This window comes from Podarcis muralis, chromosome 4 (genome assembly GCF_964188315.1).
Source record: "Podarcis muralis chromosome 4, rPodMur119.hap1.1, whole genome shotgun sequence".
NCBI classification, from domain to species: Eukaryota; Metazoa; Chordata; class Lepidosauria; order Squamata; family Lacertidae; genus Podarcis; species Podarcis muralis.
In genome coordinates, this window is record NC_135658.1 from 55,504,096 (window position 1) to 55,567,861 (window position 63,766).

At 40.1% G+C, this 63,766-nt stretch overlaps 1 protein-coding gene across 6 annotated transcripts; it reads right to left on the reverse strand.

Moving 5' to 3' along the window:
• Positions 1-15,751: 15,751 nt before the first annotated feature.
• BRWD1 (bromodomain and WD repeat domain containing 1) lies at positions 15,752-60,330 on the reverse strand. 6 transcript variants are annotated; one of them, XM_028727192.2, is made up of 42 exons: positions 60,012-60,311; positions 59,730-59,788; positions 59,532-59,561; positions 59,279-59,338; positions 55,713-55,863; positions 54,294-54,392; positions 52,779-52,939; positions 51,737-51,958; positions 50,361-50,461; positions 49,957-50,027; positions 49,415-49,515; positions 47,874-47,914; positions 45,427-45,525; positions 44,621-44,771; positions 44,356-44,490; positions 43,598-43,726; positions 42,216-42,441; positions 40,502-40,687; positions 39,888-40,071; positions 39,278-39,371; positions 37,914-38,054; positions 37,507-37,592; positions 36,717-36,909; positions 35,641-35,739; positions 34,939-35,046; positions 33,504-33,628; positions 33,326-33,408; positions 32,800-32,911; positions 32,148-32,209; positions 30,998-31,153; positions 30,651-30,771; positions 29,458-29,583; positions 28,294-28,369; positions 27,236-27,277; positions 26,930-27,064; positions 25,482-25,634; positions 24,896-25,065; positions 24,005-24,234; positions 22,972-23,136; positions 20,528-21,415; positions 18,991-19,875; positions 15,752-18,212 (listed from the first exon to the last, which is right to left on the reverse strand). In XM_028727192.2, exons 1-42 carry the CDS (start codon positions 60,166-60,168, stop codon positions 17,170-17,172), a joined length of 7,656 nt encoding a protein of 2,551 aa, XP_028583025.2. In that variant the 5' UTR covers positions 60,169-60,311; the 3' UTR covers positions 15,752-17,169. The 6 variants fall into 6 exon arrangements, with proteins under 6 accessions (XP_028583025.2, XP_028583024.2, XP_028583026.2 ...); XM_028727191.2 differs by having other exon boundaries at positions 20,528-21,424; XM_028727193.2 differs by lacking the exon at positions 27,236-27,277 and having other exon boundaries at positions 20,528-21,424; positions 60,012-60,312.
• Between the last annotated feature and the right edge of the window lie 3,436 nt (positions 60,331-63,766).

Genomic DNA, 63,766 nt, shown 5'->3' on the forward strand with positions numbered 1-63,766 from the left:
TGTTGCTTCCTCGTCCAAAGAGTACATGCATTCAGGCAGGTCAATTAAGGGGAAAAAACAGGAGAGAGGGAAGAGAACCAAACAAAACCCTTTTTGAAATTTGAGCTACCAACTTGCAACTTTTAAATGTACATGTGACATTATAGGGCTTGCAACCTATTTTTGCCAGTTTCGGTGGATTAGTAGGATCGCACCCAAAGTTTTCCAAAAATGTCAGACAGTTTACCACAGCAATTAAACTGTCTACCATCTGCAAAAGATTTAGCCAAGAGGTTTCTTAATTCTCCCCCAGCCTCCCACCAGAATATATTTGATTTAAGCTTTTCAGCAATTTCCCCTCCCATTGAAATCCAAAAGGCGTTTGGTATTGCAAAGTGTTTCGAAGGAAACCTCTTTCCCTTCTCCAGAATTAATTGTGCATTGACATAATATGAATCATATGTGCTTACAAATGATATTATTTAGATGACAGTGAAATGCCCAAAATCTGATTAATGTCAGCATTCATATTTGGTTTATTTTGTGAATGTCGGCTCTCAAGATACTGTATATTGCAAATGCTGACAATCTGATGCACCTCTGAGAATCAAATTAGACAAGATACCATTTGTTCTACTACCAACTGTGCAAATGTCTTTTAAAAACTAAACTCAGGTACGCACACAATCTGGATCTGGACCCTGGTATAGATGGTATATACTTTCACAACCTTTACCGGAATCAAGCCCTTGCTATTTGCAGGGTGTTTGCTTCCAATATCTCCAATAGCAACTTTGCCCTGAATGCAAATAGCAGACATGCACCTCTCACTTTGGACTGAGAGGGCAAAGAGTTCTCAGTAGTGGCGCCTGCCCTGTGGAACGCCCTCCCATCAGATGTCAAAGAAATAAACAACTATCTGACATTTAGAAGACATCTGAAGGCAGCCCTGTTTAGGGAAGTTTTTAATGAGTGATGTTTTAATGTATTTTTAATCTCTTGTTGGAAGCCACCCAGAGTGGCTGGGGAAACCCAGCCAGATGGGCGGGGTATATATTATTATTATTATTATTATTATTATTATTATTATTATTATTATTATTATTTATTATAATAAAAAGCCCCCAACTCCCACACCAGGGTCTCACTCTGGATTGGACCATGTCCCTGAGATTTACTTCTTAAAAGCCACTCACTCAGTTGCTGGTTGTGCAAATGGTGTCTCATCTAGTTTGACACTTTGAGTTTGCGGATATTCACAAGATTTGTCTGTGACTATCAACGCTTTCTACACCTTGGCCATTCACAGTCACACACACACCCCTCTGCCCTTCCCTTACTCATTCTTTTTTTTCATTCTTGGGAGATATTGCTCCCATTCTGGAGTACAAAAACATGTCTGAGGAAATACAGCCTGGGCTTGGAGATTAGCACTGCTGGTTCTCCTCCCAAAAGGTTTGCTATTTTCAGAAACATTAGCCCTGGCGTGAATTTAATGGGTCCACTACACTATGTTTAAAGGCTCCCTAAAAGAACACAAGGATAACTCAACCGACAATAGTGGAGTATATTAAGCGTGTCTGGGGAAACATTGCATTTTCTTGGCCAACTTTAGAACGCTACGTAGCCGAGCTAAAACTGACATGAGTGAAGGGTATTCTTTACTGCTACCGCCCATGTGGGTTGCAAGTCTGCTGATTGTTTCCAGTTGCCTGTCTCAGCCGAGTGTTATTTTTCACTCCTCTTGATGGAAACTATTCCAAAAGGCACTAGAGCTATAATTTTAACTCTCTTCTGTAAACACAAATTGCATATGACAAATAATCGAGCTGCCTACGTTCAAGGGCCTCTTTTCTCCTAAGTGTTTATGCGCTTCATCATTAGGAAGGATCAGGCCATACCAGCGGGAATCTCAACATGGGAGTAGATGCCCTTGGCAAACCAAATTGCCCCCACCAAGGGCCACGACATGCGGTGCAACTGCATTTATCTGTAAGCATTGGCTGCCTTGATTTTTCAGAGTTCGCTGTGAATGGTCAGAAATTGTGTTTAATCTAAAGGACTGGCACAAAGTGCCCCAATTCCCTGAGCTAACATTGCTCTGTGAATTGCACCTTTGTTGATCTCCTTTAACCTCTTTCTCCTGTGCCAGTGTAGGCATGGTGACAGAGAGTGCAGACAGAATAAGGGGACATGGTTTGCATGTGACATCCCATCAGTTGAAGTACATTTAGTTCAGGGCTAGACAATGGGGCGCCCTCAAGATGCTCTTGGACCACAACTCCCACATCCCCAACTTTTGGCCATGTAAACTGAGGCAACATCTGGACATAGGTAATTGAATGTCTATGTCTACCACCTCCAGATGGATCTAGGAGAGCATTGTTCTGGTGCATCAAAGCACCATAACAGCAGAGGGGCGGCAGCTTCAGCCGTGATCAAGGGGAGGTTTCCCATTGTAGATTTGTGCTGGGCACCCACTTGGACCTCGGCTCACACACTGTAAAAGCCATAAAACAGATGCCTTCTCCTCAACTTACAGAGGGTCCTTTCTTGATTGCTTCTGGTTTACAGAAGTCCACCCTAGTTGTATACTGCTCTGATATATCCCAGCATTGTTAAAATGAGATCTCCAAGAGCCTGGGGGCGGGAGATGTCTACCCTCTCAAAATTTACCCATGCTAACTCCACAGAACCCCAGGATTTGAGTTTCTCCTGAAAGGCTCATACTCCCAGCTTTACATGGAGATACAGGTAGACAAGTTGAAGGAGAACCCCCATAAGATAAGGAATGTAAAGCGTTTTTTCACCCTTAAAATGAGAATACATAACAATTGAATAGGAATAACGATAGTCTTCTCCCTCAAATCCTGTGCTGTCAGTGGCAATTCCCCAAGTAGGTGTGCTATGTAGAAGCATATTGGTGTTTTGCCAGTTTGTACTTCTGAATTTTGTCAGTAATGTCGTTGCTACTATTACTCTGGGTGTATTAACATTTCAATACACTGCACAGTTTATTTCAACAGTTAATTGCATGTTTTATAGGCCCTTAGTGATCCTTGAATGAAGAATACCAAGCCAAAATTTTTATTACTGCTCTTTCAGGAGAGAGCTAGAGAAAGAGCACTGTATTTGGAACTGCTGGCAAGACTCATGTTTGAGAGCCAATTCAAATGTTCAGAAAAAGCATGTGGATGATGGTATCACTTCATAATGTAGGTGGTGGTTTGTCTGGCACAATATATTCCCTGCATTTGGAAATTAAAGCCTGGATTGCATATAACCCTAAGCTATGGTTCATTATACTATGGCTTACCATTATGTATGGACCCTGCTCAGCAGATTAACTGTGGGTTGTTTACTGCCTACAGACCATGATCTGAAGTTTGTTGTTGGCTTATGAACCTTGGTTTGTTTTAACTATGGCTTGGCATTATATATTAAGGCAGCCTTCCTTAACTATGGTTTGTTTGAGCATTTCACCCTAGATGTTCACCACACTATGAAAGTAGGAAGCAAGAGCAGCTGCAAAAAAATGAGTAAATAAACTTTGGTTTGTTTGGTTGTTTCATAGTTAACTTATGGTTTGTTAAACAAACCATGACTTTGCATTTGGGGTGAATCAGGCCTACACAGGTCAAAGAGAAATGTCCTAAGTAGCTCAGCTTTCTCTGACATTTTGGGTTTCCACATGGAGTTTTTGACATGAGGGAACATTCAGACATAAAGACCTGCACAGGCATGCAATTTCTGAATGTACGAACTGGATCTGGCTGGCTATGCAAAACTGTATTCTCCAACTTGGTTCCCTCCAGCTCCCATCAGTACCTGATAACATATGGAGGCCACCAGGTCAGGTGAAGACAATTGTAGAGCATTCTAAACTTAGGGCTAAATAAGGCAAGATTACATTTCCCCCTAAAGCAGTGATGTGGGAGATTTCAACTGGAACCACATTTCAGGGAGAAGGGAACATAACCCATCCCCCATCCCAGCCGGGCACAGTGCATAGGGGAATAGCCACTGCTGAGCTCACTTTTTAGCCATGACATCTGTATAGCCTCTGCTAATGCTGCTGTGCCCTTTAGTCATTCACTTGTATGGAACAATTATTCTAGAGAAACTTGTAATGATCAAAACTGCCATGTCATACTCCCTGATTCTGGTGGAATTATAATATTACCTAGGATGTACCTATCCTATCCTATCCTATCCTATCCTATCCTATCCTATCCTATCCTATCCTATCCTACTCTACTCTACTATACCTGAGTATAAAATAGCTCAGATCTAGGTAGGGTTTTCTCCAGTGTTTTTTGATAGATCATAATTCACTTTATCTTTATTGTTCTGGTACCCTTGTCATCTTTCTCCCCAGCACAGTATTATTATGGTTGCCTGTCCTCCCTCACCTACTCTGTCCTCCCTGTTTTCCACAAACAGGCTAGAGGTCTAATGCCATGCTTGATTAGTCTGAATGGGAAGGACCATAGAGAACTTGCTCCATATGCAAAAAGTTATGGACCGAACCTGTGGTGTCTCTTGGGTAGATCAGCAAGACTCCCTGTCTGAAACCCTACAGAGCCTCTGACAGTCAGAGCAGACAATACTGAACTAGATAGATCAATGGTCAGACATGGTTCTCTATGTTCTTCAGTTCCACCGCTGGTAGTGGTGCTGCCAGCAGCAAAGGTTCTATCATGCTCCAGAACTTGAGAGATGCATAGGCCTTGGTCAGATCAGGACATGGCACCCTCAGGATGGGCTTGCAAATATCGTTCTAGTACAGAGGTCTCCTGTCATGCTGATTAGTTTGGGTGTATGAATGGACAGTGGGGTTTTATTAAGGAACAAACTGGTGCTTTGTATTTTATAGACACCACATCAGCATTTTCCTCGGTACACAGCAGAATGAAGCCCCGCCGAGCCATTCCTTGGTCACCACACTGAAGGATTTGGCTTTAGTCAGGCAACATGTAGCCAGGACACATTGGCAAAGGCACTGTGGCATCCTTTGCCAAGTCTATTTACTACCAACACAGAAGCTGCCAGGCTCCTGTCAGCCTGATGCCATCTCTCTGGGGTTCTTTGCTGGATTTACAGCTACAGACCAGACCAATGTACCATGATGTAATGTCTCTAACTTCTAAGATATACAGTAGCTGATAGTATTAAACACATATCATACTTAAATGGCTACAGTCACTTTCAATGAGCCTTAACGTTTCTTTCCATTGAAAGCTATGCCAATGATATCCTAGTAGTTCACCAACAACACCATTCCACTGCTTCACATCCTCTTATCCTTCCCTATATCCTATGTCTACCTTTCATACTACATTTAAACTTAGGTGCTAAAATGTATATTTTAATTGGGTTGCAATTAAATGGTTTAAATTCACGCTTTAAACAGGACCTACCTTAGTGAGTAGTTCTTCACAGTGTATCAAAGAAGTTTTCGTTAGCGATAGCAAAACCAGGCGATTACAGAATTTCCATTTCCTCATTCTATGGTTAGGGCAAATAAAGGATACACTGATAATCTCAGCTGCAGTAATCACTAGTGAATAGTGATTAATGCTCTGAATGTTTGCCCATTTCAGTTTTTGGAGCAAACCTAGTGTGTGGGAGGGGAATACTTTCCTTGCAACCTCTGCCACTGAGCAAACATGCCTACTTGCGGCCATAGTTTCCCCAACCTGCTTCAGCACTAATCCCCCACTGCCCCCCATTTGCAGCTTTCCCCCCCTCCTTCATGGAGTGATCCAAACTATCAGAGATCACGTTGTGAAGATGATTGTGTCGTGATCTGGCCATCAGATTTGGCAATGATATGCCACTAGGAAGAAAGAAAGCTGCTTTAGAGTGAGGGCAACACTTCCTGGGTTGGTTGTATTGGTGATCCTAGTCCAGGCACAGGCAAACTCAGCCCTCCAGATGTCTTGGGACTACAATTCCCATCATCCCTGACCACTGGTCCTGCTAGCTAGGGAACATGGGAGTGGTAGTCCCAAAACATCTGGAGGGCGGGGTTTGCCTATGCCTGTCCTAGTCAATCATAAATAGGCAAACAAGACTATTTAGGGCAATTTTCCAAATTCAGTGTGTTTCAGGTGAAAGATTTTTGGATGGAGAAGGGATTCAAGCCCAAAGCGAGTAAAGATCTCATTTGTTCCGCATAGAAATAAATCAGTTGTCCCCCCTCCCCATACATCTGGTCCACATACGTAGCAATATTTAGAAAATCTAACTAAATAGGCATATATGGTGGGGGGATGATAAACTTTTCCAGGCAGTGGGTCACATTGATTCATGGTCCACCTACAGGAGCTGCATGTCAGAGTGAGTGTGGTTGAAGCGTAAGTGGTTGTGGCCAATCTCATTTCTCAAGGGACAGTTAAATAAAGGTGGGGGGGTCCTTGTGGGAGTCAGAAAAATCTTTCACCTCACCTGAACCTCACAAGCCAACAAGGACTATGGGAGTGGTCAGCTTAGTCACCATTTGCTGGTGGAAGCTTTTGACTCTGGCAAGCTTTCATGTGTCAAGATAGCTTAACTGTTAAAGCGCTCTCGCTCTCTCTTTCACACACACACCCACACCCACCCACACACACACACACACCCACACACACCCCACACACACACCATGACCCTTTCTCTATCAGGCGCAGCACAGTTGAAGCCTGCATTTGTACCACTTCCTATTAGAGATGCCTTATTTCTCACAAAAGATAACTCTATTTGCAATGTTTGGTAAGCCAAGATCTGCTCAATGGCTCCCATTCAAATGAAAAACATGGAAAGGGATCCGCAGCACGTCACCCTTGAACGCAGCAGCAGATTGAAAATTCCTCCAGCTTCCTCTGCATAGCATCGTCTAGAAATAAAACATATGGAGTTAGCACAACGGCTGATTGGATTTTGATTGCTCTGAAACGGAGCCAAGTTTAAAGTGGAGAGTGCAGCCTGAAAGGAAATACAGTAGACACTAGACCATTTATTTGTTTCTGAGAGGGGACCTGGCTGACAGACTGCTTCGAAGGTGGCTAGCAAAAGCAATATGTTTCCATCTGGAAACCATATGGGGAGCTCAGCTAGTATCTTGAAAAATGGCAGAGTTGATGCATGTACCATGAAAGCAGACATCACAGCCTTGTAAAACTGGAGTCAGTCAAGAGCATCGCACCTGATGAACGGTCCTGATGAAGAATGGAAACAGTTCACCTACAAACAGGTGTCTAGTAAAACATGATATAAGCGGTACACTGAAGGGAACTATTGAATAGGTAACAAGGTGGTGTCGGAGACTGGCAAAACACCCCTTCAAAGAAGCTCATTCATTGAAGGCGCATTCATTGGTCCCAAGCGAGTTCTAGGCACATGCAACGAGTTGTGTGGAGCAGCGAGTGGCCAGGGATGGAGAGACACATTCTTTGCCAGACTACAAAATTATGCACCCAACAAGTTCAGTGATGAGTATTACAATGCACTTTCATGCACATGCCCAGGTGGTATATTTGCTGGTTGTGCATGTGTTAAGAAGATCTGTGTATGCAAACTTCCTTTACTGGGCTGGGACATCCGAAAGCTTATCCATTCAAACAGGGCCAAAGGTGCACTGGGTGTATATTTGATCTCAGTAAAAACTAACAGTAGCAATCAAACTGCACTTTATGTTTAATAAGTGGAATGCAGTTATGTCTCTGGTTTTTTAAAAGTAATTAGAGCTGCTGGGGCCCGGCTGTAATCAGGATCCCAGCATGAGGGGGGTGGATTTATCCCTTCCCTCCTGAGGCACAGTTCCTCCAGAGTCCCACCCCCAGTGACAACAGGATTTTTTTCCTAAGCCTTGAAGCCACGGGGAGGCGTTATGGCTGGAGAAGGGAGGGATAAACCTCTCCTCCCTGTGTGCTACAATCCCAATAGCCATCCCTCTTGCTGGCTATGGTTAATTTAATGGGGGAAAGGAAAGATGTAACTACATGTTATGTAAGAAATCTTCGCATTTCATACTTTTTGCAAGGCTACCTTCCTGAATTTTGCTATTCAAGCACTAAATAACGGCATAAAATGTTGTCATGGGGAGGCACCCCAAGTGTTACACATTACAGCAGAAATGAATCCCTCTTTTGCAGCATAATCTTTTTTAATATAAATAAAAAAAATAGTGCCGAATGTGCCACAGAAAACATAAAACAGTAAGTAGCAAGCAACATTTTAAAAAACCAATTTGCAAAATGCATTATCGGCGATTAAAAGTTGGAGATGTTGAAATCAATGGACACCTAAACTGGGGAGATTTTGGGTCTCACCCTCACACACACACACACAAAATAATCAAGGGGAATGATGAGTTTCTTTAGAAACACTATTACTTGCAATAGATGCCGCAGCAAAGAAAGACCTGCTCCATACACTGAAATGCACTGTTCTAAAGAATGGCACACAGGGCAGTAAATTGGAGCACATTGGGGTAAATATAGGGAAGCCTTAAAATGAAAGTGTTCTAGCAGAACCTCTGTTCAGTTCAAGATAATCCAAATATGACAAAGTGTGCAAATGTTAGAAGAGGCATGTGAAGGATGCATCTTAGAGACACAAGGAATCTACATGTAGTTATCAGAGACTGGGATGGCTACTCCCTGGCATGTCTGCAGATCTTGTGCCTTGTGTCAGAGAGATAGCTCAGTTGGTTAGAGAGTGGGTCTGAATCCATTGCATTCATATTAGTTGAGATTCCTGCATTGCAGGGAGTTGGACTAAATGACCCTTGGGGTCCCTTCCAATTCTGTGATTCTATTATTTAGGGCTACTCAGGATGCCAGAATTTTAGACAAAAGGAGTTGCTGTTTAAATTGGTAGGATATTGAATTTGGATATATTGAATTTGGATAATTTGTGCAATCAATATTCAGAATGAACATTTACAGTTGAAGCGAAGTACATATGAAACTTCAAAATCCATGTGCCTGTCTGGCAAAAGCTTTCACATACTTAAATGGTGACAGAAAGACCTCAAAACAAAACAGCAGAGGATTCAATTAGTATATTTGAATGTTGTGATAAAATTAACTTCTAGCGTGTTTTCCCCAAACAAAATGAAGGATTCACATTATTATTCATGTTCTTGTGTGTCGTATAATTTACAAATTATTTGCGAATACATCAACAACTTTACTGCTTGTATGGAATTATGACATAGGCAAAAAAGAAAGGACAACAGTATTTCACAGATCATTGTACAAGTGTTTCTGAGCAGCCACAGTGTGAAAAATAAAATGCTTACTTTAAACAATACTGCCCTCTTGTGTTTAAACACAAACTAAAAATTGTCACAATCCCCTCTAAGCCTTCATTAGAAAAAATTCTTGCCATCCAGTTCCTTGACACCGTTAATAGTTTTTATCACGATCCCCCTGTCCCAAGTAATCTTTTTATGTAAGAAATTAGCTCTAATCTCCTGATCATTTTGATTGCCCTTGCCTGCACATTTTCATTCTCCTACACATCGTTCCTGATATGGAGACCACAACCGCACAGATTATATCAGTTCATTAACTCTGCGATCGTAAAGCTGATCACTTGGGCAGGGTGTGTGAAGGCAGTTCCCCACTCCATCCCAAACCCTGCTGAGATCTTGCTAGCAGAGCAAAAGTGAGGTTACAGTGGTGTGGTGCTCTTCCACATCTGTTCTTTTAACTCCTGACTGGTTTAAATTTCACCTCTGTTTGTGTGGGGGTGAGTGCTCCCCTGAACAACCCTGAATACCAAAATCTCTTTTGGCTTTATAGCGATATAGGCCCAGGATCAGTTTCTAGGGGCCATAGCACAACTTAGGATGCAATGATCACCTTCCTAATAATCCTTAATTATAAAAAATTAGTTTTTATTAAGGTTTTTTTTCATGTTACAAAGCAAACAGATAGGCAGGGAAAAGCACATCTATTGTCTCCATTTTCAGTTCATAGTCTTTTTCACAGTTTGTTTATGTTTGGTGAGAGACACTTTTGTCATAGACAGACATCTTGCAGTTGGGGAAGGGGGGGGGGAGATGGGGGTATTGTTCTTTTATTCTATTGCCTATTATTGGTGCAGGAGGGTTGGGTTGTTTCAGCATCCTTAATCATCCTAAATGTGGTATTGGTCTTTGTCACTGCTGCCACACATCAAACTGACTTTTAGAATTAAGCTCTTCACCATGATATTTGTCCTTGGTAATTGCAGTTAACTCATATTCCACCAGTGCATTGGGGGGGGGGGGGTTGGTTCACCCCAATACCCATCGGTTGACACTTTGTTATAATGAATCATTATTTGACATTTTGTTCCCCATTCACCCACTTTGATGATAGGCTTTCAGGGCTCTTCACCATGGGTAGGCAAACTAAGGCCCGGGGGCCAGATCCAGCCCAATCGCCTTCTCAATCTGGCCCATGGACGGTCCGGGAATCAGTGTGTTTTTACATGAGTAGAATGTGTGCTTTTATTTAAAGTGCATCTCTGGGTTATTTGTGGGGCATAGGAATTCATCCCCCCCCCCTGAAATATAGTCTGGTCCCCCACAAAGTCTGAGGGACAGTGGACCGGCCCTCAGCTGAAAAAGTTTGCTGACCCCTGCTCTACTATCTGCCTGATTCCCGGAGACAGGGAAGACAAGCAGCAATGCCTCTCTCTTGATAGCGAGAGGGTGGAGTTCTGGCAGAAGAGGGAAAGCGGTAGAGAGGGTGGGGTGCCGCCTCTTGCACTTATGCTGCCAGAGGTGCACGCTTCACACCACCTCCTTGGTGGGCTGGCTCTGCATGCAATAAATCACGTTCATTTAATAAAGCTTTCTACAATTTACCTGAGAAGTTGCACATTTTTGTTAGATAGCCAAGTTCACACCACCAGACCTGGCAACTTGCTTATTTTTACTTTGCCAGTTAGCCTTAGAACTATTATCTCTTGTCGCTTCTATATAGTCATCTCAGTTATTAAGGTAATTGCCTCACAAAAGTGACTCAGATGCTTATCTGCCCAAAATCTTCTACAGTGAACTCTTGCAACATCTTTGCAACCTCCCTATCTTCCTTCAGTCATTCACACCTTTCCTATCCAACTATGTCTTTGTCCAGTTTCTACTTCAGATGCATTTACATAAACTTGCATTGTTTTTCTTTTCTTTTTAAAAAGCAACATGACCACCCTTTATTATTGTATTTTCTTGCCTTATTTTTTCATCAGCTTGTTCTGCTACATTCTTCTTGTTTTCTTCATTTGGGAAAGACTTCCTCTTTTTCAAGAAAGTCTCTTTGCCTTTTACAAGCTCAGAGTTCCTTCACTCTACAGTACTTGTTAAGCATCTTAGCATCCTCTTGAACTTGTTTGCACCTTTCCAAATCTGGGGGAGGAATTGTATCGCTTTCTATTATTGGGCTATTGAATGACCGCTAAGAATCTTGAAGATATTTGATGCTCTTGGCTCTTCCTTTCAACTTCCTTTCAACTACAGTATTGTTAACTACAGTATTGTTTTTAGATATTTCCTCTTTGGAAATTGAATATGACTAGGTTGAACTTTCTGGACACCGTTTTCATGTATGCTGCATTTGAAAGCACTGTGGTCCCTGTTCCTTAGGTTGCTAGCACTTATTTAAGGAGATGGCATGCATATTCCTTCTCCCCATTGTGCAATAAGTGGATATCCACATGTACAGTAGTGCTCCTGCAGCTTATTGCCAAACAAGAAGACTCTCAAGATCAGGGTCTAGGACCAATTCCTATTTCTTCACTCCTTGCCACCCCAAAAAATATTATTCCGTGACAAACATTTTTGAATAGTCTGTTTTGGAATGGACTATGGAACTAAACTACATGATAGGATAGCTTTCTTTTTATCTTTGAATATCTCAGCTGGGCTGCAGCTGGCTGACCAGTCATGAAAGTAAAAAATGAAAAGTTTGCTGAGCAACACAGTGGATGAATTTAGATGTGGCACAAACATGCGTACAGCCCCTAGCTTGATTTGAATGAAGTATACACCCCTTTCAAGATCAACTCTTATTTGGCATTCTGAAAAATATACAGCAAACAAATAATAAATTAGCATGAACAACCCAGATTTTTTTTAAAAAATCTATGTATTAGATGCTAAAGTAATCAGGTTATAGTACATTTTATAAATATAAAAAAATCTGGCTATGGATGCATCTTCAGTTATCTGCTTCCAGTTACATAGAACTGCAATCCTTTGAAATAAACTCCCAAGTCACTTGGCAAGGGTCACATTTAATAAGAGTTAACTGGTACGTAAATGTGTCGGACATGCTAAAGATTTTTTAACATCTGCTCCAAATAAATACAAAGAAGAACTTAAGTTGGTTATTTTAAGACCATCAAGATACCATTCAGGTGACAAAATTATTAAAATATGTTTCAAACTCAGCAAACAACATTTCTGTAACACAAATTCCATGTTAAGCCATTGTGGCTGGCCACAACACAAGAGTCTGGTGGCCACATGTGGATGAAAGAATGAGGTCAACTTTCTTCACTTTCAAACATGAAAGACTTCTTTTCAAGTTCGGCTGAGAACATCCCTTTCAATATCAGATTATGAGCAGGTGATTTCCAGAAAGCCACTGGCATATATGTTTAATGGTATTTATATTAATTATAATTCACCTTCTCCCTAAGGTCAAGAGATACAACAGAACCTTCAGTCCAATGCAGTGAAGCTCTTATGATGTTCTCAATGCCGCCTTATTTTGCTCTCTCATTTTCACATCATCCAATTGTTTACTTCTTTCCAGTATCAGCTTTTGAACACATTCTGAATATCAACCATGGATGTGCATTACTTTTACTAGATGGGGGAATGGAAGCTGAGACACTGCTCTGCCTAGAGGCAGAAACAGTCAATGAAGAGCGGAGCCCATATAGTGCCTCTGCAGAGGCTGCAGGCTACAGCCCATAATGGACCATATCGGCTAAGACTGATAGGACTTGGGAGTCAACTCCTTGGGGTTTGGGCCCGCCAATAAAATATTAAAGGGGCCTGCCCCTCCCAAGTTGATTGCCATTCAAATGGTGTGCATGCATCATGTGATCAATTATGCAGGGCAAAGCGTACCCCATTATTTTTTTGAAGTTGGAACCCCTGAGAGTCGACATCTAGAAGGCACTGTGTTCACTCCCTTTTGTTAAAATTGTGGATTGAATTCCATAATTTACAAGCTACCTGCTGCCAACAACCCTATCTCCCTTGAGAGTTTCAAAAAGAAAAGTGCTGGCAACCACATGTGAAATAGGAGATCCATTTTCAGATCTTTTGACATTTTAGAGCGAGCTTTAAACATGCTTAAAAAGGTAAAGGTACCCCCTGCCCGTACGGGCCAGACGTGTCCGACTCTAGGGTTGTGTGCCCATCTCTCTTAAGAGGCCGGGGGCCAGCACTGTCCGGAGACACTTCCGGGTCACGTGGCCAGCGTGACGAAGCTGCTCTGGCGAGCCAGCACCAGCGCAGCACATGGAAATGCCGTTTACCTTCCCGCTATAAAGCGGTACCTATTTAACTACTTGGGACGCGGGTGGCGCTGTGGGTGAAAGCCTCAGCGTCTCGGGCTTGCCGATCGAAAGGTCGGCGGTTCGAATCCCCGCAGCGGGGTGCGCTCCCGCTACTTGGTCCCAGCGCCTGCCAACCTAGCAGTTCGAAAGCACGCCCGGGTGCAAGTAGATAAATAGGGACCACTTTCTAGCGGGAAGGTAAACGGCGTTTCCGTGTGCGGCTCTGGCTCGCCAGAGCAGCGATGTCACGCTGGCCACATGACCCAGAAGTGTCTTCGGACAGCGCTGGCCCCCGGCCTCTTGAGTGAGATTGGTGCACAACCCCAGAGTCTGGCAAGACTGGCCCGTACGGGCAGGGGTACCTTTACCTTTTATTTATCTACTTGCACTTAGGGGTGCTTTCAAACTGCTAGGTGGGCAGGAGCTGGGACCGAAAGACGGGAGCTCACCCCACCGTGGGGAGTCGAACCGCCGACCATGCGATTGGCAAGCCCTAGGTGCTGAGGTTTTACCCACAGCACCACCCGCGTCCCTCTTAAACATGCTTAGGAGCAACCAAATTTGATCAGTGTGATTCTGGAGAGTGGGGAAGTTTTTAACATATGTTGCATCTGTGTTTTGTACCGTTTCCCCTCACGATACAATAGATTATGAGTTAACTACCGTTTCCCCCCAGCATTGCTGTTATTAAATTTATTTCTTTGGTAGTTACACATTTTGATAGCTTCTCACCTGCATTACAACTATGATCTCATTATAGTCTCGTGTTAGCATGAAAATGCCCTAACTGCAAATAGGCTGATCATGTGGGAATCGAGCGATACCAACAAACTCATAGTTCCCTACATTTCAGTCCTATGTATGTCTACTCAAACAAACTGAGCTCAGTGGGGCACTCTTCCATGTATGTATAGATCAGCAGTTTGCTGTTCCTAGCACAAGACCATCAGTGGCTACAGCCAATATTTAAACTAACCAACGAATTACGCAAAGAATGGTTAAATGCCTAACAAACCCTGGTGATGAACTAGAGAAATATGTACACTACACAAACCATTTTACCAAAAACTACTAGTGGACTGCTTACATCACATACTAATATGTGGACTCAGCCTGAGCCAAACAGTCTGGGGCAGATTGGTGTATTAGTGACAAGCTACTTATAAATGCTATGGATGTAGTGTATTGTGATTACAGTAATGCCTTCGACAAATTTCCCCATGATATTCTTGCAGAGAAGCTGGTAAAATGTGGGCAGGATAAGGAACTATTAGGTGGATTTGTAGCTGGTTGACTGACCAAACCCAGAGTGTGCTCATTCATGGTTCTTTGTCACCCCGGAAAAAAGTAAGTGGGGTGCTGCAGGATTCTGTCCTGGGTCTGTTGTTCTTCAAACAACTTGGATGAAGGAATTGAGGGGGTGCTAATCAGATTTTCAAATGACACCAAACAGAGGGGTAGCTAATGCTGCAGGAGACAGACTTGGGATTTGAGATATTAACAGATTGGAGAACTGGGCCCCAACTAACAGAATGAAATTAAATAGAGACAAATGTCAGCCCTACACTTAAGACAGCAAGAAAATGCTGCACAAATGTAAGACGGGGGACACTTGGATTGCCTGTTGAAGATATGAGAAGAATCTAGGGTCTTAGTAAACTACAAGCTTTACATGAGTCAACATTGTGATGTAGCAGCAAAAAAAGCGAATGCTATTCTAGGCTACATCAACATAAGCATAGTATCCAGATCAAAGGAAGCAACAGTATCACGCTATGCCGCCTTGGTCAGGCCACACCTGGAATACAGTGTCCAGTTCTGGGCATCAGAATTTAAGGACATTGACAAGTATCTTCCTTCATCGAGGTTTTTAAGCAGATGTTGGATGGCCATCTGCCATGGATACTTTAGCTGAGATTCATGCATTGCAAGGGGTTGGACTACATGACCCTTAGGGTCCCTTCCAACTCTACAATTCTATGATTCTATAAATAATCCACAAGCTTGCAACTCTTGATGTATGCTTTACTTTAGTGACATCAGAACCCTTGGGGCATCAGGCTCCTCTGGGAGCCACAATGAATGGCTGGCAGCTGTCATTTACTTGAACTAATATGGAAGATTGGTCACAGACGTACCATTATGCAGAACTTTGGAATGAAGAAACTAGGATTTCATATGGCCAGGAGGAAAGGATTCTAAACAAACAAATCTACTCCAAAGAAGCTTCATTTAAACACAGAATGTGCAAGTTTATCCATATCAAGTACAGTTTCTAACTAAACATACAAAAATAAAGCACTTTGATCACTAGGAGTCTTTTATTAATAGACAAACCATGTTATCTGGAGTTTTACCTTGAGAAATCAAGAAGTGGAAGACAAAAAACCAGCTTTCTAGGACAGTAGTTCAGGGTTTTGTTTCATTAAAAAAAAAAAAAAAAACCCGCATACAACCCTGAATTAATAGTTATCAAAATAAAACTTCAAGAAACCCACATAGATAAATTAAATACCTGGTATACTTATACAGAATTTTCACAGAATTAGAACAAATGGGGGTCATACAAAGCAAACAGATCACTCCCCAGGAAGGGGAAGAAGTTTAAATAACATCCTAGAGAAGGTAATCCAAATGGGGTGGTATTACTATTTACTTCCATTCTTGATATACAATAATGAAGTGAAATTACTTTTGTTTCCAACAGTGCCAACCTAAACACCACCAACATGAAGGTGCTTTACTTTGAAAAAAAATAAATCAGGAGCTGGGGTGGCTTAAGTGCACCAATTATCTAAGTTATAAATAATTATATCTTAAGGAATTAGGCATCAAACTTTAGCAAAAACACCTTAAATACTAGCACTCTGAGCATTAAAAGTTTTAATCCATTTTGAATAAAGTTTTTGCTTGTTTTGTAACAAAAATTCACACAAAGAAAAATCTTAGGCTCAAGTGGTCACCTGTATTCTAATGGTCTCAAATTTACAGTATGGAAGCCACATATCTGACAGCAAAGCTTTTTATTGACATATTTATAAAATCAGGAAGTGTTTTATCCCCCTTAATTACCGATTAGTTCAAGCTGTGTTTTTCAGAAATCCATAGCACCGCTCATTTTAACAGGTTGTTACTTTGGGTGCCTATTTCTCATATATCTGGTGTGTGTTTTTAAATCAGTAACCACTTTTAAGTTGTTTACAATATACAGTATGAGAGGCTAGTCTGTCACTGATATACGGGTTCTTAAAACGCCAGGCTGTTCATTCATCTGTTCTTTAAACACGCTAATATGGTAATACATAGGTAGTGTCTGCAGCACCATAATACTGTCTAAACAAACAGCTTTTAAGCTGTGTTTGCCTAATGTTTTATTCAGCCCCCTCCCACCACTTACTATATTTAGCAAAATACCATTGAAGACAAAAGTTTGCCCCTTAGAATGAGGCACATTTTGGCATATGTGCTAAATGCTGCTACATAGGCAGGCATGATGTGCAAGTCATATTATGAAAAGGAGAGCCTCCACATTTAACTTTTTCATAGAAAAATATAAATATATTCCCTGAATTAGAGGAAGAGAAGATTCAACATCTTGCTAGTATCACTAGCAAAAGGAAAGTGGGCTAGATTTTCCTGTCAAGGTTACATTTCACAGTCATCTTCATCATCTGCATATCTTACAGTTCTCCTGCCCCCATTTCTAGTTCTAATTTTGGAACGTCGATTCCCTCTTTTATACTTGGTATAATCCAATTCCTCAGAATCATTCTCTTCATTCACTTTTGGCCGTTTCCTTCTCTGCGGTATTTTGGAAGGTTCAGAAAAGCCATCATTTAAAGTGTCATCTATTGAAATGGCTTTCCTTTTCCCCTTTTTTGTCTTTCTAGTTCTCCTACTGTCAATATTTTTTGAGTCTGTTTGAGATTCTGAAGCAGAAGAATAATTGGAACTGCCATCAGGTTCCGGTTTTGAGTTCCTTGAAGTTCCAGGGTTTTTTGACAATGAACTTCTTTGTTTTCTCTCTCCTTTTCCGGTCTCTGTTGTACTCCTCATATTTTTATCACTATCTTCTTTTTCCAATTCGGAAACATTATGGTTATCAGGAAGCAGTGGCTGGCTTGAATCTATGTGCTCTGCAGACATGCTACTGGAGGATTCGTCTTCAGAAAATTCTACTGCACGTTTTTTCCTTTTAGGAACTGTTTTACGCACAGGTGTGAGAGACCGTCTCCTTGGGGCTCTGCTCTGTCTGCTCTTTTGTTCCACCACACTTTCTACTTCAGAGTCCAAATGTTTCTGCTCTGGTTCTCTGCTAGATTTTTTAGCTCTGTAAGAGGAGGTCGGAAACTGTTTCTGTCTGAGCTCACATTCCTTTAGTTCTGCTTCACTTTCAGAGGGTGAAGGTGCAACATCCAATATCATCTTTCTGGCTGCAGCAGAGGCATTGCGATGAGGCAATTTTCTGTACCTGCTTTTAGGGTATCTAACTTCTGAACTTGAGAACTCTTCCTTGGCATCACTAATTAGCTTGATTTTGCTTGCAGCCACAGTAGCACTACGGCGTGGGATTTTCTTTCCATTAGGGCTTTTGATATTGTTTGTTTCACTATTCAATTCTGCAGAATTTCTGCAATTCTTCCTGTTCCGGAGTAATACTGGACTTTGCCTTATCACTCGGGTTGATTCTACAAGAGAAAAGTTTTAAATTTCAAAATACTTTATTTCCAACAGAAATGAGTGCATTTAGACAAATGATATACTGAAGTAATAATTCAAAACCAAACTCTATTATATAGGATAACAGTACAACTGTGAAATTTAAGCACCATTAAAATATTTTTAATAATGAAAGTTCTAAGCAAACTTTTAATGTTATAAACACTTCACACTGCCTAGGGCAGCAAGTACCCACCAATAATCCCATACACACTTCCCTAGGAGCAAGCAGCATGGAACTCAATGGAACTTACTTCTGAGTAGACATGCATAAGACTACACTGTTAGCATGGCAGGCACTTCTTTAACTTTCTAATTCTAATTCTTGATCATGGCAGGCATTTCTTTAACTTTCTAATTCTAATTCTTGATCATTCAGGATGAACTTGCAACCCTTATTTTGACCAGTAAGGAGACTCTCTTAATCTATTTCAGTACACCAGATCATTGCCATTATTTTCTATAAAGTCCAGTATTTCAACCTAGACATTTTCTTGGTTTGTTTTGCCTTCTCTTCTATAAATACTGTAGGGTTCTACATACCCCAATCGTTTTTATGTTAGACACTGTTTTTGCAATGCTGATACTATTTTAAACAGACATTATATACTTTAAACACAAGCCACTGCACTTTAGTTCCAGCTAGTGCTTTAAGAGATCCATTGGTCCCCAACAGCAGATAGATGTGTTAGCCTTACCAGTTCCCTCAGGCACCGATTTAAAATATATTAGTACAAGAAACATTACCTTTTCTAACAGCTTCTCTCTTTCGTTTCTTTTTCTTGTGTTGCTCTGTTGTGGCATCACTACTATTGGAGCAGGATTCAATTTCCAAATCAGAAGTACAACTGGAGTCCGCTGTGGATTTATATTTGGGCTTTCTTGAAAGTTCCTTGGTTTCTGGCATAGAATCTGTTCCATCCTCTCTATGTTCTACATCAGATTTTGCAGTGGCTTTGCTGCGATTTTTGTCTTTTGATTTACTAGAAGAATCTACAGTCTTTCGAGAGTCATGCTTCTTCTTAACTTCCTCACTGCATTGGTCTAACTCAGAATCTAGTTCAGATTCATAACTGGCTACAGTACTATGCAAATATATAGAAGGTTTATCAAGACTTCTGCCCTTTGGCATATGGCTTTTGGGGTTATTTTCTGAAACTTCCACCCTGGGTTTTATATTAGGGGATTCATCACAAACAGTTCTATGCTTGCGCCCATGGGTTTTAACATGCCTGTTTCTTCTTAAAGCACTTTCAGAATCTGAACTATTTTCAGACTCACTATCATATCTCTTAGCAGAAACAGCTGACTCAGTCTGACGACACTTTCTTCTGCTATATCTCCTATTTTTTCCTTCAGACTGTTGGTCTCCATCCCTTGAACTGTTTGACTTCCTAGTTGTAGAAACTGCATTGTGATGGTTCAGCTTTTCCTCATTTTCAAAGCCTCTGGTTTCCACATCATTTATGTTCCTCAGTTTATAAGCTGCCACAGTAGCACTTTTACGACGCAATCTTCGGTAACCGTGATGGTTGCTATTTTGTATTTTATAAGTTCCCTCTTCTTGAGAATCACTTTCATGCCTCCTTTTCCTGGCAGAACGTCTGCACCCATTCTCTTGGATGACACAGTCTATAAAGGCATGCAAAGATTATTATATAAAAGCAGACCTGGCATGTATAGCACAATATTAAACATTAACAAAAGCTAGTTTCATTGAAAAAATTGCACATTTAAAGACTACTTATTAAAGCTAAACAGGTAGTACATGCATACATCTGATGGTAAGATATAATCCACCTGTCATTAATCCACATCCACACGAACAAATCAGCCCCATGTTACACTCAGTGTTCCATAAACTTTAGTGCTTGAGCTAACAAAGTGTTCTCAAAGGCTTCTAAAGAACAGATTTAGGAGAGGAGTTTTCAGGGAGAAATAGAAGTTCCGTTTGTATCAGTAGGATGCCACAACTGGACAGCACCCCAGATATTTGACTTTTAAGAAACAAGTTCTATATCCTCAGTTTAATATGACATAGCATGTACTACTTCAAAACAAAATTCAGTTAAGCAAGGTCTTTTAAATCAACCATGCCTTCAATAGTTAGTGACAAGGAGCGACCAGGATTGCTATCCCAGATTATGATCTAGATATATTTTATTCATCGAAATTTAAACTCTGCTGAATATTGGATAGTTTCACTTAGAGTGGCTACAAGGGAAAAGCTTTTTAAATCTGGAATGTGCATTAAATCACATTTTATACATTTAAAATACATCACCTTTCCTGATGTTTTTCCTTCTTTTTGTTGAGTTGCTGCTATCAGTTCCAGACTCTAAATCAGATGAGCACTTGGAGCTATCTTTGGGTAGTCTTGACATCTTAGAAGACCCTCTGCTCTCTGAAAAAGTGACATGCTCATCCTCCTGCCCTGACTCCAGTCCTTCATCCGAGTCACTTAATACCTTAGCTTTCTTGAAATGAGTTGATGCTCTTTTACAGGTTTGTTTTTCTAAACCATTGCATTTTTCTGGCTCAGAATCTGCCTCAGAGATATTTCTGTTATTACTTCTGGATGCAGAAGGTAACTGGTAAGCTTTCTGAATGCTCCCATCCTCTGACACAAGGCTTTTGGAGTCATCTTCTGAAAATTCAACAGGGGATTTTATTTTTGAAGATGCACAGTGGGTAGCTCTTTGTGACTGCTTCTGGCCATTAACGTGACAACCCTTTAGTGTTTTTTGCACACTATTTTCAGAATCTGAGCTCCCACTATCAGATTCACTAGCATGCTTTTTTCGAACAGCAACAGCACCTGAACCAGCTTTGAAGGTTTTCCTTCGGTTAGATTCTTCTACTTCCTTGTCACTTTCAGACTGTATGGAACTTTCCTCAGAGTCATTTAGCAATACTTTTCTGGCTGCAGCAGAAGCATTGCGATGAGGCAGTTTTCTGTTTTTGCTTCCAATACCAACACTTTCTGAACTGGATAGCTCCTCTTCTACATCACTCATCAGTCTTAATTTATTAGCTGCTACAGTAGCACTTCTACGTGGAACTTTTCTGTGCCTTCCAGATCTGTTACACAAAGTCTCATACAGCTCTTTTGAATTATCCATTTCTCTTTCAGATATTCTTTTTCTGGTAGTTCTTTGGCTATTTCCGTTCTCTTGATAAGCTAGACACAAAAATGAGGAGACTTACTTATGTTGAACATTTTAAAATGAGTACAATTTGCCTGTCACTAAGCTCAGAACCATGCAAAGCTCTGGAACAATACACACAGGCCCCGCTTACTGAATGAAATGTGTTCCCTGGAAACTGTTCATTAGGTGAGCATTTGTATAACAAGTACACAATTTCCACTATTTCCTGTAGAAATCGTATTTCTAATGCAGAATCTGCCCACTCCCTTTTCCCACTCCTTCCATGGTGTCTTCCTGAAATGGCTGCAGCCAATCATCCAAAGAAAGACAAAGTAAAAAGCTCATTTGACTGAACTCTCCTGCTTCCTGATTTGTCCAATCTTGCTCCGCACTCCATCTCTGCCTGAAAATGGCTGCCACTGACTAGCAAAGCAAGCAAGCAAACAAACAAACAAACAAACCAAGTAGTAAGGAAGCAGGCAACTTGGATAAGTGACTCTGTGGAGCACATAACAAGTTTGGGGCATATGAGCATGGGGATAGCGGAACCTGCATGTGTTTCATGAAACTGTATAGTGGAAATCTAATCCACTTTAGAAATAGATTTAAAATATCTCCACAATCACTCACAATACTATAGCAAGAGAGACATTTGAGAGAATCTTGGCACAACTGCATTTTAGTCTAGCATTTTCCCTACTCAACATTCAAATACATGTAAATCAAGATCAAAAAAGCACACATTGTCACAAGCAGCAAGCTGGTTTCCGGGCTTCAATTTAATTTTTGAGTGTAATTAAAAATACAGAATTTGTCATTTAAAGCCAGGTGGGGGGATCAGTTTCCCTCAAATTACACAAACTTGCCCAAACATGTGTCACATGTGACATCAGACATGGGGCAGGTGAATGTGTGACTGCTAAGTCAGGAACTTAAAGTGTGCACCCAATTGTTCCTTGGCAAGTAGGGATTGTTGACAGTGCCAGTCAACTGACTGGTGCTAACAGAATGCCTTTCAAAGGGATGTTTTCCCTCCACAGATGGTCTTTGTAAAGGAAAAAGTCTTTTGGCAACACCATCTGAATCCATACCATGCCTGAAAACAAACCCATCAAGGTGGCCCATGGAAGGTTAGGCTCTGGGTCAAGGTTACTTCAAGGAATTCCTACTGCATGACTTCAAGATTTCAAGCCATCTGAGGGGGCCTGGCTCTCAGCACTTCCACCATGGAGCTCTTTCCCAGGCAGACCTGCCAAAGTTACTTGCATTTTTAGAAAGCTAGTTAAAGCCCAATATTTTGGATAACCATTTGAGTAGCAACTGTATACTACTGTGCACTATGGCATCTGCATTATCTACGAGGATTATTGCTTTTAATATTATTGTTTTTGATAGTTTACAAACATTGTTTATGTGCTGGTTTTATATTTCTTTTATTTCTGTTGCCATTAAGATATCTTGAGGATCTCAATTGGGCCAATCTAAAGTAGATTTCAAAGTAAATTCACAACTATATACTTGGAAATAATGGAAGCAGTGATCCAACTTCTGCAATGAACATTAGCTGAATTACTCTTACCCATTTGCTTTTGCTGATAGACTCTGTTTCTAGTAACTCTGAAATCACTTCTTTTCCTAGATATTCCATTATGTACTATAGGGAATGAGATTTCTGCAGAACTTTCTTTGCTTTCCTCTGAACTACTTGAAGATGAAGCTGTTGTTGAGTGGTCCAGCTCACTTTCTGGAAAGGTAAATAAATGTATGCTAGTAAGACTTCAAAACAGATTCCCCCTTTTCTTCAAAGATATTTTATATTATTATTATTATTATTATACAGTCCTTCATTCGAAGATCACAGAGCAGTTTACAACACAAAAATAGAAAATAAGAACACAAATAAATAACAAACCAATAACCCCACATCCACAAACATATTTTAAAGGCCATAGATGGTTTAATCAGTCAAAGTGCCTGGTTATAGAGAAAAGCTTTTGCCTAGCATCTAAAGATATGTAATAAAGGTGGTAGATGAGCCCTGCTGGGTAGAGCATTCCACAAATGGGGAGCCACCGCAGAAAAGGTCCGTTCTCATGTTGCCACCCTCCAGACCTCTCGTGGAGGGGGCACATGAAGAAAGGCCTCAGATGATGATCACAGGGTTCAGTTCTAATGTCTAGGAACTGCAGATACGACAATGCATTCAAACTGTTCCATCTTACTCTTGGTATTCTTAAGTCAATCAAATTCTATTTTCCCGTTCTCAACATTCTAAATCATCTCCCATCTGCTCAGCAAACATGGCCAAAAGCTTGTGTCAAAAGACAAAGTACATTAAGAAATACAGAAGTAGTATACATTTAAGAAATGTGAAGCTGCACGTCCACTTTACAGTTCACAAAAAGATGTACAGCATAAAAAATTAAAGTTCAATATGCCAAAGGTAAGAATACCTGGGAAATGACAGAATTTTGTATGGTCTGATTACCTTACTATCATTAAGGTTATGTCTGCTTGAGTTGAGAGCAATTTTAAACCGCAAGACAAAGGGTGTATTTACAATTACAGAGAAAAGTTTCTTTTAACCATTTCCCCACAAACTGATCACTCACCTGATGACAATGCAGAACTGTGTGCTACAGCTGTGCTCCTTGTTCGTGCATTTTTCCCAAATGATGAGGCGGAATCAGAAAATATGCCGGCAACACTGCGGCTGGAGGTGCCGGCATACATTTTATGGTTTGTAACACACGACTTTCTGCTTGAGGTATTTTGGTTAGAAGAATCTTCTGGCTCAGACTGAATTTTACCCTGAGATTTACACTGCTTCTGCTTTCCATTTCTTGACAAACAGGAGGAAAACAATATGGAGTCCATGAATATGGTTGCATTTTATAAAATTAATTTTTATTTCAGTGGTACTTTTCCCTTCGTTAAGATGCTTCTAAGATTGTATTAAGTTAATTTTAATATGCAACACAATCAATGCAAAGTACTCAAACTGAAAGCCTCACCTATAACATAGCAATGTACATGTTCATTTTATCATATTTAAACCTTTTAACCAGTATAATAGCAGCATTGCACTTTTGTCATATTTTTTTAAGTTTTAAATCTGTTAAATTCTGTTGGTATTTTGTATTATTTTAATATGACTCAGTATGACCCTCAACATATCAAACATGTGAGAAGCACTATACACCAAAATCCAGAGCAGATTTTGAGAGTATTCAGGGGAGAGGGGGGAGGAGGAGGTCAACTCCCATTGCACAACCTTTGAAAGTATCCAAAACTACACTGAAACTATGCTCCTTCCATCAGTCAAAAACCTCAAGTTAATCGGATGAACTGATTTACATGGTTTATCTAGCAGCACAAACCTATGCCTTTTTACTTCTCCTCTAAGGTAAGGGTGCATTACAGGACTGCGATCTTCACATCTCAATCACATCCTCAAATAGCTTTTACCAATGAAGGACACCCTCAGATTGAAGAAGATTTACCTGAGTGTTTTGGTAGATTGCTGTAATTTACTTCGACTTTGCAGCCTCCTGTTGTGCCTCTGACTTCTCTGCAATCTTTCATTGTATTTTTGTCCAGTTCTAAAGTCAGAGATAATTCTCCTCATCTTTTCCTCAAGCAGTGCAGATAATCTCAATGTCATACTATATATCTAGATTGCAAAAGAAATAGGTTAATTTTTAATTTCTAAGAAAGTTTAAGACACTTGCATTTGGTGATCCAATTGTAAAATTTTATTACTATTATTTTAAGAGTTTATAAACTGCTTAATACAAAATATTCTAGCAGTAAACAAAAATTATGAGAGATTTATGTACTAACTGTACTTTCTACTACACACAACACGGGACCATACACTTTAAAAAAAATCTTGTTTAATGAAATATGTTCATTAAGGCAGAAATCCTATGCAAATTTACTTAGGAGTAAGAGTGCAGCCTTTAATTTAGAGACAGGATTTGCAATTATATAACATATGATAGGGTGATCAGTTTCTTTTTGGACACTTGCTTTCTTCCTTTCTCCCCCTTGATTTGACAAGTTAGGTAAATGGCACAGAAACATTACCTTGGATCTTTTGTTTGGAGTGTATGCTTTAGCATTGCTAAATACTAATCTAATATCTTTGCAAAGTTCCATTGGAGTGTCATAGTTCCCAGCTTCTAATGTCTCCTTCACAGTCCCAAAGTCCATCGGTGTGTCTATAATTTCCCGGTAGTCCTAAATAAAGACATCCAAATAACTCCATTATTTAAGATGTGGGGAATGGGGTGAAGTTTCTTATATACAGATATGTAAACCTGAAATCCATTTAAAACAAAACAAAACAGGAGCACACTTTGTGCTAAATGATCCCAGTGACTTTAACATACATTTTCCTAGGGACTGAAAAGAAACAACTATATTTGTCAACTTTGGCCAAGCATCTTGAACACAGATTTGGAAATTAATATTCCCTTTTTAACTATTTTAAGGAATTTTTTTGCTTACGTTTTACATTCATATCAACACAACAAAACATTATCTTTTGGAGGTTCTCAACCCTTAGACTCCCCCCCCCCCCCAGGCCTAGGACAAAAAGAATAGACTAATTTTGTAGAATATCTGAAGGAACATTGTAAACATTTAAAAACATTAGCGGGCCTAGACAGGCCTGGAAATTAATATTCCCAATGGGTTGAATCACATTCAGTGTTGACCCCATAGATTTTAGTGGGTCTACTTTCGATTATGATAAGGTTAAATCAGAGTAATTGTGCTTTTTCCTGTATAAACCTGCCTGCCTAACATGATCTTCAACAGAGATCCTCTCATATTTCTCAACACACATCTTGTTTGGACCACAAAGAGGGCCTTCCTAATGGCTGCACCAAAGCTATTAAGTTCTATCCCTCTTGAGCTCATTCTAATGCCCTTCCACTAAAGTACTAAAATCTTCCTTTTCAGTAAGACTTTTGAGGTATGATTGTTTTAAATGAATTGTTTTAATGCTGTCTTGATTCTCTCTCAATTCATTTTGCTGGTTTAGTGTGGTTTTGCTTTGTGTTATAATTGTTTTAATTTTATTGTTAATCACCTTGATATATTGAAGCAAGAAGGATGTATCTTAAATCAATAATCATCCAAAACTGACATTAATCATTGTCCATGAAATACTCAAGGACTTCCAGTACTCAGAATAAATAAGACTGGGATTTCAAAGCCTGCTTATATGTTGAACACAAATTCTATTTTACTTTATTGTCACTGTTAACATAAAGCCAAATGGTAGTCACTATTCCACCTGACTGATCTGGAATTGGCTAGGTAGGACCACCTGCCACTTTAACAGTTAGAACCCTGGAAATAGTTCTGCAACTATTTGACATTGAAGTGTGTGGGTTCTCTCATCCTAAGCTACTCAAGAAAACTCTTGCCCATTTCTTTTCATAGTAATAGGAAATAACACTGGATGCTGGAAATGCAATATGAAATGAACGCCAATGATATTGACAATGATAATGATATGAACTTACAGGATATTGATCCAGGTCGACAGGTTGTCTAAATGGCTCAGAATCTTCACACTGGAAAATTAGATTAACAAGGTCCATACATTGCTTCTTCCAAGTGTTTTCATCATAGCTGAGTCTCCTCTTCAAGCCCCGAATCTTTAAAACAGAAATACAGTATTTCTAAATGTAAAATGGAAGATTTGATTGCCAAACCTTTAGGATAGACTGGGACACAGGATTTAGAATTCATCTGTATAATGTAGGAGTATTATGGAAAATCCTGCTCACAGATTGGGCAAAGGTTGTTGTCAAGGAAAACAGACTTACTCTTCTCAAAGGTGCTCTGGGAACATCGGTCTCTTCATCATCCTACAAAACAGACCAGAAATGTTCATCAAGAGCAGGGGTCAGCAAGCATTTTCAGCTGTGGCCGGTCCACCGTCCCTCAGACCATGTGGTGGGCCAGACTATATTTTTTTTTGGGGGGGGGTGGAAATGAACGAATTCCTATGCCCCACAAATAACCCAGAGATGCATTTTAAATAAAAGCACACATTCTACTCATGTAAAAACACCAGGCAGGCCCCACAAATAACGCTGATTCCTGGACCATCCACAGGCCGGATTGAGAAGGCGATTGGGCCAGATCCAGCCCATGGGCCTTAGGTTGCCTACCCCTGATCAAGAGCGTTCCTTCTAATACTGATTCAGATGTTTTTTGCTCCTGTGCTTTTCTATCCAAAACTACTCACCATCAGACTCTGGAGGTTGCCAGAATATAAACAAATCTTTACAAAACACCACCACCTAAGAGGGAACTCCCTCGAGGTATAAAGTCTTTGTTGGGAAAACCTAAGGCAAGGCAAGGGAGGCAGAAACCCCAATGACGACCCCATGACCACAGAATGTTAACTGATGGGGGTGGGGGGCAGGACACAGCAGAGATAAAAAAGGATAGAGAACCACATTGTTTAGATAGGACACTTTCAGGTTCATACGGAGAATTTATGTCCCCAGATACAGAAGTGAGAACTGCTCATACAATATTTTAATGTAGCTGGATTGGACACCAGCAGATCCACATACTCCTTCCTTCCCATCCCACAAAAATGCTATCCAACTATTGTAGGGAAGCAGTTGAATAGAAGTAACTGGAATAGAACTCTACGCTGCAATATTTTGTGAGAAAGCTCCATTCAAGGGTTTGGGGTCTTAAGTTGTCATTTAGAGAAAATGCGCCAGACACCACCCTGTTGTTCAATGAACTTTGAGCCTACTCTACTATTATTAATAGGGTGAAGGGAAAGGGCAGGGCTTAATAAAATAGCACTGAAGCGGGAAGAGCTAGCAGTTATCTAGGCAGGGTAAAAATAAGGTTTTATTACCAGATAATCAGGATCCATGCTGTCCCCATTGTTAGTTGCAATGCACAACTCAAAAATATCTGTACAATCTGGATTCCTGGAAAATAAAAATGTAATGTTACAATAGGTTGTATCTTGTTGTGTTGCTTTCACTTGTGGAAATTTCTTTAATGCCCTTAGAGGCTTCTTGAATGAAAAACAGGGTGATTTTAGCAGATTTCCCTTTCTGTGTGCAGTCCCCTGTACACACTCATGAATCTACTTCAGAGGGTTCAGGGACTCTTTGAAATAGTGTAGGAGGTGGCAAAGGATCTACAAAAGAATGGAATGTTGCTTATTTACTGTGAAAGGGCCTTTTCTGGTAGATGATACAGCAACAACTGCTGGGTTCATGTTGTTCTAGGAGTCCTCACAGAAAACCTCTGATTTATTTTAAAGATGACTACTCCTTCCCTTTCACAGTCTTCTCAGTTTCTGTTCTGGCCAAGCCCCAAAGATCTTCTCAGTTAATATACCTCTAGAATTGGACCACAGCACCAGAAAAATAGGTACTGTTATTTGTCTTATATTTGTGTTTCAGACCTGTGTAGTCCCAGTGAGCAAATGATGACTATAGGCTGCAGCATGGCTGTGTGATGTTGTGTGTCAGAAAAGCCCCCTTCATGGTGACCAATGTTCCATTTTCATGGCAAACTAGCCACACAGCCACAGCTGGGACCTACCAGAGGATAGAAAATGAAAAGGAAGAAAGATGCCATAAAGAGAAAAGGCAATGGAAAGAGAATGACAAAAGAAGAATGAAGCAATTAACACACACAATAGACAGAGAAGGAGTGAGCCCAGCTGGCAGGAAAATGAAGCTGAGAAGATGGCAAGAGAGAAAAGAGGAACATTCAAAATAATCAGAGGTTTCCTGATTGGCCTGCTAAAGCAACTTGAATCCAAAAATGGCTGTGTGGCTAATTCACCAGGAAAAGGGGAGAATTTGAAAAAAGCAAAGCAAAAAAAAATTGTTTCCCTTCCTCTTCTTGTTTACAGAAGGCAAGAGCCTTCTGTGAATACTGTATCTATTCTGAACACTGACATGTAAACCATGGTCATAAGCAATGACCAGAAGTAAGACAATTCTGATTTCCTTTTAAGCAACGAAAAACCAAAAATATTTCATCCTGAAATATTGCTTACCTAATGAATTCTAAGAGTTGATCTGTGATTTTCTGAGCAGATTTAGCAATAGTGCTGTTGGGCACATTGAAGGTCCGAGCATTGCTCTCAAGACATCTTACTTCCCAAATCAATGCAGAAAGCCTCCTATGTTTAATAGTAAACAGATTAGTTTTAATCAGGAGAAAAATATCATATAACAACTAGATCTGGAAATGTTCAGTCACTAAAACTGGAAATGTTTAAGTGGAAAAAATATTGCTTTTCATTTATCATGGAGTTTTAACAAGCTAATGTCCTATTCTTGCTGAATCCAGACATACTCCATGCTCATGTCAGTAGTATAGTAATTTCTTTAACAATGATCATTTCATGCAAAAGTGCATTAGTGTCATTCACACTTCACACTTTTAAACCTCCTGAAGGTATTATTTCCCATTTCCATCACCACCTACCCTGCGCTTACTTTTATCACAGTTACATATTCTGTATCCACTATTTCTTGATAGTACAACTGTGACCCTATCTTCACTCAAGCCACCAGAAAATCCCTCCCATGTACAGCTTATTTCTCACTGTGTTAGAAAGGAAAGATCCAGTCAGGCATCTGTATTTAGGTAACCTGCATCTTATGCAATCACAGCTTTGCATAGGTGGGTAGGGAATGAATGAATGAATGAATGAATGAATGGGTAACCCACTCTCCATGTTTCCCCTTCCCCACCTATCCCACACAATTCTGTGATTGCAGGCTTACCTGGCTTTAGGAAGGCGGAGCAAGGGTTCTTGCAGAGTCCTAGAGCACTTGCATCACTTTCCCAAGGCCAGAGAAGTCATCCACCTTGCAGAGAGCCCTTTCCAGGGCTTCCTGGCTTTACCTGTTTTTGTGCATGCACTTGGACCTCCGGAATCTAACCCTTGAGTAAGAGGTGAATTACATATATTATGCTAAATTCTAAATGTGTAGGTAACTAAAAGCTATTTAGAAATATTGAAAACTGTGGTATTGCAGCTAAACCAAAAGTCTGCCATATTTTAAGGGTAGTAAACATCCAATTCCTATTGAAGTTATAATGTTGCCTCATCTGAACTGTACCTCAGCAAAGGAGCGTACCAAGGATTTCCAAAATATGCAATATTACATGTGGCTTAACTTTTCAGCAATTTTATAAGACGGATATGCTATCATCCTTCTAGTGCAGTCTCAGACCAACCTGTAAAACCTGTTGACAAGTCTCATTCTGATAGTCCAAAGGTCTGTTGGATAAGCTATTACTGTACTGTACTTTGGATACCTATTCAGATCAACTGGGCCAGCAAATGCTGCTGAAATATCTGTAATAAATAAATAACAACAGTTGAAGCATCTGAAGTAATGTATTCAATTTACATACATCATGGATTTACATACAGTCCTTCCGAAATTAAAAACAGATTAAGCAACCTTTTAGAAAACTTGTCAGACAGGAACACAGTCTGAGTATTTGCAGTATGAATCCAAAGTTTTTAATCCACTACACAAACATGATGGGGAAAAGGTACCAGATTTCTAGATACATACCTAGTGTCAAAAGCTGATCAATTCCACAGATAATCCGTTCACATTCTTCACTCTGGGATTTCCCCTGCCATTCTCCCTTTTGAGGTTTGTATAATAATTTTGCCATCTCTTCAGCAGTCACAGAAACACTAGCTCCCAGTTCTACAGGCTGATCAACTAGTTATTTTCAAGCAATACAGGAGACATTAGGCGAACAAAACAAAATGCAGTAAGTTCATTAAATTACACTTCTTATGATATAAACTTTTAAAGTCAGAGGTAGCCAGGCACGTGACAATAATGTAAGTTTGATTTTTGTTCACTGAATATCCAGGTTCGGACCTATCAACATCAATTCCCTTAAAAGAGGTGTCCAAATTAGATCTAGAGTTCTGTAAATACTTCAGCTGGTCCTTTGTTTTAAGACTAGGTACAGTATAGAGGCAACAGCTAAAATGTAAACTGCCCACTTGCTTAAAGGGCAAGGCAACACAACAGTGTCCAATTATCTGTTACTTAGTTAAGTAAAATAAGGTAAAACCAGGGCTTGGTTGCTCCAAAACTATAGCCCAGGCATGTCCAAAGTCTGTTTCGGGGGCCTAATCTGGCCCGCTGATCGAATTAATTCAGCCCCCGTGGCATTATATGTCCTGGGGTAAAATCCTAATCCTGCTCTAGCCTATGTATAATAAATCTGGCTATTAAAACCTGCTTAACTGCTAAATAATTGCAAAGCATAACTACCGGTGGAGCTCCATCTTGAGCAAATATGCCAATCTTTAGTTTAGACAGGAAATCTTCCTGCCTGTAGATCAGGGGATAATCACACATGCTGACAAGTAGTGATCCTTCACAAAATCTACTAGCCAGATCTAGTGACAATATACCTGCAAGCACAGCAAACTCATGAACACATTTGTTTTCAGGCTCATCACTGCATAACTTTGTGGATTACCCTCTCTCAGGGATGAAAAGGCCCACAAGTGTCTGGTGCGCCCATGAATCTCAATCACTGGTTTCTGAAAAACTAGCAATGCCCAACCCTCACATCTATGTTCCCCGAAGGGTAGTAGCAGAAGAACAAAAGCCCACAATTGTTTATTGACCTCCTAACCCATTTATTGTCTGTCTGTTCAACAAGAAAAAATGACATCATCTGATTTTTGTATACCATTGTCTGGAATAGGCTCCATGTCCCATGGGCTAAGTCTTTCAGTTTCACCATTGTCCCATCTATTTTAAAAAAAAAGCAAAAATAAAATAAATTTTAAAGATATGTAAAGGTATTTTCAAACAGTAATAATCCCCAGTAATGATCAGACTTAATGCTATATTTTAAGGTAAAAGATTTTAGGAAACTTGCTCAAGGTAAAAGAATTACAGAAAGAGAACAACAAAATATATTTAAAATTCCCTGTTTATGTTGCTCCGCACCCTCCCACTCTTAACTTCAGAGAGTCACAATCCTTATCTCTTACATGCTCCGTACAAACATCAGTGCAGATGCACTGGTGGGAGCACTGGGTGAGGTCTGCTGATATACGTGCACAGCCCCAAACTCCAAGTCCTCCTCCCTCTTAATAAGTGACAGTGACACTGCTGCTGGGAAGCTGGCGTTGTGGCCTGCCTCTGCATCTACATTCTTGCTCAAGGCAAAACCAAAGAAGAAACTTAAGAGTTCATTTTCCTCCTCCTCTTTAGGTTCATTATAAATACTGACATGCCTTCGAAAGATTACTAACAGTAGTTAAGGTACGAATGCTCTTTTATTTTTAAGGCAAGCTTCAATATCAAACTCAAGTAACCATGCTAAAAACACATACTTAACACTGTAACACTGAAAAGGGCTGTCAGGGTATTGTGGCTGATATGGCTCTTGGCTCAGCACTGTTCCAAACCACCAGGCATCATCAATAATTGAACGAAAGCGATCATCTGTAGGAAAGACATGAGATGCTATACAGTTCTTCCACATTAACTTTTTTAAAAACTAGTCTAGGATTGCAAATGCAACATGTGACTATTAAAATACTGTGGTTCATTCACTATACAAATGGTCAATCACAACACAATAAGACAGTCACATGATCCAACACAGGTTTAATCTGTAGACTATCAACGTTATCTATAATAGTTCTTGAATTCAAACACTACTGAAAGGTTTGAAAAATCATTGATCCTGTAACATTAAAATTCGATTCCTATCAGTTATAAAGAAATAACTTACAATCATAATAACAAACCACCCCATGATTCAGCTAGCGAATCGTTCTAAATTGTCTTTCATTTTTTCCTAGTTTCAATGCTCGGTGGCACATGGGTACGGCAGTATTACAAAAATAGACTTACTGGGTTGCCAGTTCCTTTGTCGTGCTTCATCATGGAACTGACTTAACACAAGGAAGTCAATAACATCTGGCATATCATGGTATCTAGGAGAAAAAATTAAAACTTAGTCTTCAAATGTATACAAACTGTCTGTATTATGCTTTTTTTTTTAAAAAAAAAAGGGTAAAAAAATACATACTTGAGGGAAAATGATTTGTCTAGAAGCTGTCCTGTAATATGATCCATAAGGGTAAGCTTAAGGCAGCATAGTGTAGGAGGCCCAACTTCATAATGTATCCCAACAATTTTTACCAATTCTTGTTCCTAACAGATGGACATATAATAAAGAATCCCATTAATAATAGTGCAATTATTCACAGTATATGAAGTGTGAATAGAAACAAAGTCCAGCAGCAATGGGCATAACACAAACTTAAGACAGTTCATAACCTTACAAAAAAAAAACAACCCAAAGTTTAGATTTTTGATAGGTATATGTTACTAGATTTCCCACTGGGCAACTTATTCAAAACTCAAATCATAGGAACAGAGTCATACCAGCTCACTACTATCTACAAGGACTGGCAGTGGCTCTCTAAAATTCTCTCCCAGCCCTACGTGAAGATCTCAGGGAGGGAAACTGACCTTCTGCATGAAAAGCAGGTGCTCTACTGATCTATGGCCCTTCCCCAAACCTAGACGCAAAACACTATGTATAACCCTGTAGTCATTTCCAAGTGCTTAAGATTCCTAAGGGTCAATCCTTTGCTACGTTTTGCCATTTCAAAAGCACAGGCATAATTCTGTTTCTATAAATGAACAGATTAAGATAAATGTACTTCAGGGGAAAATGGAAGGCAGAGATGATATTAAATCCAAAGCTGGAGCAGGTGTTTTCCACTTATGGAAGGACTATTTTACACCTTGCAGTGGAACACCGCCGTTTCGTTTCTGCTTGTGGTTCTTTGGATCCTAATCAAACTTTCCCTATATTGATTTTAAAATATACATTATCACCTCCCTTGATCCATCTGGTTGCCCTTTTCTGGGCCTTTTCTAGCTCTACATTGTCTTTTTTTTAAGGGACGTGAGCAGAACTGTAAACAATATTCAATATGTAAATTTGTGTAACCGTGTTACCGAGTGGCCCTTTGTCAAAAGGGCTACCTATTTTAAGATGTATAGTACAACCTGTGCATGAGTACTCAAAAGTAAGTCCGACAGAGTTCAGTGGGACTTACTTCTAGGTAAAGCAGATCTGAAATGCCTTCTCATTTTGCTGTGAAATTGGACTGACTCTGCCCAGGTTGGCCATTGTATCCTCTCAGCCAGGAAGGACTATAAAGGACTTCAGGTTCCAGCTGAGGCTTGCTCAAGCAACAAAGTCTTCCTGAGCTATAAACTAAAAAGCCCCAAACATTCTAACCTTTACTAAGAAGGGAACTACTCCAACCCTTTCATAATTTGGGTTGCCCTTTTTCTGAAACATTTCCGGCTCTACAGCTCATGTATGAAGTTCACTAGGCTCACCTCTGCCTCATCCTTGCCTACTTTACTGGTTCCTTTAAGGGACCAATGAGAAGAATTGTAAAGTACTTTGGAGCATGCAAACACCCATGCTGAACCAGTCTTACCCTAAGAACCATTTTTCTCCATGGTTCCTTCTGAGGATTCAGTTCACAAATATTGCTTTTCCTCACTGCTTCAAGGTAGGCTTCATGGCCTTGTCGAAAATATATCGCCTAACAAAAAGGAATTTTTTAATCAGTGAATGAAATTCAAAATTAATTTAGCTGAGAAACATTTTCTCTATTTACTTACAAGGCTAGCTACATTAACAGGAGGTTGGCTACCCACTGGCTGTTTCACTCACCAATTCCCCCATGCCAAAACTGCATAGTCATCCAAGTCGAATGGAAAGAGGGGAAAGGAAACCAGCCACTCCTACACTCTCCTCCTTCCATTCACAGCATAAAGCTGAGCACAAGGACCAATTATGATATGCTGCTATTCACATCAGCTGTACATGCAAACAAGTCATGTCGCTTCTGCCTCAAGGTCCAGAAACCCTTTAAGACAGAATGGGGAAAGCTGGGCATGTGGCCTGGCATGCTAGTACCCAATCCAAGCTTGTTTTCTGTATTTTGCTTTTGTTTTTAGGTGGCTGCTCCTTTTTGTAGTTTTAATAGCTAAAGAATCCTTACAAGAGAGCACCACCACAGCATAGCGTGCTACTTGTGGATGATGGCTACTTTTCCAAGACATAGCAAATCACAGGACTGAGGCTACCTATGCTTTTACCAGATCAAGCTTAGATTCAATGTAAATTCCCTTACCTCATCACCCATTTGTGGAACAAAAGGAGACCTTCGGAGTCTGACATCTGTTATCCAATCAGGAGGCTGAACTTCCCAGGACTGCTGGGGTGCATTCACCTGTGCATCATTATAAAGGATTACCCAAATTATAACACAGCGTTATGACTGCTAATTTATTTAAAAGGTTTTTTATCTGTCTTTCAAGGCAGATTACAAATTTCTAAGTCACATGAAAATAAAACAAAACACAAACCCCCATAAGCAGCTAATTATTCCCCCCTCCCCCAAGTATGGCACAATTCAGCCAAAAACAGCCTTGAATAAAGGAGACTTCAGAGTTTTTACAGAGATGAGGTCATTTGCAAATCCCTGAAGAGGGAGTGCCAAAGGTGCAGGGCAAGCCCTAACCCTTCTATTCCATCATGCATCTAACAGGTCTCAAAGGCAGACCAGAAAGCAGGGTCTCCTGATTTTAACGCTTAGGGCAGGCTCTTACAGATGTAGGTGATGCTTCAGATAATGTTGTCTCAAATCATTTAGAACTTAGAAGACGAAAAGCTGCTTCTTGAATTGGTCCCAGAAATGAATCGACAGCCAACTGATACAGAATAGGTCTTATAAGATATCAAGGTCCAGCTCCCACAAGTGCTCTGACAGTATCATTCTGCACCAGGTAAATTTTCCAAACCAACTTGTTGCTGGACTTAACCCCAACAACCCTTACCATTTGCCAATCTGGCTAAGGCTGATGGGAAGACCCCCAATGACATCTGGAGAGCCACAGGATCCTCATCCCTGCAGCAGTGTTACCTGGCTGTAACCAAAGTTTGTATCACTGTGGCTAGGTCCACTTTAAATAGGGCTGCAATTACCTTTAAGCATGTTTCCTTGTTGAAGCTAAGCCATGGTTTGGAATAGCATTATGAACCAACAAGGACATACAATGTTCATGTCATGGATTGAAATGCTCCTGTGCTCTTCTGTTCATAAAAATACACTAATAATTTTTAGAATGTCTTCAAAGCATAGAAAAAATCTTAATCACATTAACTGATTGGGTGTATCTAAAAACTGACAAAAACCAGAATCACTACCTCCTCGTGCTGTTTTGGTTTGTATTTTTTCCGTCTTTTTTTCTTTCTCTTTCGCGTAGACATTTTTCCTAGTGGTACTTCATCTTCAGAAGAACTACAGTATTTAATAGTTGTGCACCGAGAGCTTCTTACAGGAGGCTGCAGGTTAATCCCTGCATCAGCAATCCAATCAGAATATTCACTTGAAGAGTCACTGGGCGGGGGGAAGAGGGGGAGGGGAAACACACACAGCCAAGTTAGAGATCTCTACTAGCTCAGAACTGACTGCACTTGAACTAGTTTTAAAGTTTGTTGGATATTATTCAAAGCTGACTGTTAATGTTAATTTCAACAGTAGTTCTGTAACTGGCACACTATAAAGTCACGTACATAGAATTTCAAACATTCAAACTACAATGAGGAACGATAGAGTTCTAAAAGCGGTGGCAAATTTCCCCCCTCTTCTTGGCAGTACATCTCCTGGTGCTCTGAACACAGTTTGCAGAAGAGATAGCCTCTCTCTCCCTTTTCCCACCAGAGTACAGAGAAACATCCCAGTATAGAGGATGTGTCATTGATATTACTGCAAGGTACTAATTAAAATCTAACAATCTGGGAAGTTTCTTAAGTTTGACTTTTCAACATCCCTTAATTTGCTGCTAAACACCAAACAGCATTATTTCCAGCACAACATCTAGTTGTATCACAAATAATCTTCACACACCCCCAAAAAAAGTTACTTTCAGAAGGAAAAATGTAGTTTTGCCAAGGCTCACAAACATCACAAACTGATACTTGAAACTGATTTTACCTGGAACTATCACTGTTGGTTCTGCTGTCACTCTTCCATTCTTCCTCATGGGAAGACAAATTCATCCCATCACTTTCTTCTGCCTCCTAGATTAAAAATGGGAAAATATTTAGAGTTGTTCATTCTCTCTTTTATCACCACTAGGTTGAAGATTTACAAAACTACAACAAAAGAAAATTATATTTAAGAAAGAACTGATTACATAGTACAACACAATAAAATGCATCACTGAAATGTCAGCTTCCTACTTATTATCTGCACTGAAGGGGGCTCTGCTAATTGTATCTAATTGATACTAATTGTATCTACCCTGCCTTTGCTGGTAAAAGCTAGGGCTTTGAAAACAAACAAATGGAAATCAGAATTTCTGATAGTTCTAATTACTAACATGAAATCAGAGCAGTCACCTGTTCAATGAATCCTGAACCTCCATCTCCATCTTCACTAGAAGAATCAGATTGTTCAATCTTATTCCGTGCTTGATACGAAGCATATTTGCGTCTATAAAGCCGTCTCTTGGATTGTATCAGTGAATCTTCTGAGTCACTCTGAATTAGGACCATTAAAGAAGAGCCAAGTTAGAGGTGGAAGTATGCATTACAAATTACTGGAAAGGAGATACAAGGAACCTAATCTGTCAAATTCTAAATGAAAAACATTCAAGTAGTCACAGTTATATAGAGGAGGCTTTGTAGTGATCTAGTCTAGCCAGTTGCTCATGTAGGAAATCCAGTCAGGGCACCCCCCAACAGAAGGCTGTCCAGCCTTTGCTTGAAGGCCTCTAACATGGGAGAACCTACAAGCCTTCTAGGCAACTGGTTCCACTGAACCAGTGTCAAAAAGCTTCTACCAATATTCAACTGAAATTTACCCTGTAACTTAGGTCAATTTGATCTACTCCTGCCTTCTAAGGTAGCAAAGAACAAGCAACCTATGCAACAGTCCTTCAGGTGTTTGACTGCTATCATCTCTATTCGCTTTTATTGTATCTACATTAGAACAGATGGAGCTGCCTTGGACAGAATCAGACCCATGGTCCATCTAGCTCAGCACTGCCTACTCTGACTGGCAGCAGCTCTCCAGGGTTCCATATATGGGTCCTTCCCAGTCCTAACTGGAGATGCCAGGGACTCTAATATTTATTCCTGGTTGAAATGTGAAGAAGTCGTTTAAGAGCATAGAAGAGATTTGAGGAAATAATGTACACGGATTCTAAGCTGAAACTGTTCTTAACCTGAAGCACCACTTTAGCTAATGGGGCCTCCTACTGCTGCCGCGCGATTTCTGTTCTCATCCTGAAGCAAAGTTCTTAACCCGAGGTACTATTTCTGGGTTAGCGGAGTCTGTAACCTGAAGCGTATGTAACCTGACGCATATGTAACCCAAGGTACCACTGTACATTCACTGCTGCAACTCTGTCACTCAACAAGCTTTGCACACAGAAGAAGAGAGTTTGGATTTGATATCCTGTCTTTCACTCCCTTTAAGGAGTCTCAAAGCGGCTAACATTCTCCTTTCCCTTCCTCCCCCACAACAAACACTCTGTGAGGTGAGTGGGGCTGAGAGACTTCAGAGAAGTGTGACCAGCACAAGGTCACCCAGCAGCTGCATGTGGAGGAGCGGAGACGCGAACCCGGTTCCCCAGATTACGAGACTACCGCTCTTAACCACTACACCACACTGGCTCTATTGCATTCAAATCTCTTCTCTGAGTAACAACCTGTGTACCCTCATGTTACTCATAAGACATTCTATATTTTACATTTCCTACCTTTTCTGATGAATGATATAACTTCCTTTTTTGTTCCATTGTATATATGCGTTTCTCTTCTTCTCCTTTTGCAACCCTATACTCCATTTGATTTCTGAAAAATGCATTTTAAACGCTTGTCAGGCAAAGCAGAATCACATCAGTGAAAGGTAAAGTACTTACAGTATACAGTTCTGTTGCTAACTCTGGTTTGAAGGAAAGCTGATGCATGTATACACCAGTTTTATGCTATGTAAAAATGACAGGCTAGCGTTTCAATTAATGCTGGTCTTTGGCAGCAGTGACTGGATGAGAAGCAGAACAGAAATAAAACTAAGTAGCATGTAGAATAGCAGTGTTATAGCTCCTGCCCAGAGGCTCTAATCTAGAGTTAATAGTATGAACATGAAAGGTTAAAAGAGAACTGGATTCTAATGTTAGGGCAAGGGAATAAACTGGTAGTAAACAGACCAGAAACAGTATGTTTATGCTGATCAAATGATGTATTCAGTAAAATGATACTTTAAAACCAAGTGAAAAAATATTTCTCAAATGCCTAAACTTTTAATTAAATGTATGAATACTTATAACTTGCTTCCATAACAATCTTTAGTTCAGTAAGCCTGCACACCTAAATATACTGGGTGTCACTTCTGGAACAACTACTCTCCGTCTCCAAGCCTGGAGGTCTCTTTCTGTAGCGATCTGACTCCTTGGAGCATTCTGATGCATCTGGCGCACACCTTCAACTTGACCACTACGTCTCAGGCCAATATTAGGAGGGGACTGGATATCAGAGCTTGGCCTCCGGAAATCTAAAGGAAAGAGATATTCATAAAATACATGCAGTAAAAACATTCCAGCAGCTAATAGCTTTGGCATGTTGCATCTTCTACTGAATAATGGTAGATTTCAGACCAAGTACTCTTCTGGATGACCCAAGAGATTTATGTATTTACTACAAAATATCTACACATTCTAGCTGGACATTAGTAACTTCCAAAGGTGGAATAAACAGTAATGATAGGAATCAAGTCATGTTTCAAAGGGGAGGAAGTTATATAAAAGAGATGACACTATGGAGACAGCCATATTTCTCATTTTGTGAGAGACAAGATGGGTGTCCCAAATTGGCTTTTTGACCTGTAATGTGATACCATGATACATCAGTATGTTTTATGTCAGAGATACTGGTAAGCAGCAAAAGTTTATAATTTCCCACTAATCTTCAAAGCAAGCACTGACCTCTTCTAGCTGTTTCATCTCCATTTTGTGGCCCAGGTGGAAGCATGTCTTGATCTGAACCAATTCTTTGGTCTTGCTGTTGCTGTAAATGTCTAATCATGCCATCAAGTATGCTAGGTTCCAAAGCCGGTTCCTCCTGGTCAGCAGTTTGTTGACCTATTACTTGCTCCACGACCTCTCCATCACCTTACAAAATTTAAATGAAAAGCACACACATTTAACAATTTCAGAATTAAGAACAACTGTCAGAATATTGAACCCATTCTCACCAATCTCTTAATACACAAAATCATCTACATTTTATGTTGTTAATTTTTTGCCTGCTCTCACAGTCATCCTGAAACAGTCAATACTCTGCTGAATAAATGGGAAATGGAGGTCTTTAGCAGTCATGGCTAGGATCTAGAGATGCTAAAGCTCTCAATTTCCTCCTTAAGACTCTTGCTTAGCAGGTGCCTTCCAGAATCTCCAAGCTGCTTTTTACATTCCAGAGTTCAAAAACATTTTAGAACTTATATGCACTAGTTTAAAAAGAAAGCGAAGAGAAAGTATCCTTGGCCATACCTAACCCTTTTTCTTATAATTTTGGAGAGCAATCTAAATTGGTGCCTATTTCAGAACTTGAAAAACTATCTCAAGCAGTGATATGGGTTTTCCAGAGTTCTGAACTGGAATTTCTTGAGTTTGCATCAGAAAAGCTTCAGCGCCCTAGAGCAGGCTTCCTCAAGCTCAGCCCTCCAGATGTTTTTTGGCCTACAACTCCCATGATCCCTAGCTAGCAGGACCAGTGGTCAGGGATGATGGGAACTGTAGTCTCAAAACATCTGGAGAGCCGAGTTTGAGGAAACCTGCCCTAGAGAGTGATCCAATTAGCATATTAATTTTACTTGTATTTAGTCAATGAAGTTAAACTGTCCACTGTCTAATATTTATTTTCAGTTGGCATCCATTCATTGCTACTAATGAATTTAGGAAATGGAAAAATGTCTGCAGCAAAATAATGCACTAGAAAATTTTATATCTTGGTTGATTTTCTACCCTAGATCTCAAGTAAATGATTAAGAAATACTGTCTTAGATAGCAACAAATAAAGTTGCCTGTTTTTAAGACCTGATTCCTTTTCAATATAATTTCTACAAGCACTGAGTATTAAGAAACAATATTGTTAACCGATCAAGTTGCACAATACAAAATAATAATAATCCAAAAAGTGTTTGTTGAAGACATAACTAACATAAGGTAAAAGGTAAAGGTACCCCTGCCCGTACAGGCCAGTCTTGACAGACTCTGGGGTTGTGCGCCCATCTCACTCAAGAGGCCGGGGGCCAGCGCTGTCCGGAGACACTTCCGGGTCACGTGGCCAGCGTGACAAAGCTGCATCTGGCGAGCCAGCGCAGCACACGGAACGCCGTTTACCTTCCCGCTGGTAAGCGGTCCCTATTTATCTACTTGCACCCGGGGGTGCTTTCGAACTGCTAGGTTGGCAGGCGCTGGGACCGAGCAGCGGGAGCGCACCCCGCTGCGGGGATTCGAACCGCCGACCTTTCGATCGGCAAGCCCTAGGCGCTGAGGCTTTTACCCACAGCGCCACCCGCGTCCCTATAACTAACATAGCATACCCTAAACATAACACCATAACTACTTAAGACTACAGTATGGATTGTATTGTGTTTTCATGAGATCAAAGTTAGAGGTGGAAGACTGCCATTCATACTTGTTGCTACATATCCCAGCTGAGGAATCAGATGCTCATCTGCACAATTCTCTCTTCCTGGTACCAACCGCTGGTATTTTGTTGGGTGAGGGTTTCCATCCACATCTACCAAGAATGGTGGGGGCATGAGGTGAGGAGCCTGTTGAGTCTGCTCATCTAGGACATAATTGTTAGAATCTCGAATCAGTGGTCGGTAGTCAGTGTGGAAGAACATCTGATCAGGAATCTAGAAAGAAATAAAACTTAAATATAATCAACTTTGCAGGGAGGAAAACAACATTAAATACTATAGTAAACTGAGTACACCAGAAGGATGAAGGGTGAGGCAGGCCTCCAGTTGGTGCCAGAATGCTGTAATTAGTTTTATGAGGAACAGCCAACATGTTTCAAACACACTGGACTTCCTCAGAAGCAGAGGGTCTTCATAGGTCTTATTTTCATTGAGCTAAAACAGTTCACTCAATATGTTTCTAACACCTAGTAGGGGTTCAACTCTTCCACCTTTCTGTTTTTTGTAGCACCTTTTTTCAAGTTTTAACTCCATGAAATACAATGTTATCCATTAACAAAATCCCCAGTTGAATATTATTTTCTGAATATCCCACAAGATGGTGTATTTTTAACAATTAGGGTGAGAATTTTGTAGAGCACTGCAGAATATAGGTTCAGCATGAAGAACCATACTGGATTTCGTAAGTTTGGGGCAATACCAGACTGACTAGCTAAAACCTCAACAGTTCGGTACTTTATTCAAAAATCAAAATGATCTTTATTTATTTTTTAGCATGCCCTTGCCTTAACCCCTCTGATTAAATTTTATCCTAACAGATTTATCAAATGACGCTTTAGTTGACTGAGGCTTGGTTCAAACGTAACTCGGCAGCTTTAACACACTGCGGTTTGTTGAAGCATAAATAAGTAATGAGCTTGAGCAATTCCTCATCCCCTTCACTCTGCTTCATATGGTCAGTTTAAAAGCAGATTTCAATTAGAAACCACAGTTTCTAAAGATAACCAAACCAGTGGCATGTGATTTAATCAATTAATCAATGGCTGTAAAGCAGGATGGGAAACTAGGCTTGTAGGCAGCACTCAAATGCCACTTCCTGTTTTGGACAGAACAGGAAATTGATTTAACAAATCAGAGAGGCACCTCTCAAGCAAGGTTTGCAAGAAGAGAAGGAAGCACTCAAGCTTATCCACTGTCCCAACAATCAAGGTTACACTGGAACTGGGCCTAAAGACTGATTGTCTATACTATACAGTACACATGAAGCAGAAATCAACAAGCTCAGAAGAAATAAAATATATGAATATAAGATATATTTATTAACACTACTAATTTTTCTAGCAATGATAATTGAGAAAGACTGAAAAAATACCTTTTCATAAGGTTTGCTACAGCCAAAGCCAAATATCAATAGATGCCCATGAGAATCTGTACAGGCAAAGTGTTGTCCATCTGATGAAAACTTGCAGTCAAAGACAGCACCATGTCCTTGTCCTTCAATCTGAATAACAACACAGAACTTACAAGTATTTTGCTATTTTTAAAGCAGTCAATTGACAAATGTTTCATTAGAGAAAGTGTCTCCTTCCTGAACAACAAGCAACACTTGCCACTTACTACAGTGCACTATGTTGGTCTATATGAATATCTTAATTTTATAATTTGGCACACAGCAAAAAAATACCAATAGGAAACAGAACACCAATTTTAGAACTAGAAGCAACTGTAATATTCAAGAGACTTCTGATAGCAAATAACAAAAGGCCAGTGTTTAAATAAAAGCTGTACAAGGCCTTTTTAATTCTACAGTCATACCTCATGTTACGTTTGGTTCACATTGCGGCTTTTCAGGTTACAAATGCAGCAAACCCGGAAGTGTTTACTTCCAGGTTCGCCGCGTGTGCTTCACGCATGCGCAGAAGCAATCTATTACGCTTCGCACACACGCAGTAGCAGTGCTCTACTTACGGACTTTTCGGGTTGTGAATGGCACCCCGAAATGGATCGCATTCGTAAGTAGAGGAGACAATAAGTTATGTAGCTCTTTATCACAGTAGTTCAAACAAGTGGATAAATACTGAACATAATGGGAAAATGAACACAAATTGCTTGAAGACTAATAATACTTACTAAGTTAAAATAATGTTTTATCTGAATGCCTTTTGTTATATCCCAGATAAAAATGTTCCCGTCATGGCCTGCAGACAACATAATCCTGGAATCAAATGGGTGGGGTTCCAAAACAAACACTTCATCCATATGTCCCTTTTGAATAGGAGTAGAAAGAGATGTTACTTTTGAAGTTAGCTGGAATCCTTATTTTAAAAGACTGAACGTAGAATACAATATTTGATCTATGTTTGTATAAAATGGCACATTCTGAATCAGTGCTTACTGTGAGATCATGAAGAAGCTGCCCAGTATAAGAATTCCACACTTTCAGCAGATGATTGTTCACAGCAGTAACCACCAACTTATCATTTTTACTCCAAGCTATCATGGTCACTTTAGGCTTCATATATCTGTCCTCTTCGGAACACAAATCACTATTTCAAATAAATTAAACCATTTCAATACATTAGAATTTTTAACATTTTTTTTTAAGTTAACAAAATCAAGGTAGAAGTTTAATCTGTTTGCCAAATAAAAATTAAACAAAGTATTGATCTAGAGATCTAACAAACTATTCAAGTGAAAATTTAAGTTTAAGCTTCTTGAAACGCAAGTGTCAGATTATATTGGGAATCTCTTTACAGAAAAGATTGAAACAAACATTTTAGAGCAGGAGCAGCAGCATCAATTACCCTGGTGTGCTAGAAAATGACAGGCACTCCTTGCTCTGGAAAGTGAATGAAGTAGTAACAGCGCTTTCAAGCTTGTGTCAGATTAGCATAAAGGATGCCAGAAAATGAAGAAAATTAGCAAGCAGAAGACGGGTGGTTCTTCCCTTTTCTTTGATGGGTGTTCCTACTTCACACTAGCAGTTTAAAGACTAAAACTTCCTTGCAAGATATACCACTTTACCAGTAGAGCAGCTAAGCATACTCATGACTGTTTTCCAACAAAAACAAGCTTTACACTCCCACCCTACTTAGAAGCTTTCATTCGACTAAACAAGGTAACTATATTTTACAATAATATAGTAAATTTCATAGTCACTTAATGCTAATACCCCATATAAATGAAATACACTACACATACCCAGATAGCCTGTCAGCCATGTCCAACAAAACACTCTTCCACTCAGCTTGTTGGAAGCGCCATATTCGGGCTGTTCCATCTCTGCTGCCACTTATGAACCTTGGCATAAGTTTAAAAGATACTATGTGACATATAAAAGATAAGCATAGTGTTCAGATTTAAGAGGCACCTTTCAGAAGTTTTAAATATGCATGCTGCATATACAAAAATGGTATGACTGGAGAACACTATTCTCCAAAGGCTGCCTCCAACCAGTTCAAACACATTTCCCAAGGACATAGGAGAGAGTCACCTTTGCAATCAGAAAATCTGGAAGTGAATTTAACTCCCCACCACATTCCAGAGTAAAGGAGTGCTGTATTACAACAAAATGTATACAACACCCTCCTAACACCCTACTCAATGGATTATCTTTTTCTGCGCTTTGTTTTGATAAAAAAAATCTGAGGTGCCCATAGATAAGTGTGTTGTGGGTACCAGCCCAAAACAGTTGCCATGAGCAGTTTAAAAAAAAAAAAGTGAAAGTCTTCTGTACCAGAGGGCATAATCACAAAAATCCCACTGGTCTTTCTAATCCATGATGTTTCCTCATCCACTACTTTATAAATTATTTCCATCCTCATTCATAGGTTGGCAGTGGCAACTCTCAGGAGAAGGGTAACCCCACGCCCCATTAAGAGATGAACAAGCCACTTGCTCCATGAAATCACTCAAAAGATCTCACTTGTATGATTTCTCTTTCTCTCAAGCAAAAGAAAATTCCTGAGTGGGGCCTAAGCATGGGTGTCAGAGAAGAGCATCAAGTTCATACGTTTCTGCACTGAGGGAAGTGATGGCAATTGCTGGCAAAAACACTAAAGGAGGGTGCAAAACAGTCTGGTAATGACTGTTGATGGGGTAGCAGTATGGCCTGAAGGGAGTTGCAAGGGTGAGAGGCCTGGAGGGATGAATTCACTTCCCATGTCCAAGGCTCCTCACCCCTAAACTAAATAAAGGTCAAACAGTGCATCTCTAGACTTTTTAGAACTGCACATCCAGTGCTTTCCTACACCAATCTAGTATATGTGATCAAAAGACTTCATGCACATACTATTTCCTGAACCAGGGCAGGAAAACTGTGACCCTCCAGATCTTGCTGGGCAATAATAATAATAATAATAATAATAATAATAATTTATACCCCGCCCATCTGGCCGGGTTTCCCCAGCCACTCTGGGCGGCTTCCGACAGAACACCAAAATACAATAACCTGTTAAACATTAAAAGCTTCCCTAAACAGGGCTGCCTTCAGATGTCTTCTAAAATCTGGTAGTTGTTTTTCTCTTTGACATCTGGTGGGAAGGAGTTCCACAGGGCGGATGCCACTACATCTCCCATCACCACCATCCTCACAACACAATGGTCTGGGATGATAGGAACTAGAGCCCTACATCTAGTGGGTCACAGGCTCCCTAACCCTGTCTTACACTAAAAGTAACTTTGTGTGAATGACATTCAAGTCATGCTCCTCTAAAAGGTAAAGGTAAAGGTACCCCTGCCCGTACGGGCCAGTCTTGACAGACTCTGGGGTTGTGCGCCCATCTCACTCAAGAGGCCGGGGGCCAGCGCTGTCCAGAGACACTTTCCGGGTCACGTGGCCAGCGTGACAAAGCTGCATCTGGCGAGCCAGCGCAGCACACGGAAACGCCGTTTACCTTCCCGCCAGTAAGCGGTCCCTATTTATCTACTTGCACCCGGGGGTGCTTTCGAACTGCTAGGTTGGCAGGCGCTGGGACCGAGCAGCGGGAGCGCCCCCCGCCGCAGGGATTTGAAACCGCCGACCTTTCGATCGGCAAGCCCTAGGTGCTGAGGCTTTTACCCACAGTGCCACCCGCGTCCCTCATGCTCCTCTACTTCCTTCCAAAATTGCTATCTTTGACTTGTAGGAAAACAAAGAAAAAGGGGGAAAACATTTCATGGAATTTATCAGCCATTTATAGCAATTAACCAGAACATTATTAGGTCAATTATGCTGTCTTTAAGCTACCAAAAGCCTTGAAATATAACATTCCTCAAGATTTAGAATGTAAAAATCAGACCATGCTATGAAGAAAAAAAATGAGCCTTCAGTGTGAAGAAACCAGGAGTTTAGCAACATCCAGTTAAGCATAAGGCAATTTTTTATGAACTGGTGCAGAGAAAGAAATGGACTAAAAATTCTACATTAGTCTATATGTAAGTCTGCATTGTAACTAAGATGGGAAACCTGTACACTCCTGATGTTGGGCTCAAAAATTTATTATACCTGACCACTGGCCATGCTAGATGGGCTGGTGAGAGTTCAACTCCAATTTGATTTCTGTTCCATACTGGTCTAAACTGTTTTTCTGTTTTACAGTATTGCTAGATTTTCTTAGGACTCTCCAGTTTACTGGTTTTTCCACTCAGCATCTCTCAGTGTAACATACCTGTCATCATTATTAGAAAACTGAATGCTGTCAACTTTGTCCTACAAGAGAGAAAGTTGTGTTACAATAGAACGCAAACAATGCCCATTAAATGCTTAAGTCACTCCACTCCTGTTTTGTGATTAAAGGAATATTAATTCTAAAGATGGACTGTAACTCTCCAGTGTTTTGAATTCACCCCGGGAAGGCACACTCCTCCATTGTCTCCCGGGACAGATGGATGCCAACAACTGGGACTGTCCATGTATAGGAAAGAATTGATTATTCTCCAGCTGAATTATGAGTAGGGTCAAGAATTTAAGAGCCCTGTTACATTAGTCCAAATATCCATTAATTGACCCCAGCATCCTGTTTCCCAAAGTGGTCAGCCAGATTTGTCTGGAAACTGCAATCTAGGCACGAGAGTAATTACCACCTTCTGCTCTTGTGCCCCAGTGAACCACACAATGGTAACCTTGCATTAACTGGATTACTGTAACGCTTTCTACATGGGACGGCCTTTGAAAACAACACAAAAGCTGCAGTTGCTACAGCATATGGGGGCCAGGCTGCTAAGTGGGAAGACATATAGAGGCCTTACAACACAGGTTTTAAAATAAATGCACTGGCTACAAATACTTTTCTGGTCTAATTTCAAAGTGTTGCTGATGATTTATAAAGCCCTAAACGGTGTGGAATTTGGACTGTGTCTCAGTACACTGTTCAGCCTGCATTAACACCTTCCAGGGAGGCTCTCCTTTGTATCTCACCTTTAGGAGTTGTACATTATGTGAGGAGGCCTTCTCTATGGTAGCACTCAAGCTATAAACATCTTTCCTGTCTGAGGCTCATGTGGCACCAACTCTAGATTTTTTTTCAGGTCAAGACTTCATTCAGGTATTTGCATGCTGTTACATTTGCTGTCTAATATTGTGCTTTGCTTATTGTTTTAAGATTAGTGCTGGTTACTTATGGTTGCGTATGTTGTACAGTGAATTATGTACCCTCTCTTAGAGTGGAATACTTTATGAATATTTTAACATTATAATGTATACATATTTATAAGACATTTAAGAAACTAAATAATAAATAATCCTTTTTGAAATGGTGCTTCCAGTGGTACACATAATATTCCAAATTTAAATTATGGCTTCCCGATCCTGCCTTGTTTAAAAGCAATTAACCATTGTTTCCTGGTTCAGACACAATGGAAAGCTATAGTTAAACTTTGGTTTTCCGGCTTTTCTGCCATTGCATGCAAGGGTACATGAAGCTTGCGTTTCCTGACTTATGAAGCTGAGATTCTGAACGTATAAAAGGTGGCCACTGTGCTATGATTAAGGTTTTACGTTCACACATAACCTTTAACAGAACCAATCTGTTAACAGTACAATTTGTTCTACCTCCTAATTATGTCAACAGCAGTAACCTGGATTTTAAGATCAGGTCTTAAGTCTGCATCAGTCAGATTTTACAACAGCTTCTTTCAATGTGTGTGTGTGTGTGTATATATATATAAATTAAAAGAGAAGTTTATTTAAATTTAACACTGAATTACTTACAGCATGGCTCTCTAGCTCTGCAACTTTTTCAGGTGTTTCAGAACCAAAGTAATACATTCTGATAACATGGTCAGTACTTCCAGTTGCTAAGAACATCCCACCTGAAAATTTAAACAGTAGTTTAGAAAGCTAACAGGCAGCAAGCTCTAAAAATATGGATTGGATCCAAATGGGTTAGTTGCACTTAAGTCCCACTGATTGCAAAATGACTGAAGTCCAACCAGCTTAATCTGGACCCAACTCATTATTTCTAGAACTGATATAACTACTTATTATAACACTGAAAGTCTATGTCTAGATGATGATGAATGCATAGCCATCAACGCTTAACAACTAAAAAGGTATTCTACTTCAATTAAAACCTTTTTAATTTGTAAAGTGCCATACAGTCTGAATTCTGTATAATATATGAAGAAGGTACGTTACCATCACAGTAAGAAGTAATACTTTTAATTTACATGCTTTAGCAAAGGTAAAATAAAAATCTTTAAGGTTTCTCAACTGAAGACAGAACAACCTGCTTCATTAGCATGTATACTTACCAACACTAAATGAAGAACAAAGCATTTGAACTCCAGGTCTAGGTTTTTCGGTGAATTTCAGTGGCCGATTACTTTAGAAACAAAAACAGGTTTTAAAAATACATTTTTACAAAGTACAGTGAATTCCACAAATATATTCATTTTAGAAAATACAACATATTAGAAAATACAGCCTGCTTCAAATTTCTTCATGCATCTATATGTTGCAGTATCATTTTTATTTTGCTTACTTCAACAGTATTATTTATTTCATTTCTATACTGCTTTATATTTTCAAGAAAAGGATAACAATAGACTATTACCTGTTTTGAAGCTCACACTTTATTTTCTATGTCACAATATAAAATTTGATCTGACAGAACTAAAATGCTTTGCATTATGAGAACTTAAAGATGGTTACATACTTGAATTTCATAGACATGGTATCCCACTGCCAGAAGCAAATTGTTCCATCAACACCTGTGGAAGCCATGTAGCGCACTGAGTCTTTGGCCAATGGACTAAACTGTAAGTTTAAAACCAATTGAAAGTTACTGTGCATCTTAAAGGAAACAAGATAACAATATGCAGTGACATTCACTGTCTAAAATTTATTTTCAGTTTTTAAGCCAAGTTTCCTTTGCATGCATCTTCTACAAAATATTCAAAAGTATTTTTATTGAACATCAAATGTTAAATTTCACTTAAAGCAAGCATGATATAAACTGATAACCTGTCAGACTTTTCTATTACATATATTTACTTGGCATTAATACACATACACCATGCATAATTTATACAATGCTAATGTTATACTATGAGAATAAGACATAGTATAATGATGTACAATGTGACTGAATAAAGCTGAGCATGAATAAAACTGAGCAAAATATCAGAAAGTAAAACTAAACAAAAATGAAACCATGATAATACAATACTAGTACAAGAGGAGACAGTGAATACTGTACCTTAGAACTGACTACTTAAGTCTCATAATGGACGCTTTTGTATTATCAGCCACTATAAAGGACTTCTTTACACATCAATCGGTAGTACATGTGTCACTGCTACTGAATACACACAGCTGGGAGTTGTGGAAAAACCAGGTACATGTGCTATAACACCTGGAAAAACACATGCACTGCCACTGTGCCAACAGCTTTTGAGCTGGAAGCTGCATAACTGATGCATAACATATGCATTAGTTTCCTGTCATTTAATCTTCTATGAGGAAACTAATCTAGTACTGAACGCTGCAAAAATTGACAGTCTGCTCATATGCAAACAATTTCACTCAGATTTCCCAAACTTATATTCATCGATGTTTAAAAGTACAGTGGTACTTTGGTTTAAGAACAGCACCCTGTTTACAAACTATTCAGTATACAAACTCCACAAAACCAGAAGTAGTGTTCCGTTTAGCGAACTTTACCTCGGTCTACAAACGGAAACTGAACGGTGGAAGGGCACCGGTGGCGGGAGGCCTCATTAGGGAAAGCGAGCCTCGGTTTAAGTACGGCTTTGGTTTAAGAATGGACTTCTGGAATGGATTAAGTTCATAAACCAAGGTACCACTGTATAATTTTATTTGAAGATACAAGCAAAACAAAATACAGGTTGTTTACCGAATCTCCAATAATTCACAGTGGGATAAACAGCTTTTGACTCATTTTACAGAAAACTTATAAATTAGTGTCCAAAGTACAGTAGAAAAAGGCTCAACTTTTAAAAACATTGGAGCATACATTAGCGCACATGTTTCACACAAAAACAAGCAACATCCAGCTAGCTAAAAACTTACTTGCAAAGATGTAATCGATCCTGTGTGTCCTTGCAGAACAGCAATCGGAGCACATGTTCTGAGGCACCATACTCTGATAATTTTATCACAACTGCCAGCAGCAATCATTGTGTTTTCATAGTTTACCGCCATATCAGAGATTTCTGCTGAATGGCCTCTCAGTGTAGCAAGTAACCGGCCATTGTGTGTGGACCAAATTTTAACCAAACAGTCATCTGACCCCTAAAGAGAGAGAAAAATACATTTTAAGCTGAAAGGCACATTAGAGAAGTCTGAAATATGCTTAAAAACAAATAAGCAAAACAGACAGACATAAAGACCCACATACAAAAGCATCAAGAATTCCAAAATTCAGTTGAGATAAATTAGTAGCAATACTGCTGATTATTATCATCTATGAATCAGTCTAGCTAAAACAAAGAACAAGTGAGCAAGAGAAACAGTATTTGTTGTAGTGCTTCTTTTCTATTCATTTATCATTCATGAAGTTTACCATGCTGCTTTACTGGAAAGTAGACAAAAATATTGCTGTGTGACAGAACACACTAAAATATGTATTACATGTCTGATTACTGTTTGTGAGTGCTCAGTAACTCAAGAGCAAAACCACTTTTAAAAAGCAGAAGTGTTATCCACCAAAAAAGCAGAAATTTCTCTTTACGTGTGTATAAATAATTATAATATTATTTTTAATTTTGTAAGTTTTTTAAATCCAGCCTTCACCATAAGGTCCCAAGGTTAGGGTAAAACTGAAAATTATAAAAACATTACACCTGTAGACCATTCTACACAAAACCACTCTAAACAGAACAGAATATAAATTCAGCAAAAATACACATCTATTTTAGAGAAATAAAATATAAATAATTTCAAGGGACAGACATCAAAAAGCAAGAGCAACCAAAAGAGTAAGTGAACAATTGTCACAGAAGTAGTTGTTTACCTCTCAATGCATGTAAAATACGTTAACAAAGATGGGTGGTTCTGCTACAGTTAACTTTTTCCTACAGGGGACAAAATTTCAGAATGCACAGAAACTCACAGTGAATATCCTGTGTCCAGTCCTATCAAATACCACACAGTAAACTGCCGAGAGGTGACCAAGAATTCTTCTGTGCATCTTCATATGCTGATACATGTTGCCTTGGAATATAGAACTGGATCTTGTACATCCGGTCAACTGTTTTGCATAATTTACTTCCACTAGAAGAGAAATAAGTCAAACATTCATTAAGGATTTTTCAAAAAGTCATCATGCCGATGTAAACCTGAATTTAAGGTTATTATGTTGGTCGGAGTACTCTAAAAAAACTTCAAAACAGTAACACAGGAAACTGCCCTACACCAGGTCAAACTATTTGTCTATCTAGCCCAGTCTACAGACACAGCAACTCTCTGGGATCTCATGGCAGAACCACCTGCCACTTGATCCTTTGAACTGGAGATGCTACTAGGGTTAGGATCTGGAATATACTCTGAGCTATCACAAATATCCTCCTTTCATAGCTTTTCAACTAATAAAAATTCCTGAATGTTTATCCATCATCTTTCCTTCTTTCTAGGTGGCAAAGGCCACCTACATGCACGATGCACCCATTTCTGTATGTGCGCTGTGGCATGATTAAAAATAGGCAATAGGCCATACCCACTTTTCTCAGGAATCCCTACTCATGTTTCACTTTCACCTGCAAAGGCATAAACTTTGTGGAGGCATGTATTCCCCCATGATATGGGAGGTGGGAAGCCCTTTGCTGCTACTGCACTGCCATGCACATCAGCTGGGAAGAAGGAGCCTGCTGGAACCACAGTAACCAGATGTGCAGCTCTTCCTGCTCCCTAGAGAGCCTGGGGCTCGGGGGAACTTTTCCTCAAAGAGCTGTGTGGCTAGTTTTCCCAGGTTCAGCTGAGCCTGCCTTTGTCCTTCTCCCCTGTTGAAATTTGGGGGGGGGGGGGGAATCCACCAGAACAAAAATGGAATGAAGCTTCAAAATAAGGGGAAATTGAAAGAAAAAGAAAAACAAGAAAAATAAGGGGGAAGTCGCTGAAATTAGGCACTGATTTATGTCAGTGCCAAGCTCAAAAGAAAGGAGAATGTGAAATCCTCCAGCAAGCATCTACGTGTGACCCTGGCTGCCCAGTCAGAGGAGAGGAGCCACCCCAGTGTTAAAGCTGTCCTCCATGAGCCTCTGGGGAATGTCCACCTTAAATGGCTATGTGGTATTGCAGAAGTCTATTATAATATAAACAGCTGGGAAAAGGATAAAATGCTTGCTGTAAGAGTTGTACCCTGTAGGAGTTGCTTCTCCCATTATTTTACTTTTAAGTAAAGTTCAGCATAACTAATACCAGCTATTTTAATATATAAGCATTAGTGTGAACATATAGTAATAGTTTGTTCCCATCTTTCATGCTGTGAATTATTTCCTTATTTTACAGTTTCAGTTTCTTACCCCTACTGTGGCAGGGCACAAAAAACAAAACAGCCAGTACAAAACAAAGAAACCAGAAGTGAAAAAACTGAGAACATAGTAGGTTAATAAGCGAAAGATAAACTTACCAAAACTTGGTGCTTTGTCACAGTTAACAGGAATTTCTGGGGGTCTTCCTCTATGAAGGGCAGCAATGACTGAGCCTTTCCAAATGGGATTTCTGGAATCTGCAAATTGCATTTCAGTTGAATGCAGAGTTACTCAGAAAATTTATTCCAACACCATTTCAAAATTTAAGAGTCTTTAATGCTTTAAAAGTTCACTTTTTAAAAATGGCCTGGTTTAACTAGAAGCATGTTACACCTACCTTTAGTATTTTAAAACTTCAATCAATGGCTCTATCAATAACATATTGAACTAAGGACTCCTGTACTTTTGGGGACATTCTATATCAAGCATTAGTTACAGCACAATGGTTTCAAGAGTTTTATGTTTTACAAGCCCCAAGCGCCAGCCCCTGACTGCAGGATACGGTATCCTGATCATTCACTAAAATGAACATTCACTGTGCCCGCTTTGTTAATTTTGCATTTTCCTGTTTTTATGTTCCTTAACTATTTCTCTACTCATTTCTCCAATTATGAATATTTATTCTTGATATTTCCTCTTCACTTTATGAAAAGAAACAGTTGTGCCTAGTATACTAGGAAGCTCTTGGCCATTAGCTGTCCCTAGAGATGCAACTAACATATACACAAATGAGCTGCCATACGAAGATGTTTTGCATTGTTAGCTACTCTGTGTTCTTAAGTGAGAAGAAAAATGAGGAAAGAGCAGTTGTGTAATACAAGGAGAAACATAAGCAAAGTACAAAGCAGTTTCACTTCACAGGTTCTCAGCCAAGTATTTATAGGTTTCTTGCTCATATTCCCCCCCCCCCAAAAAAAACTGTTACAACTACAGCAACTTACTTGCACTTAGGGTGAAGCAGCTTTAAGTTTTCTTTCTACTGATGGTCATGCATTTGGTGATAACATAATTTCAGAAATCTCAGGCTGAGCTACCTCTTGAAGTATGGTTCAACAACATTTGGGATGTGGCTATCTCAGAATGACTAAGGGCTTAGAAAGGTAGCTTACAAAGACACTTTTGTTGAAACCTGGTCCCCTTTCTTTTCATATGTAAAGGAAGGTAACAATTCTCTCCCTCCACTTGTCTCTGGAGAACCTATATTAACTATTAATGTCTTAAAAATCTGCTTGATTTTTGAATGTATACCACCCTGTGTTTGCAGCAGATAACTGTATTCTACATAAGGTTTTCTTTTGAACCACTAGAATAAACCTCTAAACCAAAATATCAATAACCACTATGTCTGTGAAAGGAGGAGCTCAAAGCTGGATCTGTGCTGACAGCATGTATTAAATGGGTGACAAGTTCATGCATCCTAGTCTTGGAAGTTTAAGTACACACTTGTACAAATGCAAGGTTCATATATAGTCACTAGAATTGAACACACCAAGCCACATTAAAAAGTCGAAATATACCTTTTGCAGTTCTCAGTAAGGACTGCTTGCCTGCACCCAATAAAGAGTTCACTCTCGGAATGCTGGGTGGAATCTCTTTATCCAGTATAGGGCCAATCCGCCTGCAAATTTGCAGCAAGTGATCAGGAGCCACATGTTTGTTAGACAAGACCTAACACACAAATAGGATTAAAAGAAGTTAACATAACATAATACAAAAATAACATTTACATAAACTAAACATTTTAGAATTATTAGTTTGTTAATTATGTGAGAAAAAGAAACAAACAAACTTGACCTCATTTCACTGTTGCTTAAAATCACTTGACAAACTCCTAATAAGTAAAGTAATCCTTGGAGGCCCCCTCCAGGTATACTCACAAACTAGGGAGAAGGGACTGTGCACAGGATGTTCTCCCAGTGCTTACTTTAATGTTGTTCTGGAAAAGACCTAAGCTTTTAATTGCTAACTAAATCATTTCAATGTTGCTTTTATTCCAATGTTTTGCATTTTACTTCGATTCTAGTTTCTTTGCTACTATTTACTGTAGTTATAAGTTACTTTAGAAACTTTAAAAATTGAATGGCAAACAAGTAGATGAACTAGTGTTTTGTATTATACTGAAACTGTAAGTCCAACTTAACTTTGGACTATTAAATCTATGAGCTTTCTCATTCACTTAAATATCTTGAAGATCAAACTACGTACAACTTTTTACTCCCCAGTCCTCAGCACTGCTGCAGTGAACAGGAATTTTGTTTTATGATCCATAGTTTATTTCAACTGTGGCTTAAATGAGGTACCAACCAGGCCTGCGGTAACTAAGCCATGCTTTCTCCTTCCACCTTCATTACATCAATATTAATTTTACTATAACCTCTCCCATTTTTCATCTAGCATGAATCTAATGAAGTTAAATTGTAAGTACAAGAACAAGATAAACCAAAACCACACAATTATATAAACAATACACACTATATGCACATTACTTTTAAACTAGAGCAATGCATTATTCTCTCAAATAACTTACCCCCCCCCAAAAAAAAAGATCCTGATGTTATATCTTGAATCCTGTTCCAAGGCGCAATTCTCTAGATCAGTATTTCCCAACCTTTTTCCTACCATGGCCACCTTCCCACCTTGTTTCCTTCCTGTGGCACCCCATGGGCATAGCTGGGGGGGGAGACAGGGGGCAGCTGCCCCCCAATAAGTAAAAATCAATACAAATCTGAAGTTCTGCCTCCCCCAACCAAAGCCTGCACCCTAAATAAAATCCTGGCTATGCCCATGTCCCGCCCCCCATCCTACCGGTAGAAAAGCAGTTATTTAAATGTTTTGTTTGTAAACAAAACATGTTTTATTTATAATTTTTATAATTTATACAAAATACAATTACATAGAATGATAGGAACATAATGAAATATTGTTGAAGCAGAAAAACATGGGTGCTAATGCATCCATGACAGATGGCCATCCTACCTCTGCTTATAAACCTCCAAGAAAGGAAAATCCAGAACCTCCCGAAGGAGATCTATCTTCCATGTATTGTAAAAAGTAAACAACACTTATTTTACCCATTATTTGACACAGAGGGGAAATCCTACAGATACTGTCCAAAAGGTGCACAGGGAATTCTGTATATATGGGAGAATTTTATTTAGCAAGTGGTCCTCACTGACCTGTCTGAAAAAGATCTTATCGTTCAGAGGACCCCTGGCTGCCTATAGCCCCACACAAGCTTACCAGGCCCAATGAACTCAGTGCGGCTTTCTCCTGAGTAGACACTTAGTTATTTACTAGATGCAAGTCAGCAGCACAAGACCACCCCGCTCGGCTAGGGGCTGAGGTGGATTTCAACCCCTGGTGGGCCACCCCCTTACCTGCTTGTGTTTGGCCAAGCAGATAAATAAAAAATCCTGATTGCCTGGTTATTTTAAAAAATATTTTTTTCTTCCACTTCTCACTACCCTCTACGGCTATCCTCATGCTGCTAACCCCCATTTACGCGATTTTCACCTGGGCACCATTGGAATATCCTGGGGCCTCCCAGGGGGCCATATGGGAAACACTGCTCTCCATAGGTGCTAACTCCTAGGGGCAGAGGTCTCTTCTCTCCTGTGCCCCAACTGACGGGCACTGCCATTCAAATGATGTGTGCGCACTGTGCCTTGTAACTGATTATGATGGGCAGGGCTTACCTGTGCCCCTTCCCCAATATTTTATTCAAGTTGGCACCCCTGCTCTAAATATTCCATTTACTCAACTAAAATTTCCTTGCAGGTATCCATTTAATATTTCTGTAAGCATTTAATGTAGTACAGCAGGAATATATTTTTAGTATTTAAAATCTATGACAACTTTTTCCATTTCTCTCAACTGACTGAATTATATCTATCATTTCCTTTTCAGACCCAAACTCACAGACATGAAAACAGAATTGTTTAAAAACATTTTAAGCTAAACAAAGAGTAATGTCAATTTTTTATGCAAGCAAAGTAGCCTTTTTTAAAAAAAGGGGGAACACAATGTTTCACAATAATATGTTGCAGTCCTCACTCAGGCTTGGCTGCTCATGCAGCAAAAACTGTTTCCTGTATCAATGTAACGTAAGTTTTCTCCCAGTGTAACCCTCTATGCCATATGTTCACCACCTCTGGAGAACCAGGGAGCTCATCTTAGGCACCTCTACTTAGAAATCCTACAAAACTGAAAATGTCATATTACCATCACATTAAAAATTCCGGTGGCATTTTTCTCAACTAAAAGAGGAATGTTTCCTCTTATAATTCACATCTAAGCTTCCAAAAATAAAGAATCCCATATGAAACTCAGTGGAAACCTAAGAATGTTAAATGAAGGAAAGTCCATTACAATCCATGGTACTTAAAAAATACATTTAGGATTGTGGCATATAATAATTTTTTTAAGCAATGCAAGCTTTTAACAATCTAACATTTGGAGGGAGGAGGGTGAGCTGCTGAAGAACAAAGCAGATGCAAAAGTCTGACCCTACAGTGCAGCATTTCAAGTCCTGCTCATTTCCCCACCAGCTTCCAAGGCCACATGGAGGAGCTTGTTATTTGTTGTGAAGAGAATAAGCAGCATCCATTAAAAATATACTGAATCTTCAGAACTTATTTAAATCCTAATCCAAGCGGTTCAATGTAAATTTGAAGCCATTAAACAACTCAACCCTCTAGTGGAAGCCAGCTCTTATCTTCCGAGGAAAGCATATTTTGGGGTAACCAACAATAAAATATTGTCAGGTTAAGGTTATTTAGCAGATCTTCTGTAGAAACCAAGAAATAAAGGTTCTTTTTCAGACTGCTTTATCCTAACAAGCCCTGATGACACACACCCCGCCTCCTCTGTAAGATGACAACATCCTCTGTTCCCAGAGTCCCCATTTATGGCTTCTGTTGACTAGCACAATAATAAATACCTTCCATAAAACAACACAGGCTTTTAAAAGCATGAAAAATAGCACGATTAGTTTGAAAAAGCAAATACTGTTGATTCCCCCCCCCCCCCAACAATCCAAATCTTGTCTGGGTTTTTTCCTTTTTTTAAACAACAAAAGTCTCACCAAGTCTTCATAACTTCTGCAATGTTCTCTTCCTTCCCAATCCAATCTTTTAGGGAGCAACTAAAATTAAAAGGGGGAAGGAGAGAAAAGCCAGATGAATTGGAACGAACGGGGCACAAAAGAAAGCTATTACAAATGCTTGCACAGATGGCATAGTTTCCATCTCTAAAAGATATTGGGATTATAAAAAAGCGGGGTAAAAGCGAGTGGCATAAAAGGAATTTTTTTTTTTTAAATGAGTAGTCTCACAGACCTGGTACTGTTCCAGTTCCTGCACTAGCACCTGTAGGGGGAAAAAAGAAGCTGGTATTTGGCACTGGTGGAGGTTTTCTGTTCGCGTTTGCTTTTTGAAGCGCCGCTTCTGACCAAAGTGAAGGGGGGCGCTATGAAGCCGCCCTTCGCGGGGGTGGGGTGGGGGCAGTGCAGAGGGTGCAGGCGAAGAACAACTCACCTCCGCCGTCCTCCTGCAAGGCCCAGTGCTCAAGAACCGAGCTATGAGGAAGTACAGTTCTGCGAGAAGGAAAAAAAGAGGAGAGATGAAGTCGAAGCCGGGCTTCGTTGGGGGATGGGGAGGGCGGCGGCGGGGGGGGGCGGGTTGGGGGATCCCCCTTAGGTGACTGTAACTCATAACCAGGCTCAGTAAGATGGCGGCGGAGACGGCGAGCGCTCGCCTCGCCCGGCTCTTCCATCCTCTCGCTCTCCTCACCAAGCCGGCGCTCACTCTTCGCATTACCTGATTCAATCAGCGGCAGAGGGCCGCTGCCGGCGCCCAAAGGAGAATTGGAGGCCGGCAAGGGCTCGGCCATATCCGCAGCGGCCGCTGTTGCCAGGAGGAGATTAGGGCTGAGGGCTCTGTCTGGCGCGGCGGCGGCCCAGGCCTGGCTCGACATAATCCTATCAGCGCTTCCCCTCCCCCACGCGCCTTCGCTCTATTTGTATGTATGAGGGAGAGGTCCGGCGGGCGGGAGCGCGCACGTCCGTCGTCTGCGCACCACCCTTCGACGCCGCCACTGCCGCGCTCTACATTAATCTCTGCCCAGCCCCGCTGCCATTACTGCTGAGGCGCCCCGCGCGCCTCTGACGTAGCTCCGAGGAAAGGCGGGGCGGAGTGGATAGTTATAGGGAAGGAAAAGGGGGGGGGGTGAAATAGTCCCATTTGGAGCGAACGAAATGGTTGCGTTTAAAAGTTTAAAAAACACACAGAGACCGAAAGCTTATGAAACGCCACTCATTGTGTAGTAAAGAGGTTGCTTTACGTGAGGACAGAGTGGTGGTGAAAGGCTGTGGTGGCTGAGCGCGGAAGGAGATGCGGCCATTTTCGACTTGGCAGTTGGAGATGAGGCTTGGTGGAGAATTAAAGTGGGGAGGGATGGGAGCGAGCGGCGAAGGGCTCCTCCCGCCCCTCGTAGGGAAGTGAGAGCGCTCGCTTGGCTGCCTCCTGCAGCGCCAGCCTATTCATGCTTACTTGGAAGTAAGTCCATACGTGCCGTGGGGCTTACTTCCAGAGACATGTAGGACGGCGCTGACAGAGGCACCTTCTTCCGGAAAAACAATGCGCCATTTTCCTACAGATAATCCCCTGCGAATCTATCAAGGTTTTCTCCCCTGGTTCGCCCTATATGTCTTTTCTGGTCAGGGTCTTTCACAATGTCCGGCCGAAAATCAGTAGGCAGGTTTACGTATGGAGATAAGTCGCCCTTTGTTAAGGAGAGTTTTGTTCATTAATTCCAAGGCAAATGTTTCTAGGACTGCAATTAAGCGAGGAAGAGTGCGGATCGGTTACAAAACAAACGCTAATGGTGGACTGGCTGTTCTTTTCCAAGGGGGAAATGTTGGCGCTTCCCTAAATAAAAGGAGCGTTTGGGGAGTGCCTCGGTTTAGTGTGAAGTCCCATTATTTTAGACTTTCTCACGTAAACACGCATGGGATTGCAGCCTTATTTGAATCCTTTGTGTGCTGCCTTGTCAAAGGAGATCATAAAAAAAAACAGTAACACATTTTAAAAAACCCCAAATAAAGAACAAATAATTCATTGGAAATGTGTAAAGAAGAGGGGGAAAGGTATGGGATTGACGTTCTGGAATTTAAAAGTTCCATTGGCCCTAGTTCTTTGGGTACAATCCATCACTATTATTAATTGAATTTATATACCGCCCTATACCCGGAGGTCTCAGGGCGGTTCACGGAAAATATTACTTACTCTTCAAAAGCCTGTACTACATAAAAACAACACAAGTACACTTCTTGATAGGGCTTTTCGGATGGTTCTCTGGAATTATCCCTACTACTAGTATTGTTTTTTTAACTCAGCGCAGTCGGATCCTATATATTTTCCCCAAAGTCACACTCTATTCAATAAGACTTCCTAGTAATAGTAAGCATGCGCAGCATTACAACCTTAAATAAGGGCCAATGGCAACTTGTGTATGGTTGTGCTCTTGTTCTGGACTCAGAGTTCCCAGCGTCATGTCTGTTGGCACTGTGGCTGCCTCAGATACCAGCACCCCTGCCTGTCTTTAAAAAAAATGTTAATTCAGGTTTTGGAGGGGGGTTGTTGCCTGATTTTTTTACTTGCCTGTGTTATTTGGTAGGGGCATTGTAAGTGTTTTGCCTAGTTGGAGCATGTGGTTTCCCATCCTTTGTTTGGTTTCTTTTAGAATGTTTCTTGAATGTTATCCATATAACCCAAATAATAACATTGAACTTCATAAGACAAACACATAAAAACCAAACCAAGGCCGGCATACATTCACAAGAAGAAATGATAAAGCTGGTTATGGAATTAGTATTGCCCATCATGACACACAAATGAGTGGGGACCATTTAAGCCTATATCTAACACCATAGAGGATTATTTAGTTAAGATGTCATTAAGGGTTACTGCCTAAAAGAGTATCTTAAATATCTACTCCCTGCCCAGTGGTAAGAAGTAAAATCAGACAGGGAAAGCCTTCTAAGCAGGAAGCTTACTATGTCACAAAGTTTTTTATTTTCACCCTTCCCAGTTCAAATCATGGAATACATAAACATTGCTAGACTATAAATTAAACAGAATCAAGAGAAACCTACAACTACAATGGGAAGGATATTCAGTTCTCATCCACCACCCAGGCTGGCGCAAAAAGATGCCTGTATACCTGATACCAAAATATAAACAATGAGAGGCCATTCCACAGCTTGTTCCAAACCAACAATTTATCACAATATGTATATAAAAGAATCCAGGCTAAAAAATCTATTATTATCAGTGATTAAGGTGTGAAGATGAGAATGGTAATTAACCTAAATACAACTTGTGGTGCTGGACCAATTAAGATAATTAACTGAGGTAGTTTACAAAGGTTCCACACGCAGTGCAGCTGGCAAGTCATTCGAAAGATTTCCTTGCCATCCAGAGACGCTTTGGGGAGGTATTTTAACTTACTAATTTGATTTAAACTAATCAGAAAATAGAAACAGCACACTTAATTATTATCATTAAATCTATGATTTGAAGTTGGGTTCATATCCTGGCTTGTTCTGAAGCTGCTTACCATGGTTTCCTGGTTCAGGCAAAATGGAAAACTCGATAATACTTCCTGTTTTGTTGCAAATGAATGTGTAAAAAGGTTGCATGGGTGGGACATGTTAATATTCTAGTTGCATTGGTGTACAAAAGCCCTACACAGCTTGGCACCAGGATACCTAAAAGATCACATCTTATATGCCCAACCACACTAGAGGGCCTCATGAGGTTGGTTTTGTAGGAACTGGGCATTTAGCATAGTGGCAGCTACCCCTTGGAATACCCATTACATACCAGGCATATACTTTTCAGTGCCTGTTGAAAACCTCCATCTTTCAACAAGTCACCTAAGTGATTTTCATCCCAGTTGGTATCTATATTGAATTTGAAAACATTTTGATAAATGAAATTGTTTTATATCTTTTATTGTGGATGTTCATATTGCCTTATTCTTTCTTGTGAAATTGCTTCAATAAGGAGATTCAGAAATTAAATAATAACAACTTTTGTGGGCTAGTAACTTATGAAAATTTATTTCGCAAGGCAGGCCTAAATTAATAACCGTCCATTGACAGAGAAGTTGTAGCCTGTGTGGAGAAACATTATTCAGTACTGCAGCTCTAGAATACACAATCAAGACTTGGTCTTGTATGAGGACTCTAATTTCAGTAAGCTTATGTGTAGTTTGTAGCTACTGCCAAGTTAAGCTGTATGTTATGTTTCTAGCATTGTTGTTGGTTATTTTGACATTTTGTGACGTATAGTATGGTTCTAAAAGATAAACAAGCTATTGCATTGTGCTGGAAAGAACATCACCAGTCATCTCCTTAATCGCAACGCCCCTGTAGCTGCTGAGGTCCTCACAAATCCCACACTACTAAATTCCTGAAAACACTCTGAGACTATGCCCCTGTGGACATAAGACAAATCAAATCAGTCACACGTTCTTTTGCACTGCCCTTGGTATCTATTTGATCTACCCT

Coding starts and splice junctions, on each gene's coding strand:
- BRWD1 (XM_028727191.2), bottom strand. CDS start 60,168: ATGTCGAGCCAGGCCTGGGCCGCCGCCGCGCCAGACAGAGCCCTCAGC. Junction 49,516..49,956: donor TTGTTCTTCATTTAGTGTTG/GTAAGTATACAT, acceptor TTAAATTTTCAG/GTGGGATGTTCTTAGCAACT. Junction 35,047..35,640: donor TTCCACAAATGGGTGATGAG/GTAAGGGAATTT, acceptor CCTTTTTGTTAG/GCGATATATTTTCGACAAGG.